This window comes from Gouania willdenowi, chromosome 6 (assembly GCF_900634775.1).
Source record: "Gouania willdenowi chromosome 6, fGouWil2.1, whole genome shotgun sequence".
In the NCBI taxonomy this organism is placed as follows: Eukaryota; Metazoa; Chordata; class Actinopteri; order Blenniiformes; family Gobiesocidae; genus Gouania; species Gouania willdenowi.
In genome coordinates this window covers 71,828,169-71,900,257 of record NC_041049.1, presented here as the reverse complement: position 1 = coordinate 71,900,257, position 72,089 = coordinate 71,828,169, and the positions used below count along the sequence as shown (strand labels likewise).

At 36.6% G+C, this 72,089-nt stretch overlaps 3 protein-coding genes across 4 annotated transcripts in view; 1 reads left to right on the top strand and 2 right to left on the bottom strand.

Annotated features, from left to right (window-relative positions):
- The window catches only part of LOC114464204 (AMP deaminase 3-like), a 17,262-nt gene extending 2,804 nt beyond the window's left edge, over window positions 1–14,458 (top strand). Inside the window, exons 2-16 of one of the 2 annotated variants that reach the window (XM_028448261.1) lie at window positions 2,290–2,358; window positions 5,857–6,079; window positions 6,153–6,327; window positions 6,926–7,091; window positions 7,915–8,128; window positions 8,252–8,381; window positions 9,242–9,436; window positions 9,555–9,686; window positions 10,361–10,524; window positions 11,800–11,926; window positions 12,188–12,351; window positions 12,422–12,542; window positions 13,019–13,192; window positions 13,264–13,374; window positions 14,205–14,458. In XM_028448261.1, the coding sequence (XP_028304062.1) occupies window positions 2,301–2,358; window positions 5,857–6,079; window positions 6,153–6,327; window positions 6,926–7,091; window positions 7,915–8,128; window positions 8,252–8,381; window positions 9,242–9,436; window positions 9,555–9,686; window positions 10,361–10,524; window positions 11,800–11,926; window positions 12,188–12,351; window positions 12,422–12,542; window positions 13,019–13,192; window positions 13,264–13,374; window positions 14,205–14,381 (2,331 nt within the window). In that variant the 5' untranslated portion in view covers window positions 2,290–2,300 and the 3' untranslated portion in view covers window positions 14,382–14,458. Of the gene's footprint in view, window positions 1–2,289; window positions 2,359–4,011; window positions 4,332–5,856; window positions 6,080–6,152; window positions 6,328–6,925; window positions 7,092–7,914; window positions 8,129–8,251; window positions 8,382–9,241; window positions 9,437–9,554; window positions 9,687–10,360; window positions 10,525–11,799; window positions 11,927–12,187; window positions 12,352–12,421; window positions 12,543–13,018; window positions 13,193–13,263; window positions 13,375–14,204 lie in introns of those variants that run through there. The other variant, XM_028448263.1, reaches the window with a different exon arrangement.
- Window positions 14,459–17,964: 3,506 nt separating this feature from the next.
- rnf141 (ring finger protein 141) lies at window positions 17,965–29,161 on the bottom strand. The gene is made up of 6 exons (XM_028451558.1): window positions 29,032–29,161; window positions 26,437–26,625; window positions 25,560–25,668; window positions 24,659–24,840; window positions 23,429–23,536; window positions 17,965–19,358 (listed from the first exon to the last, which is right to left on the bottom strand). Exons 2-6 carry the CDS (start codon window positions 26,571–26,573, stop codon window positions 19,208–19,210), a joined length of 687 nt encoding a protein of 228 aa, XP_028307359.1. The 5' UTR covers window positions 26,574–26,625; window positions 29,032–29,161; the 3' UTR covers window positions 17,965–19,207.
- A 3,678-nt stretch (window positions 29,162–32,839) lies between these two features.
- Window positions 32,840–70,279, bottom strand: LOC114465317 (alpha-1,3-mannosyl-glycoprotein 4-beta-N-acetylglucosaminyltransferase C-like). The gene is made up of 5 exons (XM_028450245.1): window positions 70,025–70,279; window positions 65,801–65,875; window positions 35,492–35,634; window positions 35,052–35,199; window positions 32,840–34,141 (listed from the first exon to the last, which is right to left on the bottom strand). Exons 3-5 carry the CDS (start codon window positions 35,618–35,620, stop codon window positions 32,958–32,960), a joined length of 1,461 nt encoding a protein of 486 aa, XP_028306046.1. The 5' UTR covers window positions 35,621–35,634; window positions 65,801–65,875; window positions 70,025–70,279; the 3' UTR covers window positions 32,840–32,957.
- Window positions 70,280–72,089: the final 1,810 nt, after the last annotated feature.

Below are 72,089 nucleotides of genomic sequence, written 5' to 3'. Positions count from 1 at the left end.
CGTCCCATGAATCTGTAGATGTTCTGTGTTCTCAGGGGTTGTTAGCTGCTGATAGCGCTAAGCATAACAATAACAGAGTCTCTGAGAAGAGACCTTGGTAAATGTTATCACTGTACGATGGTATCTGGCCTGCTTAGGGCAGTGTGAACAGGACCAGGAGAGATTCTGTAATCATCAGTTAACAGGATTATCTAAATACATCCAAGGTGTGTTTGTCTCTGTTTTTCTACAAGTAATTAACAATCTTTCCAGAACAAACCTTAACTAGTCAGATAAGCTCTAGCTGACCTTGATTCAGAGCAGAAATCATGTAAATGATAAATATATGGGTGGATGGGGTGAAGACGTTTAGTTATTTATCCATCATGTTAATAATGTGCTTCTGCAGATAGAGATTTATCAAGTTTCACATCTAATCAAACATCTGTGTGTATAACAATCCCCATGTATCATTCAGAATATTTACATTTATTGAGCTGTTATCATTGGAATAAATGATTAAACTACATTTTCTAAAGTCATTAGTTCTGCAGTTTGCATCGATGGTGAACTTGTTTGTTCAACTTCAAAACAGGAAATTCCTTTTGTGAGATTACAGAGAGGAAGGTCTCGGAGGACTTGGTGTTGTAAGCAGGGTACATCCTGGATAGATGGTTCAGTCTTAACTTCTACTGTTAATGTGTTTTTACTGTTCTTATTTTTAACCTGTTTTAATGTTTTCTGTTTCACTGATTCATCATTTAAAACACATTGAATTGCTTATAAAATGTTCTATACAAATACATTTGCCTTGCATCATCTCTCTCTCTCTCTCTCTCTCTCTCTCTATATATATATATATATATATATATATATATATATATATATATATATATATATATATACTGTATATAACATTCAAACCAGTGTTAATTTTGTTGTTTACATTTTCATCCACTACATTTTTTTCAAGTAACAATAACAACACTATGACCTATTTAAAAAAAAAAAAAAAAAAAAAAAACATTTGGCCAAAAACTATATTAAAATGCATTGATATTTAGGAAATTCATAAAAACAAAACTATAATTTTGTCACATGGGAGCCTGAAAATATGTATATATCTGTATCCTATATTTTTTCTATTCGTATGTAGCTTCTGTTATTGTATTGCTTATTATTTATCTTCATTGCACTATTTTCCAGGTATCCTTTGGGGTTTTTCTGTGCGTTGTCTTCTGTTTCTTTTTTCTGCGCTTTATCTGATGTCATGGCAGTAAATTTCCCACTGCAGGATCAATAAATCTATCAGTGACGTGACCACTAGGGTTGGGTAGGCACGTTGCAAATGGAGACCACCAATGACAATTTCATATGTTTCTGCTGGCAAGTGTTAATTCAATTCAAATCAACTTTATTTGTATAAAGCAATTTACAACAAAATCATCTCAATGCACATATCAAAATATAAAATTCATAATAAGAAAGAAAAAACCCAACATGATCCACATGAACAAGTGTTGGTGGCGTAGAGAGCTGCCTTTGGACGTAAATAGTTTTCATCTTATTGAACTGACTGAGCATGTGCAAACACGTAAAAACACGCTATGGGAACAGAGGCAGAGCAGCAACGTGCTTTTGGGAGGGGGTGTGGCCTCCTCCTGGCTCCTCCTCCTGCCTTACAGCAGAATGAGACTGTGCAGCGTCTCTGCCGTACCAGGAAATAGTGATGTTTAGTCATTTGGGCTATGAAACGCACAAAATGCTGACTCAAACTTATAGGTTCTGTAGTGTATTGGAAATTGAAAAAATAATTAAAAAAATAATCAAAATATCAATTCACCGTTGGGTAGGCACTGCTATCTATCATCTACATATCTATCTATATAACTCGTGATTTTATGTATTGATCACATCAAACCTGTCTGTGTATCAGGTTGGTTATGGTAAATGAATCTTTTATAAAATTAATAAACTCTGATGCTTTCTAATATAGTCGACTTAAAACCTTGATGTCATTTAGTTAAAAGTCTAAAACTAGACTATAACTAAAATAGTCCTGATGACTAACATTTGACTGAAACTAAGCTGTATTTTAGTCAAATGACGATGACTAAAACTAAATCAAAATGTTGCTGTCAAAGCTAACACTGATTCAAACTCAGGGAGAACCTGTAATCTCTGCACATATGACAACCTTCAAGTGTCCTGCTGTGAGCTGAAGATGAATTAATATGTTCTCTACAAGAACGTGTTTTAAAAAGCTGTACGTTGGATTAACTGGAGATGTTTTGTGTTTGTTTCTTTTAGATTGCGTCACCATGCAGAAAAGGGGCGTGTCCCTGTGTAAACAGCAGTCTACACCATGCTACACCAAGGGTGAGTGGGTGCACATAACACACACATACATATTTTCCATTTTAAATAAACAAACACACATTCTAGATGTAGCTTTAACCACTGAGCATCTTCATTTATGTTGCTGGACAAAGTCATAATAAATTCTTTTATGACCCATTTCTTTTTATCCTCTTGGGCTGGTCATACCAGGGTTGGGATCAATTACATTTTTAAGTTACAATTACATTTTCAACTATCCATGTTCAATTACAATTGCCAGCATTTTTTCCAATTACAATAAAATTACATAATTTTTTATCCTCAGAAAGTCAATTACAATTGTGTTCTCAATTACTAAAGTTCAATTACTGAGCGAATTACCTTCCTCTTGTGTTAGCTTTCTGTTAGCATCCCTGATGTTCTCAGACAGATCATAGTCCCACTTTGATGTGTGGGCTCCATCACACGAGGAGCTGTCAGCCTTTACTGTCCACAGCGTTAAACTCTGGAACTTCTCATCTCCTGAGCTGAAACAGGACTTAGATCTGAACTAAAGTGTGTTTTAAAAAGAGTGTGTAATTATTTTTAGATTGCACTCATTGTGTAATGTCAGAATTAATGTTACTGTAAATGTATTTTCTGTGTATTTGAAAAGCTCTTCTAGGGACGGACATTGTAAATTAGCCTTGGCTATAAATGTTGTAGTGTGATACATGTTGTTTGTTCACATTTGTCCTTATCAAATAAATTAATGAATAAATAATGCTAACGATTAATAAATCAGCTGTAAAAATACACTAATATCATCATCTCATTTATGTCCTATCTATTGATTACCTTGTTAGGCTTCATAATCAATGTAAATATAGGTTTTAATATTGAGTGTGTGTGTAACAGTACTTTGATATATCAGTACTATTTACACCTCTGCTAATAACATACATTAATATGCATGAGTTAATTAGAGACATTAATCAATAATTGACTATATTAACATTTACAGATCCTCCAATGTTTTTACAAATGTGCCTAAAACCTTTGAAATGTCTTTATTAGAAGATTTATGTCTAACAAACACATTATTTTGCACCATATTTGTTTTATTAACTTTTTAAAATGAGATGAGTTTACTGTTATAGATGATCTATAGTTGTTTATTCATAGGGGTACTCAGAAATAACAGAGAGGGGGTACAGAGAACCACTGCTATATATTTATATATGAACCCCTGTTTTATCGTACCCTGTGTTGACTTTTCTCCCTTTATTCAGCAGTATCTCTAAATATAGCTGTAAATATAGCTGGTGAGGGTTTGATTGCAATATTTTTAGAATGATCACAGGTCAACAGGGTAATTAAAGTGTATTTATACTTTTATTTGTATTTTTATCTTGTGATTGTAAAAACCCAGAGATTTGTTTTTTTTTTTTTTTTAAACGTGTCAATGAGAACAAATCATTTTTGTTCTCTTTAGCCACCTGATAAATATTGGTTTGGTTATTAAAGATATCTCATTTTACTGTAATATTCTGCTGATCTGATGTTCAGACTGTAACATCTTGTCACTAAATATATTCAAGAATTTCCACATTTTATTAAGGGGTAACTGTGGGACAAATGTTTAAATAGTGAAGACTTTAGTTATGTCACTGTTTAAAACACAAAAAAAGAGGAAAAAGGGACATTATGTAATTTTTGGTTCAGTATTACACAGAAAGTCAACGTATATCATGTTTCACAGACTCATGTTAACAGTTCACTGTGACATACCAGCTTAGATTAGCAGCCACTGTTGCCATGACCGCTGTGCCCCCCAAAATAGAGAAAGAGGGACACCCAAGACAGCAACAACAAAATAATACAGAGAGAGAGAGAGAGAGAGAGGGACCAGGACGAGCTGCAGCTTCTATAACAACCTGATCTTTAGCATCATTTACTTTAGTCCAAGGATTTAGAGAAACAACTTGTCTTCAGTGAGAAAGAGTCAAACATGGCTCAAATCACCACAGAAGGTAAGACACACACACACACACACACACACACACACACACACACACACACACACAGCTAACACTGTGACAACTCTATCATAGACAGCATAAAGAATTACTACATTATAAAGTGCTAAACATGATACGTACAGTATTTATGAGAGACCCTTTAGACTGTCGTCAGATTGATCCGTGCTCATCATGTTTTCCTATCTGGGAATATCGGACAAGGTCAACTCTTCAGAAAGTACCGTACATGTGCTCAAAGGAATGGCAGCTATGAAAGCTTCTACAATGTTCTACCAATGTGTCCTCGCAGAAGTGAAGACATGCTTTCAGACCTTAGTCCATTTTCTGAGGTTTGTCACGTGATACAGTCACCCTAAGGTTATTATTCCCCATGGATGGATTGGAGAGTACGTCCCAATGTCATCAATACCAAAAGTTACAGTGACAACATGTGACAGAGGAGCTAAGCCATGGCGGCATGTTGAATGGAAACTTCATACCAGCTTCTTAGAAAAACAAATGTCGTTCACATGATGTTAATAATAGCACCGACGCTCATTAAATGGCTCTGAGATCCAGGTCACTACAAATATACATGTTGACTTTCACAATGTTGTGACATTGTCTTGGAATGTGTTTTCCAGCAACATAAGCATGTTTATATATGATTTATTAAGAGTCAGATGACCTTTGTCCTGTACATGTTTGTCCTGCACATGTTTACGCTCAAGCAATGCTAACTTCCTGTTTCCTACAATGACATTTGTTTTAAATTTCATTTTAAATTTTCACACAAACTTCTTGAAAATTCTATGGGTCTGTAGTTTGACGCCTCTTTATTGGACAGTACAGATCATTAAAACCATAACTTAACAAATCTCTTCCCCCAATAAAAAACATGAAGTTTAATCGTTGATGATTTGCACTAATTCATGGGCAAAATCAGGGCCCAATACATAACGATGCAAATCTGTTACTTGTAAAATGTCAACGTGTTACTAGTGACGTTCACTCACTAATAGAACTCATAAAGCCTAAAGATTCATTAGTAATAGACATAATGCAGATCCCTGATTGGTGGTCATCTTTTCAAAACCAAAGTTACTTATTAGCCTATAAAGCTAACCAGCAACACGGTTTGCTTTACTAGTCGTACACTAAAGTGTTTTCGTGCACTATTAAACCTAAATTGAGTGCATGCTGATTTGCACACTAGTAGAGCTAAACATCTCACCATAATCCTCGTAACCAGCACCTCCAACTTATTCTGTGGTTCTTTCATTCATCAACACGTCAGATGTTCAAATTCAACAAACCAAATATCACAGCTCATCAGGTGTTCCTTATGAGCCCTAGGTTACCAGTTTGAATATCATTTATTAGTAAAATTAACATTACTTCTAAGATGCCTAAAACTTGTTTAGCACTGTCTGAAACAAAAATCTAATAATTATTTCTTTGTCCCTCTTGCACCCTTTATAATGTGTTTTTGGAGAACATTGATTCACAATGACCTTGTTTTTCCTAAAATCTGCAGAAATGCCTCGTCTTTTTCAAAAAAAGTCCATGAGCGAAGTGGACGAGAAGGTGCGTTTGATGGCAGAGATGGTGTACGCCAGTGCCCTCAAACAGGAGGACACCAAGGATGCTTTGGCACTGTTTACCGTGCCGGAGGATTGTCCCATCGGCCTTCACGAGGACATGGAGCGAGCTCTGCAGAAGGAGATCGCTGAGCAACAGTCTGAGGAGTCTGTTAAAAGGTTGGAACTGCTTTTTTTATCATTTAATGATTTATTAAAAATGAAATCATCTTTACTTCTTGTTTCTCATCAGGAAGAAGAACTTGTTGTTGAAGCGTGCTCAGTCATTATCTGTCCAAGGGTCCCACGCTGTTGACTGGACCAAGCCCGTTTCTCCATTGTTCCCCCCTGAGACTCCTGACCCCTCCCTTCCAGAAGCCTTCCCAGACTTCCAGAGAGTTACTATTAGTGGGGATTACTGTGCTGGGGTAAATACCCTCACATTATTTATTCCCTGTTAGTCCCATTCTGCAGGCATATTTACCGTTACCATAGTGATTTACTCTTTAGTGAATGTGTCAAACTCAAGGTCTGGGGGCTAAATCCAGCCCTTTGGAGCATCTAGTTCGGCCTATTGGAGAAAGTAAAAATAAAAACAATTATTGTGTAAATTACCAAATAATTCAGTTGTAGATATCTCACACCCCCCAAATAAAACAAATTAAACTTCACATTATTTGCCAGGGCTCACACAAATTGTTGAAAGAAGTCAAATTATTTAACAAAATTTTCCCAAATTAAATAAAAATTGGTCAAAAAAGTCAAGGAAATTTAAAAAGAAGATTTTGAAGGGACTGATGTCTGTCACTCTTTGTGTGGTTATTGTCAGTGCCTTACATAATTACATATTATTTCAACGTGGAATTGCAAAATAATACACAATAATGGTAAAATTGCTAAAATCTGCAGCCCACTTAGATAAGACGGGTCTGTATTTGGCCCCTGAACTAAAACGACTTTGTCACCCCCTGCTTTAGTTTTTTAGATTTACAACTATGTGAATAAAGAGTATTTTTACATTTGCAGATCACTGTTGAGGATTACGAGCAGGCAGCAAAGAGTCTCCTGAAGGCTCTGTTAATACGAGAGAAGTACTCCAGGCTGGCCTACCATCGCTTTCCCAGAACTATCGCTCGCTTTCTCCGCAAAACTGAGAACCAGATATGGCAGGAAGAAGATGAGGTTCTGCCAGGTAAACCTCACCTGAACCTTCCATTCATCTAAAACCAGTATGCTAGGCTATAGAGGCTGTACAGTGCATGCATCTGTTCAGCCAAAACAGGAAGTAAACCATCAAACACAAGGTTTTGTGCTATGAAAGAAACTCTAACAAGAATATTAGCATTTCCTGAAGAAAATGCAAGTGAGGATGCACTGCATTAGCATTTATTAGGATTAGCATTAGCTAGTATTTGCATTTACAAGCATTAACATTAGCATTAACATTGGTTAGCATTTGTATTAGCTAACATTAGCATAGCCTAGCAATAACATCAACCTAGCACAAGCACTAACCTAGTGTTAGCATTAGCCCAGCATTAACATTAACCTAGCATTAGCATTAGTGAGGATGCCTCCTGCATCCACTAACTATTTAGCTAACCATGCACGCTAGCTAATGTGTTAGCTTCTCTGTTTTCTTCTTCTAACACTAACTATTAACTATTACAAGTCATTCGACACTGTTTTACAGATTATTTATCATTTCATTTATAAATAGAAACTTCATGTTTAGATACTAATGACCTTGATGATCTTTATTTAGTTGAAACATTGTTTATGAAATTATACATAATATTCTCATATAATGTTCATATAGATAAGACTGATCATTAGAAGCTGAAACAAATAGACGTCCTGATATCTGACAATTCAATTATAATCGTTAAATGAAATATATTAAAACGATCGATATTTTAGCTTATTTTATTTCTTTCATGTTTATAAAATGCTGTGAATTAAAAGTAAAATCATTGATGGTTATACAGTACTGTATCTGTGATCATTCTGTGTAGACGTCTGGCCCGTCCCTCAAGAAGGAGACGACCCTTACACTATGGAAGGCGTTCCTGAGGACCTGAACTACCAGCTACAGATGAAGGATGGCATAATGCATGTTTATGACACCACAGATGATATGTTACAGCCTCACAGCCTGCCCTACCCAGACCTAGAGACCTTCGCCATCGACCTCAGCCACGTACTGGCAATGATAGCCGACGGCCCAACGTGAGTACAGCACGCTTCCTAACTTTAAGCTATTGACGGATGATTTCCGTAAGCACCGGTCAACAATAAGTCATTCTGAAAAAAACTTACATTATGTTTTGCTGGTGTTGTGGTGACTTGCAGAAAAACCTACTGTCACAGACGACTGAACTTCTTGGCCTCCAAATTCTACATCCATGAAATGTTGAATGAAATGGCTGAACTCAAAGAACTGAAGAGAGTTCCTCACAGAGACTTCTACAACGTTAGAAAGGTCAGAACAACGTAAATGTATATTATATAAGTTATCATAATAATAATTACTAGATCTTCTCTTTCTGAACACACAAATGTAAGTAAACAGAACAATAGACAAATATTAATACACAAAATGTTTTAATGCCATTCTGTTATCAGTGAAATGTAAAATAATTAGTTTTATATTCTGAACAGTTACAGGCTGTTTTATAAACCTTTGCTAGACACTTTTTTATGATCTGTTTGTAATGAAAAGTTTTAGTAAAATATATAAAATATGGAAAATAAATTAACTCTAACATGGAAACAATCAAATAAACAGTATAAATAATGACTGCCATCGCACTGTGCGCCCCCTGGTGGTTGTGATCAACTTCACACAGTTTTATATTTTCCAAACTCAAGTGAACACATTAAAATGATTTCTTTAAGAGTTGATGAAGTTGTTGATAAAGTAAAACAATTCTGATTTTTAACCACAGAATTAGTTTTAATTGGTGACAGCTATATTATTATTCAGGTATCTGGATATTGTTTTACTGTGAAGGGTCCAGACTCTTTAAAATGTACATTAAAGATTAAAAATGTATCCATAAACTGAAGGTCGTCTGAAACTGATATAAAGCACTATATTTAAAGCAGAAATCTGAAAAAACATAAAAACATGTTTTTCACTCTTGAATGAATCAAGTAAATCTTAAAATGCATTAAAGTTATTTTGAGTTTTGCTTTTGGAGTTACAGTTGAAGCGACATGTTTAGCTCAGTGAAATTAATTTCTTTGGTTTGATTCCAGAAAAACATGAAGAAAGAGCAATGCTATTTTTATGATCTAATGGTCCATTTTAAATGGTTTTCTTGCTGTGTTTGAAAACAGGTGGACACACACATACACGCTGCTGCGTGCATGAACCAGAAACATCTGTTGAAGTTCATAAAGACCACGTACCAGACAGAGGCCGACCGTGCAGTCCTGGATAAAGGAGGGAAAAAGATCACTTTAAAGGAGGTTTTTAGGAACCTGAAAATGGACCCCTATGACCTCACCGTGGATTCTCTGGACGTGCACGCAGTAAGTTCTTATTGTAACTAACATGAGGAGTGTTCATGGAACCTGCAGTACTACAGTAGTCCCTGGTATTACTGGCATGTTGTAAACAGTAAATCTCATCCTTTCTTTTACTTTCCAGGGACGACAAACGTTTCATCGCTTTGACAAGTTTAACTCCAAATACAACCCAGTGGGAGCCAGCGAACTGCGAGAGATTTACCTGAAAACAGACAATTACATCGAAGGAGAATACTTTGCACGTCTCATCAAGGTGGGGGGGGGGGGGGGGGGGGGGGTTGAGTGACCAACAGAATCTGTTTTAAAAAGAGACAAATCGGAATCAATACATGAAATAACAAAGGCTTTGTCTAATTGTAAAACTGCGCATGGTAAAAAAAAAAAAACGGCAATTCTTTGCAACATTTAGCAACGAACAATGTTTTCTCCTAAAAATATAATGTAAATGTTAAATATTAAATCTAAATGTTAAATATTAAATCTAAATGTCACCGGTGAAGCTAAATAGCCAATATGCAAATTCATCAGAATTAGCTAAATATTTGGTTTCACCTGTGACATTTATATTTAACATTTAGATTGAACATATTTTTACGTGAAAAGAAATATCTAGTCAAAAATAACTTGAAAAAATTCACACGTTTTTTAAACATGGTTTGTTGCTAATGTTGCATAAAGTTGTTGTTTATTTTAGGATCCGCAGCTTTACAATTGGCGCTCTATGCGTTTTGTATAATTTTGTTTATGAATAAATAAATGTACATTTGGGGCTGTACAATATGTTTATATTTGACTCAGTGCATTTGTTCAGCTGTTTACATTAAGAAACACAGACGTCTCTATTTTCAAACAGTCCATTGATTATATGTCAATAATCATTAGAGTTTTATTGCTCGCTCACTTCCTTCCTGTGGATTTCTTTCACAGGAAGTTGCAAAGGATCTGGAGGAGAGCAAGTACCAACACGCTGAGCCCCGTCTGTCCATTTATGGTCGATCTACCAGCGAGTGGGAGAACCTTGCAACATGGTTCATCCAACACAAAGTCTACTCGCCCAACATGAGATGGATGATCCAGGTTCCCAGGATCTAGTGAGTAATTCATCATTGATATAAAATCTAAAATAAGCTTTTCACTTCAGTTATTGTGGATGACGTTTTCATCACCTCATTACAGGGAGGACAGAAAACGATTACATTAGTTTATAGTGATGAACGATATTATCGGCCTGATATTGACCTTAAAATAAAGTATCGGATATTGGACATTCTCCCAGTTATCCGTATGATATATCGGCTCCCCATCTTGATCAACTCATTAACATATTTATAGACACCTCATTGACCGTGGAGAGGCGTGACTAAGTGCTGCCATCTAGTGTGTGGTGAACAGACAGCAGGAGGTACAAGGCTAGCAACTATTATTCACATTATTCACTGAATTTATTGATTCCCAAATGGTTTGATGTCTCCCCCCAAAATACATATCTGTGACACAGAATGCTTAGATCTTAAAAAATACAATATTTAGGTAGGTAAATAAATGTGTTAAGTAGCATAGGCTGTAAGTATCTCCATTGTTCGTTTAGATCAAGTAAAGTTCCACTTTTCTCTCATTTCTAAATCCGTGTACCCCCCCTTTTGTCCGACTACAACATTTTGCTCAGAATACAATGAAAAAGCAACTATAGAGAATAATGATGGAATGAATGAGTGATAACACACGGTTATTATATGACAACCAACTTTTTTTTAGAATTCAACAAACCAAATTTAGTTTTTCAAAAAAAAAGCTGTTAAAAACACACACATAATATTTTCATAAAACATAAATCTATATATTTCTGTGCAATATACATTTCACATCATGCCTATCAAAAGAAAAGTTTGTTTCAAAATAAAAGACAAGTCCAACATGAGACATTAAATATTTATTTATTTATCACCAGCTGTCCACGACTCACTTTTGGGTCCCAACCCACCAGTTGAGAATTGCTGCTTTAAAAAATCTCATTTTGTAAATAAGTGGAAAGAAACAATATTTAGTTCCTCATGAATAGATTTATTTCTATAGTTTTTATCATTTCTAGTCATCTCACATCTGGTGTAGGACCAACACTGACCTTGTATTTTCAGTTCATGTTCTAATCATGATTATCACTGTAACTAAAGTATATATATATATATATATATATATATATATATATATATATACTGTATAATGTGTGTGAAAAACTGGATTTTATCAACCTTACAAACACACACCTTCACCAAAAAACAGAGACAGTTTTCTGTATTTTCTAATGCTTGTATTGTAAAACATTATTTACAGTGATCATATCTAAAAAGATCTTCTTTCCTCCATAGCGATATTTTCAGGTTGAAGAAAATAGTTCCAAACTTTGCCAAGATGTTGGAGAACATATTTCTGCCCCTTTATGAAGCTACAATCAACCCACAGAAACACAAGGCCATACACGTGTTTCTAAAATATGTAAGTAGTGCAAACATAGGGAATGAGTGTTACAGTTTAGTACAGTTGTGTGTGTGTGTGTGTGTGTGTGTGTGTGTGTGTGTGTGTGTGTGTGTGTGTGTGTGTGTGTGTGTGTGTGTGTGTGTGTGTGTGTGTGTGTGTGTGTGTGTGTGTGTGTGTGTGTGTGTGTGTGTGTGTGTGTGTGTGTGTGTGTGTGTGTGTGTGTGTGTGTGTGTGTGTGTGTGTGTGTGTGTGTGTGTGTGTGTGTGTGTGATTCTCCAGGTGACAGGATTCGACAGCGTGGACGATGAGTCCAAACACAGTGACCACATCTTCTCCTATAAAAGCCCCAAACCGGAGGAGTGGACCACAGATGATAATCCTCCTTACACCTATTATCTCTTCTACATGTACGCTAACATCATGGTGCTCAACAACCTGAGACAGTAAGTCAATCCTGCTGCTGTGGCCGTGTTTTAAACCTGGATCATCTTTAGTTTAAACGTTTTCCTCCAGGGAGCGAGGTTTAAACACCTTCCAGTTCCGTCCTCACTGTGGTGAGGCTGGATCCATCACACATCTGGTGTCGGCCTTCCTCACAGCCGACAACATCTCCCATGGACTCAACCTTAAGCAGGTGCTGCCATTTTAATTCATTGATTGATTGGACATTTTCTCTTGTTTATATCACATAACAGCAGAAAGCTTTTTTCTTTTTAAATCACAAATTGTTGAAATAAATGTAAATGTTTCCAAATCTTCCAGCAGAGACTGATATCTGTCACTTTTGATATTGTCTTTACATATTATTTATAATGTATGTGGGAGTGCAAACATAGGGATCAATAAGGTTCAAATTATTTGGTTTTTTTTTTTGCCTAAATTATGCGACACACCTGAAATCAAACTGTATTTGGTCCTTGACCTAAAATCATATTCTGAGTTCATCTCTAGGTTAGCAGCAGAAACTTATTCAAATGAACGCCCACATTTAAGGTGACCCCTAAATCACTCTCTTTAGTTGACATTGCTCGTATACTGGACAGGGAAGTTCTCGTTATAAACCTTTTAAAGCACAAAGCGTTGAACGGGATCACATTTCTTCTGTGCTAGAGTCCAGTGCTGCAGTATCTGTACTACCTGGCCCAGGTCCCCATCGCTATGTCTCCACTCAGCAATAACAGCCTGTTCCTGCAGTACTCCAAAAACCCTCTGCGGGAGTTCCTCCAGAAAGGCCTGTGTGTGTCACTGTCCACTGACGACCCCATGCAGTTCCACTACACAAAGGTCAGAATGTTTTTCTACATATTAATAATAATACTTTGGAAAGATGACTTGTATAACCTCAAACATTATAGGAGGCGTTAATGGAGGAGTACGCCATTGCAGCCCAGCTGTGGAAGCTGAGCACCTGTGATCTGTGTGAGATTGCGAGAAACAGCGTTCTACAAAGTGGTCTCTCTCATCAGGTAAAGAACCTTCACCATAACATCCATATTACAACAATATTATTCTATATTCTGAAGGTGATGATGATGATGATAACATTTCCTGAAGGAAATGGTTGTAAGTGCTGGCCCTCGTTGCAATGCATTAGCTTAGCATTAGCATAAATTTACATTAATATTAGTTTTAGCTAGCATTAGCCAAACATTAATATTAGCTTAACATTAACCTAGTGTTAGCATTAGCCTAACAATGGCTTTAGCCTAGCATTAGCATTAGTGTAGCATTAACATTCACCAATAACATTAACCTAGCATTAGCACTATGCTAGCATTAGCATCACCCTACCATTAACATTAGCCTAACATTAGCACTAACCTAGCATTAACATCAATCTAGCTTTGGCATCAGCCTAGCATTAATACTAACCTAGAATTAGCATTAGCCAAGCATTAATATTAACTTAGCATTAACATTAGCCTAACATTAGCTAAGCATTAATAATAATACAAACTTGAAGTGAACATTCTATTTTAATTCTAAAAACCCAAAAGTGGACCAAGTAGGAATTTGTTAAATTGTAACTTTCAAAATAATTTTGATGAAATAAGAGTTAGAAAAAGGAAAAGTAAATGTCATAAAGCTTTAAACTGTTCTTCAAACTATATTATGCAGTTTCATTTTATTTCATTTTATTGCAAACTGGCAAAAATACGAATGCAAAGTCTGATCATAGATGTCACATATTGGTTGATTGATCAATAAACACACATGCCATGTGTTCTATTGTCCAAACTATCCAGTGAGGTGTTTTAAAATGTCATCATGAGATCACATCTCTCTCTATCTGCAGGAGAAGAAACACTTCATTGGTTCCAACTACCTACAGGACGGACCAGAGGGGAACGCCATAGAACGGACAAACGTGGCACAGATCCGCATGGCGTACCGTCACGAGACGCTGTGCAACGAACTCAGTTTTCTGGTGGATGTTGTGAAAGCGGAGGTTGATCAGATAACCTCCCAGTGACCGACTGCACACGCTCCAACTGTGATGAAAAGCCTTTTGAGGAACAAAATAATGCAATTATATTGTTTTCAAAAGTTTTCTTGTTTCTAAAAATTTCATTTATTTTTTCCAACAATAGTGAAGGCATTATTTTCTTCTACAGTAGCAACAAACATGAGTCTGAAGTGATTGATAATAATATGATAAAAAAAATTAACGCTGAGTTGGTGGGAAAGAAAACACTGGGTAAAGGATTTTTTTATGGTTTGGATTTCACACGTTTTCTTACCTGAAAATAAAAATGTTCACCTTCACATTTGTCTTTAAATGTCTTTCATTGACAGTAATACTGTACATTTTCAGGCCTTCCTTACAGTCAAACAATGCTACACAGGCTCATTTATTAACAGATGATCAATATGTGCCACTTTTGGATTTTTGTAAGGGACAGCATGTGTGAGTGAGTTCTGTAGTGTATCTTGTTATAGGGGAGGTCTGGGTTAGAACACAATCATCTAACTGAACTTACAGTTTAAATACAAGTCAACACGTTGCTTCTCTTTAAGTTAGACATTACAGTTTTTTTTGGATTGTTTAAGCACGGTTTTCAAAACACTACAGACCCTTTGCATGATTAAATACTCTTGTAAAAACTATAGACTTTTTAAAAACCACACTTTGTTACCATATGAAACACACACGTTTCACATTACTGTACTCTGTTAGCATGAGTAGGCTACTATCAACAAAGTACTAATATTATGTAAATTCACCAAACACTACACAACACCAATGTTGCAGACAGAAGAAACTCATTTATTGATCAACACGCCTAAAATGTTGACATGGAGATTCATATACTGAAAAACTAGACATGGTCACTTCTTCTACTGTAGCTGGATCTGGACAGAGAATTTCATCTACATCACAGACAATGTCGTCATTAACAAGACACCTTGAAACGTGATGAATGATGAATCCACCCTTGCATTGCTGCTACCTCCATCTGGTCCCAGGCCTCCTCCATGGATTGGATGAGGGGTACCTCAGCCTGGAAACAGAGGTCATATACCTTCACCTCCATGATGAGAAAAACTCTTCTCTAGGGTTGAGGAATGGAGAGTATGGTGAAGATATAAGACATGTAGATGTTGCTGAAACCAGTTCTGAACCAGAGCAAAGACATATTGTTCTAGACAACAATGTATAGAATATGATCCATTTGATGCTGTTATGTTGTGCTATAGAATGTAAGTATGAGTGCTGTGTTGTACGGCCCATATGGGCATGGTGGTGGAGGAGCCCATTCTGTGTAATGGCTGCACAGAGTGTTATATTACCCCCACGTTGCCCTGGGACATTGACTATAGCCCTGTGGCCAATGATGTTTCTGACCCTCCTTCGTGTTCTCGTCAGGTTGAACTCAGCCTCATCTACGTACATGAACTCATGCTGGATCTCCTCTCCATCCATTTGTAGAACTCTCTGAAGAACAGTATCAGGCACTGTGTAGATCTAGTATAGATATTACAGTATAAGATTATGAGACAGTATACATGATCACACTGCTACAGTGAATACATATCTCTACATAATCATGTTACAGTCGTTTCATCCTTTCAGAATTGTGCTCCAAAGGCACTGGATAAATGATCTTCATGTGAATATGGTTCTTTTTTATGATGCGTGTCAGTGTTGATGTCCAGACCTGATGGACATTGTTGAATATGGTTATTGATAATGTTAGCTTGGAGCTGATTGAGTGTTATTACATTGTTGGTTAAAACCATGTTTACTATCTCCCTCTCTTGCTGTTCTGTGAACATGGGAGGCCCCTCCCCCTTGTCGTTCCTGACCCTCAATCCTATGTAGAAAAAAGAACAGTTTACAATACAAGTCATTTCACAGGAAACAGTAACAGAAGTGCTGATAGTGCATATATTACAGTACTGTAAGCAGTTACTGAAACATGCAGATGTTTTTGATATTTTTATAAAAGCTATTTTCCAGTAGAAATGTTCTTATCACACTTGTTACTGTATATCAGCTTAGATGTGACTGTACTCACAGTCCAGCCTCCCTCAGCGTCAGGCAGTGGTTGATAACGTGGTCAACCAGTGTTGATCTCATTGGTCAGATTAGGTCCTCTTTGAGAACCTTCTTGTCTTCCTCTTCCTCTACCTCCAGCATGGCCTCCTTCTCTTCCTCTGTTGATTCCTCTTTCTCCTCCTGGTCCTCCTCTTTCTCCTCGTCCTCCTCCTCGTCTTACTCTTTCTCTGACTCTTTCCATTGTGCTTGAAGACGATGAACTCACCTGCTGCTTTTTATAGGGCTTACACACCTGATTAGTGTGTCTACAATTAAACAAACCAATTGGTTGGACGGTGTGGTCATGTGACAGTCAGTGCTTTGGTATTTAAGGAAGTGACTTCATGATAGATTTATGTGTGTAATGTATGTTAAGTGTGTTTAATGTTTTATAAATCACTGTGTAGAGTTTAGCAACAAGTGTGAGGTTAACAATGTGTTTATAGTTGTACAAATATGGGCTGATGTTTTACTTCTTCTGTGTAAGGTTTTACTAATAGTGTACGACTATTAATTTTAGTGTGGAAGATATCCATAAAAACTAACATTTTATTACATATTTTATTATAATTTCTCATACTCGCTCATGTGGTTCTCTGGTATTCACTAATGACTTATTAGACACATTTATTACAGACTTTACATTATTTAACACTTTATAAACAGTGTATATTTGTGGAGCTTGTGATTGGATGATTTTTCATGGTGACTTACGTGGTTCCTTCTGCTGTGGTAGACGTTATAATATCAGTTATTAATCTAACAGAACGTGTCACATCCTGATGGTCTTTATGAAGATAAACTCTATGTTATATTTTATAATGTATTTACACCAGTTTTATGTTTTTATCACCAGAACGTCTCACGAGAACCTCCACTCAGGTCATTTCAGGTGGAAGTTCTCATGAGGCTAGTGACAGCGTTCAGTTTAGTAAGTCATCTTTTAATTATAATTACATTAAAATACGGGATATTTACGGGAAAATTCTAATACGGGAAGATGGCAGGAAAAAGGGGTAAAATACAGGAGTTTCCCCTAAAACGGGATAATAATAATAAATACTTGACAGATATAGATGAAATCCAATCAGAACTCATTGATCGCATCAAATCTGTCCGTATTTTCAAACAATACCGTCCCATATGAGGTTGATAAATACTAATTGAATCTTTAATAAATTCATAAATATACATTTTAGTTGACTATATAACACAAGCCTGAGGAAAATAAAAATGATTCATGCTGCCTTGAAATTCTATTACAATCTAAAATTACCATCAAAATGTGGCATTAAAAATACTGGCATTAAAATAGTGATAAAGTTTATGGCTAAATAAATAATATAATAGTGTTGTGAAGGCTGGATACTGATGTTATAAGAGCTTAAAGTCTATATTCAAGATCATTTAATGAACTTCTTTAAAGCACGAGAATAGAGTAAAATAAAGATTAATGATTAAAATTCAGTTCATAAGAAACAAAAGTCAAACTATAATTCACTAGAAAACAAAGACATAAAGTGCAAAAAGTGACTTTATTGAAGATATTACAGTAATGCTTTAATACATTCAGCAAAAACAAACTAAATGCCCAAATTAATAGAACTCTGTGACTAAAAACCATCAAAAGAATAAATTATTATGAGAGAAGTATTGATCCTTAGAGATGAATCCAGATAATTTGATGTTTATACTAAAATAAATGATAAATGAACAGTGGTGTACATTTTTTATTTTAACCTTTCTTTAACCAGGACAGTCTCATTGAGATTAAAAATCTCTTTTCAAGAAAGTCCTGGAAGCAATTAAGTGTAGGGGACTTGCTCAAGGTCCCACAGTGGATTTGAACCTTCAACCCTCCAGTTACAAGCCCAGTTCTGTAACCACAAGGCAACCACTGCCCAAAGTTACATATAGTAACTACATTTTAAATATTACTTTGTAAATTATTTACAATACATCTGCATTGGAGAGAGCACAGTTGACCGAGTCAAATTCCTCGTGTGTACAACATACACTTGGCGAATAAAGATGATTCTGATTCTGATTCTGATTCATGGAACTAAAAAACATTAAGGACTGTCAAAGAAAATTCAATCATTTTGATAATGTCAAATTTTAAATTTACAATCTGAACTCTGATGTAAAACATCTGAATCATTTTGGGTAAAATCATACATAAAATATTTCCACAAAAACTAACTCCATCATACTGTATTTACTGTGCTGCTGGAAAATAGTTCAATCTAAAACATCCAAAGAAAAGTATTTCAAAATAAAAGAAATACAGCTTTAAATTCTAAAAGTTACAGTTGAGTTTTACAAGATATCAGATGCAACATTAAAGAATTAAAAACTTGTCTTTCTACAGCAATCAGATTAATATATTTTAAATAATCAACTTGAAAATTGATATATTGGAAAATAATGAGGACAGTACAATTGTTACACTGTGGTAAAAAAAAAAAGAAATAAATTCCAAGGAATGTGAAAATCTAATTAGATTTACTCATTCAAACAATAAACATTAGCAACAATAAGCAGCACGTACACATAAATATCATTGGTATAAGTGTAGCAAGCATGTGTGCTAATATAAAACCAGTTTAGTGTTTGAAATGTGCATTTTGAACTTGAAAGTAAAACACATGAGCTTAATGTGTGATTCACTGGTGTTACAGTGTAATTTACACACAGAGATACAGTATAACAGTAATTAATGGATGATGACAGGAGGACTTTGCTCAGAGTCGTCTGTGTTAAGGTCTGTGTGGATAACCAGCTTCATCAGCCAGGTTGAGGATGTAACCGGCTACGTCCTCCTCTGTGGGGATATCAGACATTACCCATGATTCATTGGCAGCGGTCACTTGCAGACGGCAGATGGGGCAGTTTTGGCTCCTCCCACTCCTGTGGAAAGTAGCACAAAGAGGACTTGGATGAAAACTAGTCAAACTCTGAGAAGGTGATATGGTACTGAACATTATTTATGTAATGACAACAAGTCCTTTGACTTATATAAAGTAACACTTCTGAGAAGATGAAGAAATACCTTAAAGTTTCTAATTCTTCCAACCACATTTTGACCTGCCACTAATCATTCAAATGTCACAATGTCCCACTGCTTAGTGGTAATGCTGCTATCTAATTAGTAAAATATTAACACTTTCACTTTTAATGTAATATTAGGCAGAGCTGCCAAGTCTCACACTTTGAGCGTGACAGTCACGCTTATATTTCATGATAATGAACTTTGGTCCTCACAGCTTGCTGTAGCTTGAGTAACTCTGATTAACTGAGATAACCAATCCCACACCAACCCATGTCACTTTGTGCCTAAATCTAACCAACCACAACAGGCATCACACAATAATAAACCAATCAGACGTAAGGCGGGTCTTGACGAGCTGGTCTCTAACGACACCGCACACAACAACTGACTCATCAACATGCTTTCAGAAAGAAAGTGTTTCTAGAGAACAGACGCCGTCTGAGATGGTGTGTGTGTGTGTGTTATAGTGTTAGTTTACTCGTCTAAAAAACTAACATTGTGCGTCTCTCTCTCTCTCACTCACATCTGTATAAGGGTGTGTGATCTGACGATATTAGAACGTTAAGGATTAAAACATGAGATCATAGAACCGTCTGTAGTTTTAACTCTCGCGGTGCCATGTCTGTCATATACACAGAACATCCACAGGTTTTTTTCTCGACCAAATCACATCATTTACAAGTCAGCACGTCAGCGTTACAGACACCGAAGAATCATTAAGCACTTAAACAGGGTAGTGATTTTGTTTTTACACATTATGACGTTTTGGTGATGTAGTCAGCTCTGGTGACGTGACGCAGCGGAGCCGCATCCAGTAGAAACTGGGGTCAGCGACTGTCTGTCAGAGGCTCAGTGCAGATGTCTGTCTGTCCTGAAAGTGATTTACTTTAAAACTACTTTCAACAACTCAGAGCTGCCCTGAAAAAATCATCACTACATCATTTAATCACATTTCAGCCTTAATGAAGGAAACAGTCAAAATGTAGTTATTGTGCTGCTAGTGATTAATAAAAGGGTCTTTGTGGCTCCACTGACTTTGACCTATTGTTGTTTTTATTGTAAATCTATTGATAAAAATAAATAGTTTATATCACCGATTGCCATTTAGAGTAAAAATATATAGAAATGAATATTGGTCCATATCACCCAGGTCTAATGTAACCAAAGCAGTAACGTTTTATCTTGTAAAGGATATGATTGTCTAAACTGTGTGAAATGAGGCGTTCAAACACTATTTAAAATATGATTTTATTAATATGAGTGTGTTACCTCAATAACTAATAGAAATCACTCGACTGATATGATGCCTTGTTATGTAGCATGTGATGCTAATGCTAATGCTACACTACTTTAGTTAAACAAAGTAAAAAGACTGTGTGACTATAAGAACATGTCAGACCTTTTGTTTGATGTTAATTATACTTAGAACCAGTTTGATAAATTACTTACATACAATTTATAAAAATATTTGAAAATGATCTCGTCTTAAATGATCTTTTATTCCTTTTTTCCATGTAGGACGATGATTTTAAGTAAGTGGTTTGTTTTATTGGTAAATAACTTTAAAATAGTCTAAATGATTTGAATGAAATAAATTGTGATATGATTTTTCCCCATATCACCCACTCCTACATGTGTATGTCTGTGTTAGACATTAACTTAAATGAATTAAAACTCTTAATCAGCTACTAGCAGTGTTATGATCACTGTTAGTAGCTGAATTACACTTGTAGGTTATATCATCATAAATACATAGTAAATGAAACAAATGTCTTGTCCAATCTAATGTTAATTTGAACTGTTCTTATGATTATTATTGTATGTAATAGTGTATTTCTATAGACATTGATTCAATGAAAAATGACTTGATGTTTGAATGTTTTTTAATGACATCCTTTCTGTTGCAAACAAGGAGAGCTGAGGTAAAGGTAGCACTGCCTTAACCCTATTGACAAATAAATTTATTTTGTCAAAATTCTTGTTAGTTTTCATTTGTAATTTGTGTTTGATTAAAACTAGCATTAGGAGGACACAGTGCAGGGAGAGCTGCTGGTATGGAGGTGATGACATCATTCTGAAGGTAGAAATCAACGTTAAAAAAAGGACACTTCATTTTCTGAAACTTGGCAGCTCTGTATTAGGTTTTATACTTTTACTGTAAACTGCAATCAGGGATGTCCAGAACTGTAGGCGGCAGGCAGAATCTCCAACTACTTTGCCTTCTACTCTTAAACATGTTCATAAATTATTCCTTACACCTTTAGCACCAAAACAATATCTGTAATGTTACGTGAATATCTATAAAAGTCACGTTTTTCTATTAGCTCTGTCTGCTAGCAAGGCATTTCTTCTTCACTGCACAGAATAGCTGCATCCCAACCAAACTCTGGGTTACCAGCGCCTTCTGCTGGTCCAAACTAATATCTGGCGGCTGCAACTGAAGGAAAACAATATTATCTCTAAACATTTCCCCAATAATATAATAAATCTTAACATTCACAACATTACTGAATTAAATTAAACTAAATAAACATTATCTTTAAGAAAAATTCAACAAAGAAAAGATTTACTGGTAGAATAATTCACAGACCAAAATTGAAAAAAGTAGATTTTGAAGGGGTTTTTAACTCTTCTCTATGGAATTGAATATGTTTTTTTTTAAAAAACATTCATCATCAATATCATCATTAATCATGAATTATAAGTCCTACGTCCTGGGTTATGAAAATCACAAATGTAAGGGTATATGTAATATATATAATGAATATTAATGTGCATTGATACAACTAAATATTTTATTTTATATTATAAATATATTTTTTATTTATATATTTTTTACCAAAACCAACTATAATCAAACCACACATAAATGATGTAAATCATGCAGATATGTTCCAGTACCAGACAGTATTCTACAGAGGACTACTACCAAACCACGCCCCCATACTATTGCTATACTATAAGTTGGTACATTTTACACTGGAAAGAGGTAAACTGACGATGATGCTCAATTCTTTGTCATCATTACCATGGAAACCAGATTTTAACTTGTAAATGCATCATACAAACAAAAACTAGGTGAGAAAATAAATCATGCTAAAAAAAGTGCTACAAAATAGAAGAAAAGCCATAATTACACTAATATATATAATGCACCAAAAGACACCATATAGCATCATTTTAGATAGATGACAGATGTTGCTTGTCAGTGGCACACAGCGGTGGCAACTCGCCATGAGTTTTAGCCTCCTACTTTTTTCCCCTGGACATCTCTGTGCTATATATCTGTCAATATTTAACTCAGACATAATTTTAGCACCAAAATGTTGTCCATTTTCTAATCAATAAATCCATCTCCTTTGTAGTGGTTGCCCTCTGACAAAATACATTTATATTCATTTTTTAAAGTGACGTTGCATCCAAATCTTAACTGATTTACAACCATTCAATGAACAAAATGTTCAGCTGCTTAGTGATAATAACAATATCTAATTTGTAAAATGCTAACTCTCTTACTTTTAAAGTGATTTAAGGTTTTATGCTAATTAGGCATGAGACAGCTGCTGTTTGTGAACTTTGAGTAAAACTGCCACGATTTATAGCTTAAAATGTTGCTACAATCTTCTTCCTACTCTGACACTTCTAAGTGCAGCTGTAGCTCAGTGTGATCAGAGTCTGCTTCTACCTTCCTTTGAGCAATCATCAAGTGGAACCTGGTTCGAATCTCGCCCTGAGCAATATCTGTAACTTTGACTCTAAATAAATGTTTGTTAAATCCTCAATGCTCAACGCAATGCTGTTCACTCCGTGTGACTCTACTGCTCCAGTCATCATTACAGTTGAACTTCCTTAGATCTGGTAAACAACACCTTGTAGCAGTCCCACACCTATGACTGAAACACAGCAGTGATTCAAATCTAAATCTTACCATTTATCTATACATTTCTGACAGAAACTGTGTGCACAGGGTAAGATGAGGTCGGCCTTTCCGTCCATACAGATGCAGCACTCCTCTGTGTCAGTCAGCTGCTTCACTCTGCACAAAAACAGGACACGAGTAGTTGTTACCATAGTCTGCTGTACATATCATTACAAAACACATCTGTATGAATGATATAAGAGGGGAATAAAAAGCTTTATTTTGGCTGAAACTTTTACATTTAGCAAACCAGGAACGTTGCATTGTAAAAAACCATCCATAGAATGAAAAATGCATAAAGTGTCTTTGACCTTTCAGAGGAAAGAAACCAAATTGTTATTGAATAACATAATTTATGCAGCCAAGAGAAAAAGGTTTGTTTTGACACATGTTGAATCAGGGCTCTACACTAACTTTGTCACACCAGCACAGAATTTGGTCGCACTCTTTTTTTTTTCAAGCCATGCATGTTGATGAATAGTTGATTTAACTGGCGTACCTTAGTTTAATGATACGTGTAATGTTTTAGTGTCAATATTAAGTTTTCAAGCAGTGGCTGAAATAACAGGTCATTTATTTTATATCATTTGAAAAGAAGACGTAACAAAATGTTTTTAAATAACAGTAAATCATAACAACAGGTTACATATATTCTGTTTTATTATTTTACAGAAATACTGTACATGAATTAATTTAACAGTAACATAACCAACTTATCATCTGCATTGTTTCACCATGAATTAAATTCAGAGGGTCCAGCTCTGATAGTGGGGTCTCCTAACCCTCTTCCCCTGGTCAGGGGTCTGTAACCTTTACTCTACAAGGAACCATTTAACCTCATCTCACCTGGATTAAAGTCCTCCTGGAGCCATAAAGACCTTCTCTATGAAGACAATACAGTGTATATAAATTAAATGTTTGATTTAATTTATATTGATCATGTAAATGGAAACTTAAAAACAATTTAAAATAAAATAAAATGAATTGATATCAATAAATAAAACAGTATATTTTATCTTCAAATTCTTACACATTCTTAACCTGTACATTGGTGGTTAAATGAATCTGTTCCCACACAGATGATAAGCATCTAGAACGCTTAGTTTCCTACAGTCATGTATTGTCCTTATTTACCTAAAAGCACAATAAGGTGTGTTAAAAAGCATTTATTTGTGTTAAATTTACTCAGTAAATGACACTAAATACACAGACTAAGAGCTACAGGTAGTAGGCACTGACCTGCCCATCCACATGCTGGCCTGACAGGACTCAGTGGAGGGGAGCTGGGCCGACGGGCCCTCAGAGGCCCCCTCTGCTGTCAGCACCTCTGCAGCCTGGCTGGTGATGTCACGGTACAGTTGGATGAACTGATACAGGTTCATTATTCGTGATGCCTCCATTGTACCGTCCACTTTGTTGATCTGCAGGGGCACAAGTCACATGACTAAGCTAAAACACAATATGTATGTTGTTAAACAGACAGTATCATAGCTTGGGTTTAAGTAAAAATCCCAGCTACAAACATTATGAAGAATGTCTATTATATTAATATTTAAAACTGCAGGTTATGCTGCTGTAATCAACAGAAGCATTTCTGCTAAATTTGCCCAGAATAAATATATTACAAAATAAATAAAGCAAATATGAGTTCATATAAATGTAGTTTGACATAAAAATTAGCACGGCTGTGCCCGATATATCCAGACATAGTTTCCTTGGTGTATAGTGTAAGATTATATTCAGAATCAGCTTTATTTGTCATTGCACATGTTACAGAGCAACAAAATTTCATTTCAGTTACATCCCGTCCAAAGAAACATGATAAAGACAATCACATATAACATGGGAGGACAAGAACAGATGAACAGTGGGTCGCCACAAGGGCGGCGCCCAGTATTTAGATGAATAGTGGAAGAACAAAAGGAGGAGAGGTGAGGGGAAAAGGCAGGTTTCAAACTGACTTCCCTTTTGGGGAGGAAAGTATAAAACTAGGAAAAAACCTCCTTGGCAAAACACAGACACACAGAAACTGGAGAACATAACACGTGGGCAGGGGGTGGGTCGGTGTTAGTATATACAGACGCTGTAATAAATGTAAAGGTCTCCATCAATAAAAGGAGGAAACATTCTTTGCTCTTACTTTGGTACAAACGATCCTAACAGCCACCTTCCACAAGGCCGTAGAGTCTGTTCCTGGCATCACCTCAAACAGGAGGTGCTTCTGCTGACCAGCAGCGAGCTTGGCCGTTCTGAGAGAAAAATAAAAAGATTATTAAAGTGTAACGAATCACCACAAACATTTTTTAAAGCTGAAAATAAATGTATTTGGGTATTAAGTAGTATTGTTGATTGAGTCTGGTCCAACTCTTGACATGTTATTTAAATTTGGAATATTTTGTCTGTGGGTTGAAACCTGGATATTACAAGTGAATTTAGCGATTGGCTGAGAATGGTGGTTTGTGATGTTTTAGTGACTTCTCGCACCACTGTTGGCCCCGCCCTTCCAATAAAAACTAGCATCTGTCGACTCTGCAATCTGTGGCGAGTAGGTTCAAGAGCGAGAACTGTGAATAGAGAGGTATAGTTACTATTGAGTAGCTAGTTAGCATAGCATTGATTGTTCTTTGGAGACCTTATAGTATAGAGTGGGCGTGTCTTAACTACTGCAGGAGCTCCGCCCATTATCGAGGAAATTTCCACACCAGTGGCATGTCAGGAAAAAACAGCGATTTAGTTACTCTTTAATCTTTAAAATCAGGATAGAAACAGCTGTGGAGGTCGAATTTGAAAAGCAGATATTTCTTCTTTTGCTTCAGACACAGCAGCTGAATGGATGACCACAGGCTAGACTGGCTTGCTACGTAGATAGAGTATGTTAGCTAAGCCTTCTGTATGCTAACTACAGGTCTTTGGGTTCTGTATCAGAACCTCAAGGAAAGAAATAATAGTAGTTCCTGGAGATTTCAGTCATTTGAATCATTTCAAGGCAAATCTGTGCAGAATCATTGGAAACTTACACATCATTGAGTTCAGCCACTCGTGCCAGAAACTCCTCATAAGTGAGATAACCACTGTCTCGCACCAAGCCTGCATGTTTTACCAGCGTCTCAGGCAGATGGGTCCGTACGAGCTGACCAGAAATCTGCTGGCCCATCCTGGCAGCGATCACAAAACAGCTGAAGCAGAAAGTGGCACCTCATTCAAATCTGAGAAAGGGAGGAACACAACAATAATCCACAATGTTTCCAAAATGCTTTCAAATCTATTTTAACACACTGTAATCTACACACCCACATACTATATAGCTGACACATGACATGTCCCTGGCATATAATGTATGTTTCTATATATATATATATATATATTATAAGAGGCAATCTAATGCTAATATTGAAGTGGTTTAAGTCATAGATCTATTCTTAATTCCAACAGCAAGTGGAGGAATTATAAATTTAGCTTTTCTTAAAACAAATAATTAAGACATACTATGATATTATAAGAAATGTATTGTATCCAACTGCTTCATATTTTAGATAAATTATTACTTGATCTGGATTAAAGCTTATTATCAAGAAGCAAAGGTGAGACTTAAAGCCAAAATAGAGCTGTAGCTACCTAATGATTTGATAATCAAGTATTCTGTTGATTCATCGGATTCAAAAAATTAATAATAATAATAATACATTTGATATGATTATCATTATGATATATGTAATATTCAAAGTTAAAAATAATAGAAAGAGTGAAACAAATGCACATTTATTGCAAAAATATTCCAATATATATACGTGTTGTCAACTTTAGAGAACCAAAGCAGGTATTGTTTAGAAAAAAATGCAAAAAATGTGATTTATTTAAAACAAAAAATAAATAAACTAAAAAAGCACTCAGACCTCTGCCAAACAGCTCAAGCTTAGCTAACACTCTCCGGTCACTGAAACATGGTAAACTCAGGATTACAATGACCACCTGTCAACATTGAGCTGTTGACTCCAACAAAAAGTTCCACAATGTGGGTGGGAAAATGAATGGGACATATAAACACTACCGGTCAAATTTTTTTAGAACATCCTAATTTTTCTAGGTATTTATTGTAATCCCAGTCGTGTAAGTCCAAAGAATAGCTTAAAATGGTCCAAAGATTAGAACTGAACAGCCAGAGGATAAAAAAAAGGTTTGGTTCCCCAATTTCAGAATGATACTAACAGGCCTTTTTCAGGTAACATGAAGTGCGTTAACAATGTAAATCTGTTCTGCATCAATAAAGGTTGAATCAGTTTGAAAAAGCTGGTGCTACTCATTCCTACAGGTGTTCCTACTTTTCTTGGTTCCTTCCTTCCTCCTCTGTCTGTATAAAAACAGTGTTAGAACACACTGTAGTACCAGACCCTCATGAGCACCAGCTGAACAGTATTGTTCATGGATTCCATCATTTCTTAGTTTTTACACTATAATTACTTATATTTGTTCTATGCTTTCATTTCAGAGCGCAATGACACAATAAACTGAATATTTTTCAGTAAAAAACTGGATAAAATGTGGTGTTTTTTGACCAGTAGTGTATATATATATATATATATATTTTTTTTTTTTTTTTTTTTTGGTAGCCATAACATCACCAAAATATAATCACCTGTTCCTTGTCCCATTTATCAGTTTCCCTGAAAATTTCATCCAAATCTGTTCATAACTGTTCAAGTTACCTTTCCAACACCCTGACAGAGACAAACTGAGGGTAAAACATAACGTTAGGTTCTGCGCTTGGCGTTGGTAATAAAAGAGGTTTTAAGGCAGACAAAGCTCTAAAGCTCATTTATCATTTTTTTTTGTAACCAAGGTATTTGAGGATCTGAGGAAACATTGCAACTCAAGTTAAAAACCACAGTTTATCAAATAATTTCTTTGTTGTAAATCCACAGGTTCTGATCTACTAAAGCTTAGACTATTGTTTTAAATAACTCACTATATTTGCTTTGTTGACCTTTAAACCCGTATATACAATCACCAGTGACGTCATGACAATATATTCCTCCTCTTATAAAAGATAAGCAAAAATGTTGTCATTTGTGTCCTTTGGACTTCACTCTTGCCCTTATTGCAGTTTAATCAAATACAACTGAGTTTTATGACGTTAAAAGGGAACAAAAAAGCTTATTGTGCTGATGATAAAGTGTTGATTAACGAGTTAAAGGGAGGATGACGTGATAACTAAACAAGTATGAAAGCTGCACCCCATAAAAAAATAAAAAAAAATAAAGATTAGCATTTACAAACGCAATTTTCATGTTAAACTGTCGTATATATCAGGTAATATTTTTGCTTTAAGCGTCATTAGTGGGACAAACAACCGCGCAGTAAATAATCTGAATTCAGCTCAAATAGCATTATGTAATAACGTTTAGCTAGGCTAAGAGTTTACACCATGTCTACACATCATTTATTCTAATGTAATGTGTACGAGGCAACCTTTAAATGGCCTCGTACACATTATAAAACCAGGCTGAGTTTCAAAACGACGCTACGACAACAACGAGCAAAAGCATTTTCAGTCAAACTTCATCAAGCTTCGAACCAACTGTGTCTGTAAAACACAAACACAGACACATTGTTACCGAGCAGTGAATCATCCGCGTCCAAACTTCTCTGAGTTTAGCAGCAGTTAGCAGTTAGCATTTAGCTTCAAGCTTCCGTCCCAGCTGCGGTGGCGACACCAAGGCGCTCTCTGATGACGTCAAATGTTTTTGTTTGTTTAAAAAAAAGAAGAAGAAAAAGATGATGATACATGTTTTCCAGGTTTGTTGTATTATTCATTAAAAAAATAATAATAATTTATATTTCCAAATAGCTTTTAACCAAGATTATAGTTGTATTATTCTGTCCCTTCAGTGGAAATAAAAACAATATGTTAATCTTCGTTAGTTTCCCTCCTAACAATGATCATAACACCACAATGGATTTACCGTTAGGGTTAAAAGATCTTCTAAAATCTTGGAAAATCTTGCATCTAAACTCCCTCAAAACCTGAGTTTACTAAAGCAGCTTGTTTCTGTCTGAAGGGACCATAATTGTTACAATAAATGTTGATTTATTCATTTGGTGTGACATTTTGAAACAACTATTTTAATATCTACTGTCCTGATGAAGGCCTGCTAGGCTGAAACATGTTGGCATGTTAATGATTATATGATTATATAGACCTAATTGAATAAGGAATTTTTAACAACAGTCCCTCAGTGCCTCAGATCTTTAAAACTTTAAAAAGTTTGATCCCCAAACTGAAGAGTACTAGAAAGAGACAACAGTTTTTCAAGCAAATTATAACTACAAGAAAGCCATGCAGCACTCCATGTGATAACCCATTATGCCATTGTTTGACTGCCATGAAGTCATCTTTTACTGTCAAACTGTTAAAATGTGATATCTTTACTTGACGGTTCAATTTGTGTGTTTCAAACTCATTTTAGAGCAGGAGCCACATTCAGCCCATTTTGATCTCAAGTGGACTAGACCAGAAAAGGGATAAAAAGACCAATTTTAAAATGATGGAATCCTAGTTTACATTTCCACGTGTAAGAATTATTGAAAGGCACTTACAATATCCTGAATGTGGAACAAATAAGCCAGAACTTCATGGATTTGTCAACAATTTTCTCAAAATTTGCAATGTAATTTGCTGTAATTCTGTGGGATTATTTGCAAGAAATTGCAGAGAGTTGGAAAAGTATAATCAGAGTTACTTCAAATTGTGATTCAATATTACTCCAAATAGTGTACTGCACGGCTCATTTTGGTGACGTTATAAGGAATTTGTATATATGGAGGGAGGGAGATATCTACAACTGATATCTGCCTTATAATCTGCCTGTATAAACACCATGACATCTTAAAATGTCAGGATTCTAAATGTAAATACACAAATCCATGCTTTCTGGAAAATAATAGCTTAATAGTCAGTCATAGGGTTAATAATCGTGAGGGATTTATTCTGTATTTAGTGTAAGTTTTTCCATTGGGAGGTTTAAGGTGACTAGTAAGAACAAAAAGGCAGGAGAGCCAGATCTTTAATAGGATGTGATTCTAGAAGAACATGTGAATTTATAATGAATTAAGGTTCTAAAGAGATGCCATCCCAACAATGTGGGAAACATCAGATCAGTGTGTCTGGAGAGACACAGTTGGTTAGCTAGAAACTCATTAATGGTTTGGATTTCTGAGACATCACACCATCTGTTTTCTACTGGCAGAAACATCACCTGTTCAGGAGGCAAACAGAGAAGAGCCTGCATCACAGCAGGCATCAGACTCCACTCTCCACCGTTCTGAGAAGGTGCTGCACTTTCATTTTTTAATCATCAAACGGCTTTGTCACATACATCTCATTCATCATTATCATAAATGTTTAATGCTTCACATTAAAGTGCAAAGGTTCCACGTCTTACACTGGAATTGTGCTACGAATAAACAAATAAGAAATCATTTTTGATTTATTGTATTTTGAGATTATGTTTTAAAATTGTATGAATTGTTTACTCAGTTGAGCACATTGCTTTTTATGATTTTGGTGATATGATTTTGTGCTGACTAATATTCATATAATACATCATTACTGTAATGACATTGTTCATGAAAGCCTTCGTTTGGTTGTTGCTGCATTCATAAACTCCAACCACTTCATATTTTTGACTTTTGATTTACATTTATTTGAGCTGGATTTCTTTAGTTTTTTAGTTAATAAAAGTGTTTCAGACCATTATTGTATAAACTGCACCATGGGTTCATGTCTGTATATTTACACAGTTTGTAGAAGTTATAGCTTTAACCTAGCTGCATCAGTTTGACTATGAACCACTAGAGGGCAGCAAAGGAAACCTAAACAGTGACACTTACCTTATCATAGACTTTGAGGGACATATTTTGTTTGTCTGTATGTTAGTCCCTCATATTTTAATGGTATTGGATATGATGTGAACTAAGAAAGACAAATCTCCATTATTCTTTCAATTGTGCAATGGTTTATTTTTAATACTTTAGGTCAATTTATTTATTTTTTACACATTTAAAGTTGATTTCACATTTTAGGCTTTAGGTTCACTCTATTTTCAGCTGATCCAATGAGACTACGACTCATCACTTTTTAAAATATTATATAATATATACTTTTTGAATTCTCCCTTTAATAAAGTGTTTCTTCCTTAGGGAGCGCTGGTGATGGTCACAATTATGCAATAAAATAAATTAATTTATTTAATTGCAATAACAAAACATTGCTGTTTTTAAAAGATCTTGTTGTATTGACCTTCGACTGCATGTGCAGACAATGTAAAGAAAAAACAAAAACAACCTAACTCGCCAAACTTAGGCTATATATATATATATATATATAATGTATTTGATATACTGTAGATATAGCCATAGGCCAGTAGTCTTAAACCACTTCAACCAATCATGTTGGATTGCATTTTCATTAAAGGAACAAACAATTATTATATATTTAAAGTCCTTGTAAAGCAAATTCAGCCATTTTCTTCAAGACACATTAAATAGGTCATAAATGTTTTCCTTAAAACATGTAAAAATCCATTAAACCATTTATAATTTAATTATGGAGCTAGGTTTCATAAACTGTTTTTCTAATGTCTGTGTTCAGAATTTAATGGGCGGGTCAGAAATCATAGCCATGTTACGTAACCGACCCCTCATTAGCATAAACCCCACCCTGCTGCTGAAGCTTATAAATACATTCAACGCATTAGCTTTTCCCGCTAGCATCTCTTAGTTTGCAGCTAGCTAAGCAGTCATGGCTCCACCACGTCGCTCATGCTTCTTTCCGGGATGCCACAGTGTGCAGGGTTACGGCTCCGTTAGCTTATTTAAGTTTCCTTTGAACGACAACGTAAGGAAACGGTGGATCAGTTCTGTCAGGAGGAGCTACTGTGGTTCAAGATCGTCACCAACACCCGCTTCGTCTCCAGCTTGCATCCTACCCTAACCCTAACCCCCCGACAGCAGGTACCACCATCACGGCCACCGACCCTCACCGTCAGTGTCTGGCTCTGAGAGGACTGGGTCCGTTCATGATGCTTTTTTTAAATCTTTCAAATTTGGCTCAGTGGTCATTGACACGTTTCTGTGGTGTGACAAACTTATAACAAACGTTTATTTTATGGACTTTAAAAAAAGAAGAATTAGAGTCAGTGCAGAAGTACAGTGTGCAAACACAGTTACAGCGACGTGGCCCCACCCCCAACATCATCCAAACCAATCAACCCCCAGAACATCCCACTGACCCCACCCTCTGTTTCCCGTAGCACACAAAAGGTGTTGCTATGTTTTATAATTTAAAAAAAGACACCGACCAAGCATTAGGATTTTAAAATTCAGATTTTATGAGAATAAATGTTGTACACATCGGGTCTTTTACCACAACAAACTGAAACCAAACTGCAGTCTTTTTGAGCAATCCAAGAAAATATGGATTGATTTAAATTAAGAAAACAAAGCCCCAAGGTTAAACTCTAATGCTCCCACACAAACACACTCATTTAAAAATGTAGTCTGTTTTAAAGTGATTTGTTGGCTGTGCAGTCCATAAACTGATAGTTCTGATGATCAGCCATTCACTCTGACCTGCAGTAACAACTATTCTCACACACTCAATGTCAAAACCGATCTTGTGGTCCACTTTGCCAACCTCAATGCTTCCAGCTTTGAACTCCCCTAATGTGATGTATGACATACACTGCCATCCTTGCTTGGTTTCCATCGACCTCTGGCCGACCTCCAGAGCGCCATGGTGAAGAATGTCATTCTGTCGGTCGTCTGTGCCTGTCACTATTTTTATTCTGCTGATTTTTGTTGCTTTGTTGAAGATAATGAGAAAAAAGTCTCCTGTGCACAGTGATTTCCCCCAAAAGTATTCATCAACAACGCTACTGTAAGCCTTGGTGGGGTCATAGTTCTCAAAAACATTGATGTTAGTGTAGAGGCTGGCAGGAGGGTTGTCAGGAATGTCTATGGAGTCTTCTTCAAAGTCATCGTCCTTCAGCTTGTTCTCTGCTCCTTTATATGATGAGTAGTAACCCATGTGCTGGAACAGTGAAGGTTTGAAACGGATCACGTCCCTCTGGGCTAGCAGACCTCTGAAGTGGATGAGGAGCCAATCACAGGGCATTTCCTGGTAGAACATGAGAAGGAAATGAGCCAGACGAGGCAGATCTTTGGAGTGGTACAGCTTCCCGATGTAACCCAGCTTGGAGAACTCAAGCATCACCCAGTAGGAACCCTCTCTAGAGGTGATCACCTTCTTCAGCACTGTCAGGAAGTTTCTGGAGCAACGAACATCATCCTCCAACATCATGTAGAAGTGCGAGAGGTTTGTGCAGAAGTTGAGAAGGAAGGCGTAGTCCACGTTCTGCTTGGAGCGGAACCGCACTCGGTCGTCCGGGTCGTTGTAGTTCCGTTTCAGCCCATCCAGAGAAGGGTAGTACTCCTCTGGAGCTTGGATGACGAGGAGGCGTCCAGCAATGATGTGGTGAGCAAACTTCCTGGAGATTTCCTGAACCAGGTTCTCACACCAGGCCAGGTCAAAGTCTGCCAGATGGACCACAACCACAATCTCTTTCAGTTCCTCATAACTGGACTGGTCGAAGATAGATTTGATCGTCTCCAGAAGGTAGTTTCCTCTTTTCCTTTTCACTGAAGACAAGCCGATGGTGAGAAACTCTGCAAATAGAACAAAGTTCCGTCACAATGAGAAGCTTGTCCAGATATTCTCCTAAACAGAAAAGAAGAGGTTGGAGGCACTTCTCTGTGGAAGGCTAACAAACAAGATGGCACTTTATTGTACCAGCTCTTCTTTCCAAAGAGTCCACCAGTTTGAAGGACACCACCACACCAGTGTTATTTTACAGTAACAGTCTGAAGAAGAAGAGAGCTTGTATTCTATCCCAGTATATTACAGGATTGTCTCTTCTCCACTCGTGTGTTTGTTCCTGAATGGTTCCTATATTAATTTATGATCCTTGATTTTTGTACATGTTTATCTATTAAATCAAATTATTGAGGTCAGAGACTGTGGGCGTCATGAGACGTTTGAAGTTATGTCTATATTTACCAAAAAACTCAATTAGTAAGAAGTAGATGAACTGCATTTCATGAAGAAAATGCAAGTGAGGGTGCATAAGTTTAACCCCTCGGAGTCAGTGTATCCATGACTAACAGCAGGGGGTGCTATAGGGCTGATATAAACTGTATTGATAATGATGTCACTGTTCCAATAGTTATGAATTGGAAACATTTCATTTTGCCAATTAATCACTGTTAAACTTACAAAAACCCAGTTGGTAAAATCAGACAAATGACGAGTTATCGGCCAAAGATCTATTGTGTCTATAATAATAATAAACAGGTGGGGGTGCTATAGACACACACTAAGTAGATAGTTCAGTGTTGTTGGATAATGTGTTTTAGGGTCAGATCAACAAAATCAGACCCAGAAACAGACAAACTGACTCATGGGGTCAATTTAAAAACTTCAGTTGAAAGGAAAACTTAACAGCATGTTAGTTCTGTTTAATACGTATGACTTTGTTTTTACTGTTAAAATACTTTCTATGAAGTCAGTGATTCCTACTTTTTTTTGTTAACGGAATTCCAGCCAGGTAGCGATATGTCACGTTAATGTTTGCAGAGAAATTAGACAGATCTCTGAAGGAATGGACGTATCTGTCAGAGTTTGAAGTTTGCATCAGCGTCTCTCCCAGTTTTCTTTTTTCTGCATCCTGAAATGTTAAGAACAGAAGAATTATTGAGAATTGATCAGGAAAAGAACAATGCATTTGACCAAACCACATAGCAGCAACAAGTGTGTATTTAGTCTTTAGTTTTGATCTTTTAATGATAAACCCACTTAGTTTTACTTTTAGTTTAAACAAAGAGACTTTAAAAAAAAACATTTTTGAGTGTTTGGTGTCACAGCAAATTCACTGTAACCCTGTAATAGTTTACAGTGAGTGTAGAAACCGAGGTGAAATCAAATTTATGAGCCAAAAATGATTAGTTTTAGTCAATTACCAGCACATATTCATTGTCCATGTAAAGATTGAAAAAGAGCAGGAAGGTGATCAGGAAGCCGAGGAATGGCAGCATGGATCGTTTCCTGAAGCATCTCGTCTTTTCCACGGCCTTCCACACAAGCCTCATGGTTGCATTTGTGTCTATGAGAATCACAGGATCATCAAAAATACACAGAATAATCATTCATGGGAGCGTGTACTAACCCAAGAAAATAAGATTTTTTTCATTTCAGTCTTTGCTAATATTTATTGATGCACAAAAGACCAACAGATGCAGCGTTTTGTTTTTATTTTTCAGTTTCAATGAGAACAAAATACATCTCATTTCACATTAAGAATAATTCCAATCACTCTATCAGACCATGATCAATACATTGGGAGGTCTGTCAAATCTCATTAGAGAGAAAAGAAAAACCTTAACCTTAATAAAAGATTCTTCACAAATCACTGTTTAATTAAATAGAAATAAATAATTAAACCCGTGTAAAGTATTAGTGTAGCATTTTTAATAATTTCATAATTACAAAAAAAAAATGTAATAATAATTATAAAAGCTGCCTGCTTTAATGTTTTATTGTTATGCATTTCTATCTTTTCTAGCTACAAAGGAATTTACTTTGGGATGAACAAAGAGACTATTGGAGAATAAATGGTTTATTTTAAATTATAAAAAATAATAAAAACCTTGATCAGTGGCACAAAGTGTTTGAGAAAAACAGCAAAATGTTGTGTTACCTTTAACTATTTTTTATCTTTGAAGTCCATGGATGGATGGATGGATGGATGGATGGATGGATGGATGGATGGATGGATGGATGAATGGATGAATGGATGGATGAATGGATGGATGGATGAATGGATGAATGGATGAATGGATAGATGGATGGATGGATGGATGGATGGATGAATGGATGGATGGATGGATGAATGGATGGATGGATGGATGGGTGGATGGATGGATGGATGGATGGATGGATGGATGGATGGATAGATGGATGGATGGATGGATGGATGGATGGATGAATGGATGGATGGATACATTTTCCTTCCTTGATATGATGATAAAGTAATCTTTAAACATTAGTCATATCTATCTAATATCTATCCCTTAATGCTGACATTCTTGAAAGAACTCCTCACAATCTGTCATATTTTCCATCTCAAATAAAGATAAATAAATTCCTCGTCTATTTCCTAATTCCATATCATTTAAATAAAACATTGACCATTTAGCAGGAGAAAGTCTATAGACCTAAGTTTCCAAATGACATGTCTGCATGAACATGCTGCTGGTCCCCATGAATGATACAAAATGCTAATATTTCATGATGTTACTCATGATTTCTGATACATTTGAGGGAGAAAACCCATCTGCTGTACGTATCACTTTGTTTTCTGTCATAAAAAGCTCCTGTGGAACCTGTGAGATGCAGCAAAGGGCAAATAGAAAGACAATGACAGCTCTAAGTCAACATTGTGAAAGACTTTATTAAAAAAAAAAAAAAAACTCCTTCTTGGCAGATTCTATTATTTGAATCAGATATCAGAGGAAGTCAGGCAGCGCAGCTTCAGCAAAAACACTGCAAAAAAATTTGATATGTTTGTTTTCTCTCAGTGAATTGAAACAACAAACAAACCCTCTATGTTTATGTGCATTTCTATGGAAATGAAGGTGTGAATAAATAAGCACCATTTTCTTTGTTTTATAAAAGCTTCTTTGCCAAGTTGTTGTTATTTTGAACTGTTTCTTTTTTGTTTTGTAATTTAAAAATGATCAGTGCTGCCTGTGAACTTCATCATTTTAGATAAAATCCATGTGGAGAAGAACAAGTGAGTGAGTGTCTCTAAAGCAGAGAAAGAGCTGAGTCAGCATTTGTGGCTTTAACAACACTATAAAATAGAATTGACCTAAACTATGCAAACACTGTGTTTTTATTGGATTGAAATAGTCCAGTGAAAATACTTTAATATATTGCAAATGAAGGTTTTAGTTATCTGTAATCATTATGACCATTGGTCAGTAACAGCTATTATTTCATGTATTTTTTAAATAGAATAAAACAATATTCTTTGATATCTCATCATCAAAAAGCAAATTCCAGTTAATTCATCATTTCCTTTTCATCCTGCTCATGTTCTTTCTGGTAAATGTAGTCAGAGTGACAGGACGTCATCAGTTCACTAAAAATGTTCACGTGTTTTCAGTTCTTCAAGTCCCTGATTATTAACAGAATAAAGGATAATAGTTGTTACATGTGATCATGAATCCCTGCTAAGTCATCTGTGAAGCAGCGACACTGTTCCATTCACAGGTTTATTAAGGTTCATTATCCCCACAAGTCATACTACATGCATATGTAAGTAATAAATGATTAATCAACTTATGGATAATCAAGCATCAGATAAATATTACAACATAAGTAAAGGTCAGAGAAAAGGCCATGTTTTCTAATTAAAGACATTTTTTCTTAAAGCTCTAGTGCCTATAATTAAGCTAGTGCTTCAATATGTTACATTATTCAACCATTCACTCACAAACCAACTGTGGATCTAATCAAAATATCTATATGTATGTTTAATGTAGTTCTAATTCTGAAATAGCTCATATACGTGAATGGTTTATCTGTGGAACACAACGAACTGGCACCCCATCTAGGGTGTTCCCCCACAGTGACACCCATTGGGTGCTGAAGATAAGTAGCAACAGAGTGAGTCAGAAGAAGAATGAATGAATGATGATAAAGACAACCTATAAACACCAGCAGGACATCAATGTGCTTTTAATGCAAAGTAATAAAGGTGGGACGATATATCGTGCAACAGAATATTGTTGTCAGGTTCTGTTTAGTTTGTGTTTCTGCAAAATAAAAGTAATATTTTTAAAAGTCAACAAAGTACAATTGTTCTTTGAACGTGTTTCCATTGAACAATGTTTTGGGGGAGGAGCCTCGTAACTCATGCGAAGTCTCATCCCGTGAGACTTTGCTGCAGAAAGACGAACGCTGAGAACTTCCTTAGAACATATTCATCGTTTCACGTCTAATGTGTCATTATTAAGTCTAATGATAAGAAATGTCGTACCACGTCATGTTATCTGAGAGAGAAGTGGTCATGTGACCCGGTACGTCACGTCCCGTGGCGTGTATTTGTGGAACAAGTGTTTCCATGGCGCTTTTGCCTCCTCATGAAAGCATCAAAACCTTTGAGCGATATTTGAGTGTTTTTTTTTTTCATTTCAGTTTTTATTGCGATATTTAGATTTTGCACATTTCCAAGGGAAATAGAAACGCAGCTACTGATTAGCACTGAGTGCACTATTCACACAAAAAAAATCTGTTGTCTTCAAAACCAGTCTATATAACATTAATATTAGCTATTCCTATCAAAGGAATCTTTTTAACAAACATAATTAAACATTAATCCTGATGATTAGAGCTTTTAAAACTCTGTCTGAGCTGGATTGTCTTTATTCTTCCGTGTTCTCTACTGTATACATTCAAGGAGAAAAATGTTAGATTTTAGCTGTAATTTGTAAAATAAATGTCCACAGCCTGTGTCGGACTAGAAACAAACTAATGTCTGGAAGGCTTGAAACTTAATAACTGGACCTGGAATCTGAATGCATCCATCAAGACGCCCCTCAGCAAGGCACTAATCTAGATGTGCTGCCCTTGCAGTCTCACCAGTAGGTGCAGACTGTGGTCGTAGTGGGAGGATTGAAATGTGTGTGTGATAAAATACAGGATGTGATTGTTCAGCAGAAGCTCTTTGTGACACTGATGGATGGAGACGCAGAGACACAGAGAAGAACGTCATTATTTACTGAGCATTGACGAGATAAACACATTCCATCTAAAGGGTCTCATTGTTTGGAATATGATTGAGTTTTTAGCTCTAAACATGAGCCCACTAATATATATACTGTACGTATATCAATACAATCATGGGAGACACTCTGAGTATTTTTGGTTTTTAAATGCAAACTTTTGAAGAAGTGACTTATGCATATCAGAGCTTTTACTTCTTTAGAACTAATGTTCCTCATTTACACTATCACATTCCTTTCAAATTAGACTTTTTGAGTCTTATAATGTAGCGTTTCTCAAATGGGGGTACGTGTACTCCTAGGGGTACGCAATAGCACTACAGGGGGAACTACTCTTGATATAAAAATGGGGTCACGATCCATAAAGGTTTGGAACCACTGCACTAAATACTGTTTATTTTCATTTATTTATAAAATGAGATTATAGATGTTTTTAAGATAAATGTTATAGTTGGACGGGGGAGGGGCTGCTATAGTTCATGCAGCTTTTGTGTCTTTTTTTATCTCAGTGATCAATGACATTCTGCCCTCGTCATTATGAATTATGTCTCGTCAAATTTCAAAGTGATTTTGATCAGTGTTGGTAATGTGAGTGTTTCAGAGTTAGAGCAGATCATCATCATCATCTGCTTAGAGTTCCTCAAAGCATTTAACAGTTTTTTTTAACTTTTAATCCTCGTAGTTTATGACCTCCTTAACTCTGTGAATATCATTTAATGCACAGCGTCTGTCTGAGGCATCATATTGTGCTATAATTGTCATTCTCTACCCTGGCTCTGTACCTCGGTCAGAAAGCTAATGTGGGTCATCCTCATTATTCCACCACAGAAGGCTTTTAGTTCATCATGGACTGGAACGTAAATGCAACCAGGGAGAAATGTTCATGTCTGTGAGATGTTTCAGCTCTGGTAGTTTATCAATTTAAAAAAGTGACAATGTGAGACTGATTCATTTTGTTCCACCATAAATTAGAGGAAGTCAGTTTGTGAACAACTTCACTAAATAAAAAATGAAATTTATGTCACTTATTTACAAAATTATATTCTTTTAAATGTGTGTTATCACTCATTCATTCCAACATTATGTTCTATGGATGTTTTTAAATAGTTTTATAAGCTAAATGTTGTAGTTGGATAAAGGTGTGTGTGTGTGTGTGTGTGTATGTGTGTGTGTGTGGGGGGGGGGAACCACTGGTTTGAGTTTTTATAAAAAGTTGTTAAATGACATTTTCTCACCAGTGGCTTAATGCAAAAAAAGGTTAATATTGTATCTTATTCATGTGTCAAAATATAGGAAAGGATCCAGTTCCATTTAACTGAGACAAGATAAGAAAAACCCTGATAGGAGCTGCAACAAGGCTAAATATTATTATTATTAATAATATTAATAATAATAATAATAATAATAATAATAATAATAATAATAATAATCTCTAAACTAAATTACACGACAAAGCAGCAAAAAAAAAACCCAAAACAAAACAATCACAAGCAACTTTCATTTTCAACATTTTTAAAAGGTGAGACACAAATATTTGTTACAGGACTTCCTATTTCTTAAAAATAAATAAATATAAATAAAAATGAAATAAAACTACTGCAGAATCCATGTGAACCAGAACCTGCTGCATGATTATTCTCTGACAGTCTTGAAGTTTGAATATGTTTTATGCTCTTTATGGAGTTTCAGAAACATCACTAGTTTTTCACTTTTTCCAGAAATGTTCTGCTCATGTAAGACTCAGAAAAATCCTCTTTTTGAATATGAATGTTAAAGTGTTGAAATGCATAAATCTGAGAGTTCATAGAAAACATCTGCTCAGCTTTCATATTTATTAGCATTATTATAATGGATGGTCACATGGTCAGAGGAAGTAGTGATGAGTCATAGGCTAAATACAAACATTTAGCAGTAATGAACTATATCTACAAATGTTATGTGACTTTACACTAACAGTCAATCCTCTAAATGGGCGTAAATGGGCGTGTCCTCTAGTTATTTAATTACAGCTTCGGATCCAAAGCAGAAAAACATAAAATCATGTTCCTCTAAGTTTCCTGTCATATAAATGTGTAGCATATCACCACAATAAAATAGTGAAAATAAAGTGATTTTAGAAGCTTTTCAAATGGCTGTTTCACATCTTGATGATCATGTATTTTTAATAGACTTGAATATTAAAGCTTTACAGTAACTGTAAACAGTATTGCTAGTTTTTTCAAGAATATAAACCACATATAAGTTGCTGTTCATTGGTGTGTGTAGTACGGTGTAGGTGTGGCACATTTTTGTACTTTTTGATGATAAATATCTATATCCTTTATTGTAAAAGCTGTTCAATAACTGTGTTGATAAGTAATCACAACCATGTACGATCAGTTTATCATTTCATTCATTTTCCTATAAAAGAAATGTTGAAACCCATCAGATGTTGATTTGTTGAGTGTTTTGTGGGATATTTACATTTCGAACATAAACCTGTTATAACACTGCAAATCTTAAACATCATTTATAGATTAAAATGTGCATGACTTTATCAGATATTTCCTCATCTCCAATAAAAATAAACATAAAACAACTTAACTAAATGCTGCCATCCTTAAAGTAACTGAGATAAATATTTGTTACAATCATAAATTAAAGGTCTATCATTGTAGGGAAGAAGTTTTTCCTTAAGTTTGGCATTTGTACATAATGTACAGCCATTATGTTCATAAAGAGCATTTTAAATCACTTGTGAGTCTCAGATAAAGGTTAGTGTACTAGAATAATAACAAAATGTAACACAATATGATCATACTTTTTGTGTATCTTATTTCATTGCATAAAACTCTAAACTTCAAGTACACCAGACATAGAAATATATGATCACATTTATCAACAGAGGTTCTCAACTCATGAGTCGGGACCCAAAAAAGGGTCGCTGACCAATTTTCAAATATCAGGGATTTACCTGAGAAAAAGATCTAATGCTTTTATTTAGAAGGGGAAGTATTTATGCAAACATAATCAGTATTTTATCTTCTAATAATAAGCTGCTGTTAATTTGGAAGTTAATAAAGCAGTTTTTCAGTGTTTGCTGACTAATCAAGAAATCAGAAGAAAAGTTGATGTTTTTTTCTAAACTTTTGTTAAAAATCTTTATCTGTCAAAATGCCAAAGATTACAGAACTTTAACAAAGAGAATTTGGATAAATAGAGGAATAATCTCAGTCACACGTTTGTCAAAAAGCATCAAAAGCCTTTAAACTAACGTTTAAAACTTCTACTGTTACCAATAAAAGTGTCAGAGCTCCTCTTTAATAAAGTACAGGTGATGATATTTGTCATTATATTTTTACAGAAGCTCAGAATGAATAACACCTTATTAACAGGTTCAGCTCCAACACTTTATTTCATTCTAACACTTCTTACAATCTATAGACTTTCTTTCTTTATTGTGTTTATTCTATTATTCCCAGTTGTTCTATTTCATGTCCTTTTATTACATGTTATTAGTTCTTTTTTTCATCTCTTCAGATTACTGTGTGTGTGTGTGTGTGTGTGTGTGTGTGTGTGTGTGTGTGTGTGTGTGTGTGTGTGTGTGCGTGTGCGTGTGCGTGTGCGTGTGCGTGTGTGTGTGTGTGTGTGTGTGTACAATGGTAACATTATTGACTTTGAGCTCTTTTATTCTTTTTATTTTCAAACTGTTAAACTAGATTCTAGTGTCTGTTAATAAATGGACCAGAAAATAAATGACTGTGCAACACAATCAGAAAATGTATGACTTCATCTCAAATAAAAGAAGAGTTTTTTTACATTTACTCCATAGTCTGGGTCAGTTCTATACCATAAATGTAATTATGAAATAATGAGAATCAATGACTTCAAAAATTAAAGCTTTTCATTCAACTTTTTTTTAAACATTTAATGTTGCTTTAATTCTGCAGAGTAGGCTGCACAACTTGAACGACACTAACATTAATAATATTAAAACTGTATAAAATGTGTTTGTCAAACTCAAATTTAGAAATAATAGAAATGGACAAATTGTGATAATATAAACTGTTTTCAACAACTAAACAATGTTGATGCCTTCTTTAAAATGTTGAGAGCTACCATCCAATCAGTCTTAAGCATGCCTTAATAATAATAATAATAATAATAATAATAATAATAATAATAATAATAATAATAATAATAATAATTACTAAAATCTAATTTTTTATTCATGAATTTAGTCAAGTTCAGCTTGGAGTAACATTTTATAAATGTTACAACTTACCCCAGCAAGTTTGTTATAAACATTACCAAATGAAATCTGAATAACAGATACTTTAACAAACCCATAATCAGATTAAAGATAAATGTGTTCAAAGCAAACACGTGTCATTTACTTCCTTGTTGTTATGATGTCGTTCCAGGAAGATTACAACATCCCTGTGGGGGATCCTGGTGCTGAGACACCCACACTTTCATAAAATAATCATGCTGTTTACTGGGGGGCGGCGCTAGCTGTTCCGGTGGTGGAGGTTGCTGTCGGCCGCCTGGTGGGTCTATCCTGCCGTTTGCGGACTGGTGGGTGGGTCCGGGGCATCTTTGGCTGGGGGCTGCTGTCCCGCACTTGATGTGTGCCATTGGGGTGCCTCCGTCCCCGCGGTGGGGATCGCCGGTTGCTCGCGGGCCGGCGGGGGGCGCTGCTCCGTGGCTGGCGCTGTCCGGGGGGCGGCGGGCCCTGGGCTGCTGGCCGTGGGCTGTCCGGGGCTGTGCGGTCCTGCTGGGCCGTGGCCGGGTCCCGGGCGGGGGTGGGGGATGCGTCCCGGGGGGCTTGGCCCGGGGGCTTGCCCTTGGGGGGTCCTGGTCCCGGGGGGTGCTCCTGGGGCCCGGGGTGCTTGGCCTGCTGGCCGGGCCGGTCCTGGCGGGGGTCTTTCGGGGCGGGTGGCGCGTGCCGCGCCCTTGCGTACCTACTGGTACGGCCCCTGCTTGGGCAGTGCCCCGTGAGGTAGGGTGTCGGGGGCCGGAATAGGGGGCCACATCCCGGCGGGGCGGTCTGGCTTGGCCCTTGGAGGGGGCCCTGGCTTTAAAAAAAAAAAAAAACTGAAGCTCGTGGCGCGGGCGGCATCAGTGAAGGGTGATCTGGGGCGCCGTGGGGGGCTAGGTTGGGGTGCCTGGGGGCCGGCGGGGAGACTCCCAGCGGCCCCCTGGTGCCTTATGCGGCTTGGGGTGTGGTCGTCCTCCCTGGGCGGGCTGCTCCTGGTGCTGCATCCGTTCCGGGTCCTTCTGGCCTGGGGTCGGGCCCCTGCTGGCTCTGGGCTCGCCGGCGGGTGCCCACTGGCTGCCTGTTCGGCGCGGTTCTGCTCGTCTGCTGGGCGTGGGCTTCGGCTCCTCCGCTGGGGCCTCGGGCAGGGAGTTCTCTGGGCCCTCCCCTCGGGGGGTTGGGCGCGGGGGTGGGGTGGGGGGGTGGGGGGGTCGATGGGGTGGGGGGTCTGGGGGTTGGGGGTGGGATCGGTGGCGTGGTGCGCTGGGTCCTTGGCTCCTTGGGGCTTTCTCGGGTGTGTATGGGGGGGCGATGGCTGCCTCTCGGCTTGGGATCTTGGGGGCGTTCGGGGGACTGCTTGGCCGTGGGGTGGTCGCCGGGGGCCCTTAGGCTGCCTGCTCTTGCTGCTGGCCTGACTGCTTCTTCGGGCCCGGGGGCGGCTCTTGGGTTTTGCAGTGGCGGTTCTTGGAAATACATTTGTCATGGATGCACTGGCCTTGGGCTGTGGGATAACACTCATACTGGGCTCAACCACAGACACGTTGTTCCCAAATACCTGTTTTATGGAATTTCCACTCACCTCTTCCTCTGCTCACAGCCACCACCATTATTCCTAAACCACACACTGGTCACCAGACTGGCTTGACAACACAACAATAAACACAATATACACAACCACAATTTCACATCGCATCACTTAAAACTATTCCTCACCCATTCCATATCCTATCTTGTATCCCTCTTCCCTGTTAACTTCCCCACCCCCCTCCAACCCCTCACCTTGGTGTAACACTGCCCTCTCTTTTTTACATCCTCCCTTTAATAAAGTATTTCTTACCCTTCCCTAGGGAGGGCTGGTGACGGTCACAATTATGCAATGAAATAAATAAATTTATTTAATTGCAATAATAAAATATGCATTGCTGTCAAAAGATTGCACTTCTTGTAGTGTTAACCTTCGACAGCATGTGCAGACAAGGTAAAAAAAAAACAAAAAAAAAAAAAATAAATAAATAAATAAATAATCATCTCTGTCACTTTTTACAGAGGGATTTATTGTTGAAAACATATTGATCCAGTTAGATTAATTGAATGGTGATCAGCCAATCACAGCCAGCCATGTGACAAAGGTAAACAAAGAGTTAACAGTGAAACACCGTAAAGTGGATTTAAAGTAATGTTATCTTTTGTAACTTGATGCATTTTTACTGCAACAATCTAGAATGTTTGTATTATTTAGTCAGTTATTTAGATATTTACTGTATGAATCAACATATCATTGTGTGTTGTGTGATTCACATGTATCATTTTGATTAATGAAGCAATAACAGGTACTCCAATGTACATAATGAAACTTGACGTTAATGTATTTGCATACTATAGTAATTTAAATCAAAAATACATTGATTTTCAATTAGAGTATCATAAAAACTAAATAGGGAGTTTCCCTACCCTTAGAACACCCTCCCTTTTCAAATTGCTGCTCCGCCCCTAATTGCAGTGGATGGATTTTGATGTTACCAGGAAATAAGAAATCAGACTTTAGAAATGTGGGCGCAGCATTTGATCATCCATCTTTCTACATATCTGACTTTAACAAACAAAGCAGCTCGTGCTCAGAAATACAACGCGTGAATCCAGACCCAGGAAAATGTTTATGGAGTTCAGAAAGAAGGAGGAATAAAGTGATTGGATGAGTAAACAGCGTTCCTTCACATTCAGCAGGGAATTCTACCAACTACATGTCTGCCTGATTCAATGTGTTTATTTATTCATCAGGGTGGAGGGTGGACTGCAGGCGACACAACTTACTGTTGGTGAAAGGAAAGAGGTTTTATAAAGCTACACTTTACAATAAAATAAAACATTTGAAGTTCAGTTTTCTGACTTTAGTTCTTTCAAATAAATCCTAACTACTGGATATCTTCTGGCTGGTCACCAATAACCAAATCAAGCCATAAAGTAGATTTTATATATAATAGGAATTTGTAATGTCAGTACAGGTTGTCAGAGGACAAGACATAAATAGTAGCTCTTATCAACAAAGTAAGACATCAAACAGGAAATCAGTGAATTTTATAAAAAGCAGCACTGATGGCAGGCAGAAAACATAGAGATAGATACATAGAGCAGGTGCTAGTGTTGTCAGAGTCTGTTCTGATGCTCAACACAACTGGTAGATTCAACTATTTGTCCTTAACTTAAGGGTTGTTTTTTCTTTTGTACAAATGTTTCAGTTTAATAAACAAGGTCGTGAACTGAAGTTGCCTGATTTTTTGGTGATGAGGTTTAACAAGTGTCTATTAGTATTAAAGGAGGTTCCATCATTCCATGGGGCTGTTTGGTTACCACGGAAGGCTGAGAATGTATTCCAGCTCTCTTACAAGTCATTTATTGGTGAATTCATTGATTTTTTTAAGGAAATGACTGAAAACATTTCAGTGTTGGAGCAAATATTTAGAAGGAGGAGCTTGTGGCAACCCACCTAAACTATCAACACCTTTAGTTGAGGGATTTCAACATTTTCGTAGATATGGGCGATTGAATCGACCCACTTCTGGTGCAGTTCCATTGGCGGTATCGGCTCTACGCGGCTCCGCACTCTTCGCTTTCGAGACCTGTTTCTGTTTTTCCAGAGCGTTTCTACTGAGCACCATCCTGACACGTGAAACTGCCAGACTCCACAGATCGCACTTTTTTGCTGCCATCCTCACAAGATTAATGGCGGCCAAATGTTCCTCTGTGCGTGAGTTGATGACTCTATGCTGTGATGATTCTATGAACCAATCAGTGTCTGCCCTGAGCCTACGTCACATGTTCAGACCAGAGTTATGAAGGTAGATATGTTGCAAAATGTGAGAGCTTGTAGAATGTGATGTTAGCTTGTGTATAAAAAATCCACACGTGAAATAAATTTAATGTCACAAATGATGAGGAAAAATGTAGGCACTGATATTTACACATAAAGTTACAGCTACAAACTTGTAATCTAACATTTATTCATGTTTTTATTTACTTGTGTAAATGACTGGTTATAACGTCTCTAATCTATCGCTACACAAACACAAACTACTTTTCTCGTGTGAATCTGAGCTGCTTGAGTTTTGCAACACATTTTGTGAGACGTTTGTAGCAAAACTGATTCATGCTCGTAGAAATGGCCCCTCCCCTCCCCGCTCCCCCGTGTGTGTGATTGACCAATCAGAAGCGAGGATTTGGAGACAGTGGGCTGTGTCTTCTTAGCGCAGCAGCCAGTGATATGACTGAAACAAAGTCATTGTTCTTCACTGTAAAGGCAGGATGCTGAGATTCACCTCCACAGATTGTTAGAGTCATTTATAACATAAATAGTGATGGAGAGTGATTCTCTTTGTTTATATTTAGGTTAACGTTATGTAGAGATGAGGATCTAGATGCTGACAGCTGATCCAGTGGTCAAGCGGTTAATGCATTTTTTCCATCATTTGTGACGTTAAATTTATTTCACGTGTGGATTTTTTATACACAAGCTAACGTCACATTTTACAAGCTCTCACATTGACCTTCATACAAGGCTGCTTTTTATTGAACCTGAACAAAGGAGGTACTAAAAAAAGCAGCCCCAGGTATTAAAGGAGGAGGTACTTTTTTCAGTGGAAACATGCAAAAACAGAGTAGAGCTGATACTGATGTCAATCTCAAAATGTTGATTACGGTTGACATCAGTGTTGGTTTTTACATTGATTTTTATCCATGTCTGCATTTGTTGTTTTATGTTGACATTAAATGTAGTACAATAAGTTTACGACACATATTAATGTTTTTTTCTTGCAAAAACCACCGAACTAACCACCACCACCAGCCAATTGTTGTCACCAGTCCCCTTGTTAAAGACTTCTATGGTAGATATATTATAAGAAATATAAATATATATATATGAAAAAGCTCAGACTCAAAGGATTGAAATGTGACACAGATATCTGCAGGTGATTGAATGTTCTTGCACGGCGCTCCTGGGTGTTAGCGGTAGTTTTACAGGTTAATTGGATCTCATGCTGTGCGTGACAGATTTAATAAAGTCTTGGCTGCAGCTCGTGCCACACAACGTGATAGCTTCGTCTCATAGAACTGTGCTTTAAAAGTCAGGTGAATCAAATGCAGGTAAATGTATGCACTGTTAGCTGCTGTGCTTCTTTATTATCACAGGTCATAAAGTTTGATTCTTAGGGTTGTGATTGACTCAGTCAGAAAATTAAACAGAGCAGATATTTGGGGCTTGTTTTTAGAATTTAATAAAGTCAAGGTTGTAAATTGGAAATGCAATGCTTAGTCATGCTTCAGGCATATTTCAAAAGAGGCCTATAAATCTCATATCTTCAGTTTCATGTTTTTTCCTCAGGTTAGAGAGTGTAGAGCACGATGATGTATTATGATACACTAGTTTGAACCTGAATCTTTCTCTGGAGTGTTATTATGTTAATTGCACATAATTTTACGGACTCATTAAACACCACAACACTACAGACATTCATTCAAATGTATCTGATGCAGAAACATCTGTTGGTTATATCAGGCACAGAGGAAATACAAATTGTGTTCAGAATAAAAGGTACCACAGGATTTAATGAATTACATCTTAAAGTATAATGGCTTAAATAAACCTCTCTAACGTCCACAGGACGTCTACCTTCAGGTGCTCAAAGCAGCATTAAAACAGTCAGCTCATCTGATTTATAGAGTGCTTTGAATCACGGCTGAGACCCAATCCCTGAGTCCATTCACCTTTAAAAGAGTCTGTGAGACAGTGGGGGGCACTAGGTTACATTGAGGATTGTGACCACCTTTGAAATGTTACTTGTGTTTTGTAAAGTTTCAAACACTTTCCTCTTGATTTACAGACTAAATTTGGCACCAGACATACAATTAAATGGCATCTTGCATAAAGTTGCATCAGAGCTTTTTAAAGTTTCCATAAAGCAGAACTCATCTTTTGTCACAAATTGCATAAAAGTCCTGATGGCGTTTCTCTCACTGAACCTTTTTTAAATGGTTTCAGCAGCAGCGGCTAGAAAAGTTCAAAGGAAAAGAGGATATATATATATATATATATACTGTATATATATATATATATATATGTATATATAATCAGGTTTATGAGCACGCTGCTTATCTTCAGTTATTTTACACTGGTTCACACTACAATGAACAATAAGCCACACACTTTAATTCATATTTATCTATTGCAGCCTGATTTTGTATTAATTTGTCTGTAAATGTATTTCTATGCTGTAAAGCAGTGGCTCTCAAATGTTTTAGGCTCTAGTCCCCTTTTCTCTTATTTCTGAATCCTAGTCCGTCCTTTGTCGACTACAACATTTAGCTCAGAAAACTATTTAAAAACATCTATAGATCATAATGAAGGAATGAATGAGTGATAACACATATTTTAAATCTCATTTTGTAAATATAAGGTCCACCCCACGCCTGGGGTGGGACCAACACTGACTCTTTATTTGTTTATTTTCCATTCTCTCTCTCTCTCTCTCAAGTACCCCCTGTAGTGCCATCACGTACCTCTAGGGGTACACGTACCCCCATTTGAGAAACACTGCTGTAAAGGGAACAAAAAATACACTGCAATAAAACTAAGTCTATTCATTTATCTATTATCTATACTAGGTCAGTGCCCGTAGGAAGTATATATTACTATAATAAAGTGGGAGGGGCCAGTAGCTTTTTCATGGATGTTAAATGAGGTTGTGTTTAAAGGTGAGACGTCAGAAACATTTAAGTTAGTTATGAAATGTGTACAGTGATAAATATTGTGTTTACATATAGTTTGGCTTTTAACAAGAACACTGTAGGGAGTTGAACCTCATCTATTCTGATTCCAGTTTGTTGTCCTCACAAATCAGGATCTCCTCAGACCAGAACAGACTCAGTCTGGACTCGTTTAGTGTCGTTAATCCACAACCGTCAGTTTAGATGCACACGGAGTTTGTAAAGCGTTTATTAAATCTTTGCTTTTATAGAGATTATATAGATTTATTAACGGTATCATTGCAGCAGCCATGTTGAAAGTCTCAGGTCAGTCTGAGCCTGATTCACAGAGATATTTGAGGAACACACACACACACACACACACACACGTGTCATATGATATATATACTGTTGAGCCACATGTTGAAGCATCAGTTTGAAATGGAGCCTCTTTTGCTTCCTGAAATAATTTCCACCAAATGAAGGATTAATAAATAAATAAATAAGAGGAATTGCATGTAAAGAATGTAAAGAATGTATAATTGTGTGTTAAAGTATGAGACACACTAAACAGGATAAAGCCAGTTTGGTAAAGCCATTCCAGTGAACGTAGCCCCATAAATCAAACGCTGCTGTTCTCCCCCCACCTTTTATTTTAGCAAAGATTTATATGCCTTCACTGACCCTGTTTGTACAGTTGATATACACAGTTTATCATTAGAGAGAGTGAACTGATATCTGCAGAGGAAAGGGAGACAACTACAATTTATTTGATTATCTTTTCCATCAAGGACTTTACCTACGAAAGAGGATTAGTGGCACAAATCAGCCATAAGCTGGTGGAAGAAAGAACTAAAACTTCAGAAAGCTATGAAAGCTCCTCCCACACTGGCTACGAGTGGCGTCAGGCAGAGCTGGACCCACGTTTATCACCTCTGTAATATAGAATATTAGTATTCCAGACGCCCTGCCAGCCTCCAGCCAGTGTGGGAGGAGCTTGAAGACATCACAAAATAGTAACAGATGAAAACTTATATATATATACAGTATATATACATATAATTATAAAGGCCCACTGGTGGACAACCCCATTAAAAAAAAAAAGGCAGTAAAATACACAATCCAGCTCTGATGTGTATGAAATTTTTATATAGATCACATATTCACGAACTGAGGTATTAATTATTGAAATCTCACCATCTATGAGAGATAGGGATTTTTAAACTGATCCACAATCAGTATATTGATCTGGATCCCCTCTAAAATTTAAAGGAATCTTCCATGGCGTAAGGTCTATCTTAGGTTAAATAATGTACTTTTGACGTAATCCTGCAAACAAACAAACAAATAAAGGTTTTGTTGGTGAATCCTTGTGCTTACATAATGGTGGGATACACCCTGAATAGCATCAATGTAAAACACATGCTTCTTCTCCTTTGAGACGTTACTGAATCTCCATGTGTAAAATAAAACTGCCTGAGAGGGAAAATGAAGCGTTCTCAAAGCTCTGCAGAAAGGAAATTACAACTGCTATGTTTGTTGTTTGAAAATGATAAAAGTTTTTTGTGATGCATGCAGGGGAATCGAAAAGATGGAGATATGCATTCTGGGTTCTGGGGGAGAGGATGTTGGTCTCCATGGCGACAAGTTCAATAGAAAGCATTGAGGCAGTGACACACCCGGAATCTTTGAGGCTGTATGAATATCTCGAAGCTCAATGGGGAGAGATTTGTTCCCTGGAGGACATTTTTCATTTTGTTTTACATTATTTATCTTAATAAAGTTTATGATCCACAAATATGATCAGTACAAAGATTTAGAACCTGATGATCCTCAAGATGGATGTTCTTCATGTAAAAAGCTGTAATCTAAACTGAAAGATTCACTTCATTCATAAAAATTAAAAATAATAATAATTTGAATCTATTTTAAGAAAGGACAGGTGTAGACCCAAATGTAGGACTGAAGGAGATCCACAGGCTTCAAAGAAATCCAGGTATCAATAACAGTTACGTCTGCAAAGGAGGTAATATTTTCACCTGCATTCATTTATTTGTTTGTTAGTAGGATTACATCATAAGAACTAAATGGAATTTGCCAAATTTTAACCAAAGATAGGAGGATTCTATTAAATGTTGAAGGGTATCTGGATCAATATACTGATTCTGGATCAGTTTGAAAGATCAAGGAATCCGTGATGAGATTCTTTATGAAATTTTACTCAATTACTGTATATGAAGTTGGTTCATCAAATACACCACTGAGTTTCATCAGATCCAGATAAAGCATTTCATCACAATTTTATGAAAAATGGATCTTTAAAGTGTGAGTGATCATGGAACCATAATCAGGATCACCGACCCAGATAACTGACAATATCTGACAAAGAGGAGATTTGACACTTGGTGGATGTTTGCACTCTTTGGATGCTCTTGTTTACTTATTTATTAGGCAGAAATAGGGAATGTTAATTCAGAATCTCTGCAAATGTACCAAAAGGATGGTTTCCTCTTCATTAGCTAAAAGCAGACAGTCTTACACAAGACAACCTGCAATAACAGAGCAGTTTGTCATATGAGCTCCAAACCCAGTAAACTACGAGTGTTTGAACCTCATCAGGAGCTCAATCGTCCTAAACCAGTAAATGGTGCAAAGACAAATGAGACCTCAGCTCTTCATGAGTCCAGTCCAAAGATGCAGGAACTTCATTAAACAAGTGGTTAACATAGACTGAGTAATGAGGAGGTGTTTGTGCTAAATTAAAAACTAAAGTTGTCCTTAAACAACAGAATCAACAAACAAAAGTGGAGGGTTCTTAGTTCAGACAGAGCTGCCAAATTTCAGAAAATGACAAGAGTGAGACTTTAGTGACCTGATGCGTTACGTCAAAAAAAAAAAAAAAAAAAAAGTGGCCTTTTTTAACATGACTTTGTTTTAACATTGATTTCTACCTTCAGAATGATGTCATCACCTCCATACCAGCAGCTCTCCCTGCACTGTGTCCTCCTAATGATAGTTTTAATCAACCACAAATTACAAATGAAAACTAACAAGAATTTTGACAAAATCCATTTATTAATCAATATTTCATATCAACAACTGTCCATCATTTATCTGGGGACATGTCTCATGTTGTAGGTGTTTATCACAGATGTTGATGATGACAGAGGCTCCCACTTAAAACACTGTGGCCCAAGGCAGTGCTACCTTTACCTCAGCTCTCCTTGTCTGCAACAGAAAGGACGTCATTAAAAAGATCATCATGTAAAAAACATTCAAATCATTTAGACAAGACATTTTATCAATAAAACAAACCAATTCACTAAGAAAAAAGGAATAAAAATAATTTAAGACAAGGTAACACACACACACACACACACGCACACACACGCACGCACAGCAATATAAACAGTGAGGGTAGTTACATACCATCTCAGACGGCGTCTGTCCACTAGACACACTTTCTTTCTGAAAGCATGGCAACGAGTCGGTGCATGTTGTGTGAGGTGTCGTTGGACCCGCCTTATGTTGCTTCTGATTGGTTTATTATTGCGTGATGCCTGCCATGGTTGGTTAGATTTAGGCACAAGGAGACATGGATTGGTCTGGGATTGGTTATCTTAGTCAGTCAATCAGAGTTACTCGAGCTACGGCAAGCTGTGAGGACCAAAGTTCATTATCATGAAAAAAATATAAGTATTGAATGGGAAAATATATGCGTGAGAAATGTCATGTGTGGCGTGTGGTGTGCGAACGCGTCAAATTGCGTGACTGTCACACTCAAAGCGTGAGGCTTGGCAGCTCTGGTTCAGGCCTGACGGTATTTCCAAGATCTACACATTTCTATGTGTTTGACAGCTAAAAGCTGATATATTTGTTTTATTAATCTGCTTTAGACCTGTTTATCACTTTAAGAGTTTAAACGGGAGCTCAAAGATATAACTTAATTTCCTTAAACAAATGAGACAACTGCACAAAGTTGTAATCATTCCAACAGAGAGGGTCATTATTGCAGCACTTATCTGGTTTCTACATGGCATGTGGCTATGATTTGGGATTATCAATGTGCTGGGTGTAAATTAGGGAAAGAAAGGCAACTTTTGTTACCCTATGAAAGTGATTGGATATTAATTTAATTTAAACAGTAGCGTAATCAGTGATCCAATGTAAATGTGGTTAAAGAGGGCAGAGCTACAGACAATTTCTCAGTTTACTGCCAGGAATGTAGAAAGGAAAGAGGAAGTATAGCATGGGGATCAACCAGGAGATTTTCTTTGGTGTTCATTTAACAAACAATTGATCCTTTTGGGATCTCGGACTCTTTCATCACTAGTTTGGTTGTCCTCATGTTTTTCAGTATTTAGATGATTATTGTTACAATTTCCTACCTTAAGAATGTAAATGTACATGGGGGTGGTGCATCGTCAATGAGACGTAGTATTTATCAGTAATTGTACCTTGGGCATATATCATATATCATCATTGACAAAATTTCAAAAATTCAATTCTTGGTTTGTAATTAAGCAATCCAGATTGGATCCAGATTGCACGTTTTATCAAGATATTGTGAAAAAAAATGGGGGCGCCCATACATTTGTATCTACTGTATTAGTAGTTTGAATGATGATGGTGCCATGTGATGATGATCCAGATAACTGTCTGTTTATAGGCTCTCGACAGAGGTTTGCATTTTGTGCCTTTGTTTTAAAGATGTGAATAAAACATCAAATTCATGTTTAATAGTTTAAATAAATGTTCTTTACCACAGCCTTGCTTTAAAAAACATTTTTTAGGATTTTTATCATTTTTTATTTTTTTCATTTTCTGTTGCAATACAATTGCATAAGCCTAATAGAAAAAGTAATTCTCAAACAGCATGTACACTAGTCTGAGCTGTGATGTCCAAATTTCAATGTTTTCTTTATTGTATCTCATTAAATCTGACATTTTCCCATCTCACTTTTGAGAACACGTCTGCCTGCAGCGCGGTCTAACTGTCACCATGAGGCCCTCTAATCATGATGATGTTAAAAGCACCAGGAAGCACAGCTTCACAGTAACAAAACTCGCCTTTACATGTGTGAAAGCTTCACACACAGACTTGTCATCCGCTGTGACAAATTGCCTGAATTAAATCTAATTGGATTGTTTGGGATTCAATGCCAGTGGAGTGCGTTGGACTGGAGTGGAAGAAATCACATAAAATGTGTAGGATCCAAAAAAAAAAAAAGGTTTATATATAGGTTAAAATATAAGTCTTGAGAAACAAAAGAATTGGACAATAAAATCTAAACTAAAAGATCAGAATAGTTGCAAAACGTTTGCGTAGTGATGCCTGCATAGCGCTTTCACACAGGTTTGTTGTAGAAAATGAGCTGCTGGTTAATGTAAATAATGAAAATAGAAGTCGTTCAGTTAACCATCCACATGGTATCAGCATTACCACATAATGCTAATGTTCTACTGAGGACTCAGTTCAGAGTGAACCATTAGCATGTTTGCTTTGTGACTTTTCTTCTTCTCTAAGACATTATTTTATAATCTGTGAATAAGACTGATTGAAATTGAAAAGCCAACGGGAATTAAACTGATTTCTGACTCACGGACCACAGAGACTACAGTTCTCCGTATTGATGATTGTTCTTAAATTGTTTCTAAAATCAATCCTTCTCATATCCCAACCTTGGTTTTTAATAGAAACATTTATGGATCTTTGCACTTCTGATGTTTAATTAGATTCAAAATATCTACTTCTCTTTTCCTTTACAAATAAATGATGAGATCAAATCAGTTTCAAAGTCCACAGAAACATAACAAATCATTTTTTAATTATACATGCAAATGATGATAAATATGAAACTCATCCAAAGCTTAAATGAGACAGAGCGTTTTGATCTACTCTGCTCATATTTAGCATCTGTTGATCTTAGTCAACCTCTGAGTGTCAGTGGTATCTGGGCCAGTTCAGAACAGTCATGGAGATCAAGATATTGGTAATGATATTGATCTGGATCAAATAACCTTTTCCTATTGCTGAGATGTAGAAGGTCAGAAAGCAAAGGATAAATTAGCCCCACTTGACTGCTTTTACCAATTTATATGGCTCTGCTCCTATGAAACATTATACAAAGTTTCATGTGAAACACTTCTGTTTAAATATAAAAAAAATTATACAAGTTATGTTTCTATTTGTTTATTTTAATGGTTCAAGAGTGACAATGCAGCCTCTTAGTAGCGATGGTATTGATATTCCAAAAAATAAAAAAAATCAACTCTATCCAAGTAACTTTTTCTTAAGATTTGTGTGTGTGAATATTTATTAAAAAAGTATATTGCTGTTTTATTTTCAGTCAGCTTTGATTGTCTTTGTATATTTTCCATAGCCGTCTGCACCACAAGTAACTGTTTGATTTTTGGCAGCCAAGAATGTTGAATCTGACCAAAGGATGTCAGGTGATTGGTTGAATGAAGTGAGTGCAGTCAGAATGGAAGCAATAGATAGACTAATGTCTCCACCAACATCAAGATGTTTATCAATGCTCAAATGTATGATGTACCACTAAACAGGGAAACAGTACCCTGTGGACATATAACAGAGATATACCTGCATTGTTTCATTCTTTCATTGTTGATGTAATGTGTGTGTTGATTTTAAATGTTCTTATTGATTTTAAACTGTTGAATGTTTTATCATGTAAAGCACATTAAGTTGCCTTGTGTATGTAATGCGCTATACAAATAAATTTGCCTTGCCTTAATCAGTAAGATTCAAGAGTAACTAAACCCCAAAACCACTTTTTTCTGCTGAATACAAATATATGTGGGTATGAAGTAGTGCTGTTTATTGATCCTGTATTTAGTCATAAAAGGTCAGTGACTGCCCTCTATGGGTTGAAACCAGGATATTACAATTGATTTTTGCTGTGATGTTTTGGGACCATCTTGCATCACAGACCAGCACTGTTAGCCCCGCCCCTTTTATAAAACTATCACCTGTGGGCTCTACAATGTGTGGTGAGAGAAGAGTGAATAGAGAGCTATAGTGAGTAATGAGTAGCTAGTTAGCATAGCATAGATTGTTCATTGGAGATTTTATAGGATAGAGTGGGCGTGTCTTAACTGCTCCAGAAGCCCCGCCCACAATCAAGACATTTTTTTGAATTTCCCTCCTAGTGGCAGGTCAGGAGAAAGCAGGGGTTTAGTTATTCTTTAAGTTTTAAGTACATACAACTTATGAAAGACAACTAATTCAATGATCGAACACAATAACCACCCACAGAGCCTCGATCGTGACCTGAACGATTTCCAATCTGCAATAGCTCGTTTTGGTTGTTTTTCTTAATTCATAATTTAACCTTTAAAACACAATTGCAAAATTGCGAACAATAGTAGATAAATGAGCTGAAAGTAAATGATAATGAACACATTCATGGTGAAGCCATAGTGATGAAATCCTCTCCAGAATTTGCTAAATGAGTTGTTGCAGTTTTTGTGACTGACGTGCATATCCTGCCTTATTAAGGAAACTGAAGGTCTGAGTCACTGACATTTATAGAGCTTGACATGTGCTGGAGATTTGACACGTCCACTTGATGTTTCCCTCCATCATCCCTGGAAATGCCAATTACATTCCTCATACATGGGTTAGTGAGTTCAGGTTAGTGTTTTAGAGGAGAGTGGAATACAGGTCACAACGTCTATTAGAACTCATTTTTAGATTCTTAAGTAGAATAGCAAAGTAGAATCTCTAAGCTCTAAACTAGAGCTTAGAGATTCAAACACAAATGTGCCGACAGCTTTGATGAGTGCACTATTTAATTTGGAATTTACCTCTGTTGCGTGTATTTGTTAAACCTCTGAGTTTGTAGGCGCTGCTTACTTTCATGAAAATGGGTTATGGTGTGCTTGGAGGCTCAGAGCACTGAGTGGCTTTAGTGGATCACTTTAATAAGGCTATTATTACGTCCGCTTCTTTTGTGCAGCACTGCACTTTCAGACTTTAAATGACTTCAAAGGTACAGCATTAAGAAAAAAAAGTAAAAGGTATTTTCAGACAAACTGCGCTGTTACCAGCTTACATAACGTCCAAGTCACATTATTATTATCTTGTCTTTACTAGTAAAAAGTCCTTCCCATCTGTCTGAAACCAATTCACTCCTCATTTCTTTTCAAAATATTCTTGTACAAATGAAATGAGGCTCAGTTTAGTAATGATGCACTTTATCGAATAGAAGCAGAAGAAAGTTCCAATTTATAGTTGTTGACATGGATTTTTAAAAGGATACTCAACCCAATCGACAAAGACAGCTCAACTGAAACACTATCATCTGTAACCTTTACAAGTAGGAATGAGAGGCTGTTTGGAAGCTACATTTGTAATAAAAAGCACATACAATGCACATTAATGGAGGGCAACATGGTTGATCAACTGTGGCGTAGTGATTACACAGAAGTTTAATGAGGTCAAAGGATTCTGATGGTTCCAATTGTAGCATAAAGTTCCCCGTTTTAAGGTGTTTTCCTTGTTCAGTTGGACATCATGTGTAGATCTGTTGTTAAATGGCTGAACCATCCAAATGCTGCACTGACGAGTATTTTCAAAGCGCAATATCTTTCTGATCTCCTTAGAAACAATATCATAACGTCCAAGGAAGTAGATTGACACGTGACATAGCTAAGCGCTAAAACTTTCTATTGAAATGCTTTTTCACCAGATACGAAAGGTATGTGAACGTTGATTGGCTGAAATCTCCAAAATGGCGATGCACACATACTGTATTTAGTGTGTTTGAGGCTAAAGTTGATATAAATGACCCCAAAGACAATTCTGACAAAAATTAGTTACAAAGATTCAAGTGTTTATTATCATGTGCACAATAAAGAAACATGATTCCCTGCACAATGACATTTCTATTTTGCTCACCACACTGGTTGCCACAAAAAACAAAAACAAAACAAAAAAAGACAAATAAAAAGAAAAGTATATTAACAATAAATATAAATATGTACAAGGTAGAGAAGTAAAATATAAAGTGTGCATAGTGAAATATATCCAGCTTCTATTGGCTGTTGAGGAGTCTGATAGCAGAAGGAAAAAAGAGGTTCCTCAGTCTGGTGGTCCTGCATTTCACACTTCTGTACCTCCGTCCTGAGGGTAGAAGTATGAACAGACTATCATCTCCTTGGTCTTGTCTATGTTGAGGGTGAGGTTGTTCTCCTCACACCGTGTCATCAGACTGGCCCCTCCCTCCTGTAGGCGGCTTCGTCTCCGCCAGTGATACATCCTATCACTACGGTGTTGTCTGCAAACTTCAGGATGGTGTTTTCCTTGTGGGAAGCGACACAGTCGTGGGTGAACAGGGTGTAGAGGACAGGGCAGAGAACACAGCCCTGTGGGGTGCCAACATTAGTGTGGATGCTGGCTGAGGTCCTCTTCCCAATCCTGACAGACTGAGGCCTGTCAGTCAAAAAGTCCAGCAGCCAATCACAGAGGGTGGAGTGAAGCTCAGTAGTAGCTCAGCTGCTTCTTCCGCCAGCTGAGCTGAGCAGCAGCTAAAGAGCAGAGCGGAGCTCACAGAGGAAATTATTTACTAAACAAGAACTTTTTCTTCTGAGAAAGGATACGATACTTCAACAATAAAAACTATCATTTACCATCTGACTTTTGCTGTGAGGTAATCATCTACTCCTTTTTTATTTATTGGCTCAACTGGAAAGCTAAATAGCTAGCTAGCTACAAGTAGCAAGCTAACTAGCAGAAGAATGGCTCTTTCCACAACAGAATACAGCAGTCTTCTCCAAAAGATTACTGAACTGGAGACTACAGTGCGAGGAATACAAGTAAATATTGAGGTTAACGGACACTGTGGATATGATAATGATACGACTGTGCCACTGTTTCAAAACAGCGGAGTGGATAAAGATAACTCGCTACCAGCTTGAGCTAACAAGGCTATCAGAGCTAAGGAGGATCCTGTTCCCGTTGATAAGCCAACAGGTGTGAGTCCTCCCTGGAATACTCTGGGAGCTAAGCCTAAGAAAAAGTCATATCCACTTCAAAGGCTAACGGGCCGAGCAAATGGTCCTGATATCAATAATGAGACGGACTGGCCTGCACTGACTTCTCAGACTGTAGCCTCAACATCAACTTCCTTGTCTGCCCAGGCACAAAAGTGGACATCTGCTAAAGGCAGGAGTATCACCAAGTCACAAACCCAGTTTCATGTAGAACTGGGTAATCGATTCGTCCCACTGCTGAATGACCAAGGATCTGCTCTAATGAGGTCAACACACAACCTTCTGGAAATGTGAAGACTGAAAGTGCTTCAGGAAAACAGAAGCGACATGGTAGGCCAAAGCAACAACCTAAGTGTCGTACTTGAAGGAAAGGTGGTGGAGTTGCTGCCATCTTTAAATCAATATTTCAGTGCAGAGAAAATACATTTGGTGATTTTATCTCCTTTGAATATATGTCATTCTTACTGAAGGGTGATTCAAGAGTTCTGTTTTTAGTCGTTTATAGACCCCCAAAATATTCTGGAGAATTCATGGATGAGTTTGCTGAACTGCTGTCAGTTGTATGCACTGAATACAACTTTTTAATAATAACAGGTGACTTAAATATTCATGTAGACAATAACATGGACAATACTGCCAAAGAACTGTATGATTTAATGGATACTTTTGGTCTTACACAACATGTGACTGGTCCGACACACACTCAAGGTCACACTTTGGATCTGGTTATCTCTAAAGGTGTTGATATCTCTGCTGTTGATGTAAGAGACTTAGCTCTATCTGATCATTTCTGTGTCTTTTTTGACCTAGAGACTGTAACATCTAGTTATGTGTGTTTAAAGAAAAGGTACATAATATGACAACACGTGCACAGTTTATGGAAACCATAGCAATGACACCAACATTGAGTGGTGAGACAGTTGATGATCTTCTGGATGAGTTTAATACAAAAGTCTGTGATGTCATAGATGTGGTGGCTCCAATCAAAACTAAGAGAAAACCAAACACACAGAAAACACCTTGGAGGAGGACTGAGATAATGCAGAAATTGAAATCTGACTGTAGAAGAGCTGAGCGTAAATGGAGATCAACAAAACTCCAAATTCATCTAGAACTATACAAAATAAGTCTGCGAAAATTCAATGATGGCTTGTTCAAAGCAAGGCAGCAATACTTTACTGAAATTATTGCTAAAAATGTCAACAACTCTCGCACGTTGTTTTCTGTAATTGAAAAGCTCACAACCCCCCCAGATCAGATAGCCCCTGAATTACTGTCAGCTGGAAAATGTAATGAATTTTCTGTATATTTCAATAAAAAAGATGAGATGTTAGTCAGGTATGAACCCAGCAGGTCTCTGAGATCTATGGACACAGGTCAGATAGTGGAGCCCAGAGCTCACAGTAACCATGGTGATGCTGTGTTTAGTTGTTATGCTGCAAAGAAGTGGAACAAACTGCAGCAGAGCTGAAGTCAGCATCACATGTGAACATTTTTAAATCAAAGTTAAAGGAACTTTTTTTCTCTACTGTGTATGAATGAGAGAGATTTATGGTCATGATGATGATGTCATGTGTTTGTTGATGATTTTACATGTTTTTACTGATGATTTTAATGTTTTGTTAATGACTAATGTTCGTATTTATTTTAAGCTGTTGTCTGTTGCACTTTTTGATCATGTAAAGCACATTGAGTTGCCTTGTGTATGAAATGCACTATACAAATTAATGTGCCTTGCCTTGAAGTCCGAGGGAAAACAGTTTATGGGTGAGCATGTGGGGAATGACCGTGTTGAAGACTGAGCTGTAGTCAAAATGTTATTATTCAGCTTTAGATTCATCATCTAAAGTGCATTCATGGGATGGATTGCATATCATTTTCATATAAAAGTAAGTAGGTTGATAGACTGTTTGGAGTTGCTTAAATTTATCCAAATCATTGGTGGCGTTCATTAAAAAAAGAAAAAGTATTAAAGCAATTTGAAAACACTTGAGGTCAGTCCATACCCCCACCTTCATTGTAAATAACAGCCTCAGGTTTTTATTATTCATCCAATGACTGATTTGCTCACATTGGAAACAAATTGTTCAGTGTTCTTCTGCTTTGCCCACTGAGCATTACAGTATCAGAGGATTTGGGCCCAAATTTAGAGAAACCAAGAGGATTTTGTGCTGCGCCTGCCAACACAGGCTTTTGATCTGAGACCAGGTGATATCACACAATCTACATTAATCCTCCCCCTCCCCTACTGTGGATCCCGTTCCCGTCCCAGCCGAGCTCTCCTCTTACCCAGCTGTAATCAGTCAGAAGGATAATTAAGCCTTGCGGGACTGCTGCAGGCCTTCCACTTCTGAGTTGTCAAAAATAGTAGAAGGATGTGAATCAAACGCCTTTGAAATACAGATGAATTTAAGAGCCCGACAACGACAACACACTTAGCTGAAGGTGTGTTTTCTCTTGACCCTGAACTCTCCACGAAGATAAAAGATCTCCTCGACTTTCAGAGGAGAGTTAAACAGATGAGGCTGGAAATGTTGTAATTTATAAGAAAAAGTCTCAACACTTTACCATTTTACTGGTTTATAGGGACGAGAAACAAATGGTTTCCAAGAGAAAATATTAGGATGTTTAATTTTTAATAGCTAGAGTTACAAATGATGATGCCTTTTACTCTGTTTTAAATAAGTATTCATTGGTTGCATATGCATGCCAACTGCTGTGCTCTGACCGACCTCATCCAACCTCATCCAACCCATCCAGCCCTTCCATGCTAACCAAATAATTGTCAGTGCATTTGCACCCTGAGGGTTCTAAACTGTTCTGAAACGTATTCTAGCCAATAGTCAACACTGATTGGTCCTGTTCTAACAGTAACTGTATTAAGTCTGTCACTATTTTTATCTTCAGGCCAAAGAACTCAACATTAAAAACACAGTGATTCACTCAAGTGTAGCCACTGTTATTTCACTGTTTAAAGCATGCTAAATCTAAAGATTTCAACATTGTAAAGTGACAGAAAATCTGCCTTTTGGATAGTATTTTATGGGTAAAACAAATCAAATTAATTCTACAATGTCAGTTACCTCATGTTTGAAATCCATTACTGCTGGCAGATGTGAAAGTAATGGATTACAAGTATTCACATTACTGTGTACCTTTTGGAGTATATTTATAAATCAGTCATTTTACTTGTACTTAAGTACATTTTAAAAGAAGTAAGGCAATTTATTACAATTCTACATCCAACAGTTACTGACTAAATTTTTATTTTTTTGTTTTAAAATGATCAACAGAAATTGTGAAACTACAAAAAATGAAATAACCAGACAACAATTAAATGCATCACATCATAGCCGACCAATCAGAATAAACGTAATGCACAACGCCAAAACATCATTGAATGGAGATTATTTTCCCACTTTTAGAGATCATAAATGTATTTATAATTAGAACCTGAGAATTAATTAATTAGGGTAACCCTAACCCTTAAAGAGAATTATACATTTTGACAAACCTTTTACTTTATACAGATGCCTTTGTGGAAAATAAATAAAATGAGTACTATTTAATTGAGATACTTTTACTTGTACTTGTACAATGTCATTCAAGTAACAGTACTTCTACTTGAGTAGGATATAGCAGTACTCTTTACACCTCTGACTGGTACATGTTAGTTAAACTTGACCTCACTAATGTTATTTGGGATTTCCTCTACTCAGAGGTAATATTAACATACAGAATAAATGGGATTTGTAAGAGGTCTATTTTTATTCATGATTGCTCAGTGCAGAAAAATATAGAAATGGAAACAGAAAAAGCAGGTTCCAGATTAACTGGTTTTGGTAGATTACATTTCACCTTACATTTAACAAGCTTCCAGGTTATAATCTGAGTCTGTGGCTCCACCCACGGACTTCCTGATGACCCTTATTTTTTTACCACACACAAACAGACCAATCATAGTTATTCTGCCACTGTTTCACTCCACTGACTATAACTTTACAAGCACACGGAAATCAATAAACATTAAGAAGAAACACATTATCTCTGCTGCTCAATGAAGTTGTTTTCCATTAAGAGGACTGAAAAAATAATAAAAAGCAACAAGGCAACAAGGTGAAAAACAACCCTTTTTGCTGCTTTATGTGTAAAATACTCGTTCAGAAAGGCATACAAAGCACACGGGCGTTTCTGGCTCTAGACATGCGGTGCCATTTGAAGAGAATAACACTTAGCTGGCTTTAATCCAACTATGCTGAAAATAAATGTAGGATAAATGATGAAATAAACTGCTAGCTGTGGCTGTAGGGATTCTAAGGTGTAATAAGGTTTAAATTGATGGATTATACAGTCACGCAGCGTGTAACATCAGAAGACATGTGTCATGAGAATGATTGACAGGTATCTGTCATCAGATATTGGTGGATCATTATTATTTTTTAATGGATTAGGAATGTCTCCATTGATCTATGCAAACAGCATACTGAATGTAAAGCTCCAATAAAAAAAAAAAATGGTTCTGAAACACAACATTAAAGCCACATTTTCACATACATGTGGCATAAAAGCAGTTTAAACACAAAACAACAACAACAGCACAAAGGTTTTCTCAAACTGTAAGTAGTAGTGCAGTTTGGTCAAAGCATATAAATAATTAGTAAATTTACTTTCAGACATTAAGTATTGTCTCGACTACTTTCGGCTGCACAATTGTATAAAAATGACTTGGTACTAAAGCATTGATATGAGTTAAAGACACAAGATGAGAAAATATATGTTCTATTCTTTAAAAAACTTAGCAAGTATTAGGCCTAGGAGAAGAAGATATCAAAGAAGTAAAAGCTCCCACATTATGGTAAGAAATATAGAAGAATTACATCTGAAGATACTGTGATGATGTTTGTAGAGAAGGGATTTCCTTTGAGGACTCAAGATAAGTCCTTATTATGGTTGATCTTTGTTGGAAAGACCCTGAAAGTCAGTGTGACAACGTGCCTCAATAAATCAGCAGAGAAACAGACTGAAAATAAAACTGTGTCTGCCAGTTAATGGTCAATACATTTGAACATCTCAGAGAAATGTCACTGTTTTTCTTTATGGGCGAGGCTCCAGCTCAGCTCTTGGCTGTAAATGTGGTTTAGTTTTATTCTTAAATGACTTTGTATCCACAGCAATAAAATCATGATATTATTTATTTGACTTTTCGTTTCATGTTTATCTTTTTTTAATCAATATTTTATAGATATATATATAATATTTTATTTCTTAATTGCACAAAATAAAAAATGGTGACAGCACAGATGATCATAATTTACATTCTCATCCAGATATCTCACACACAGTGCAACAGTGTTATGATATTTTTCAAGCAGTGGTGTTCTGAGTGCTAACAATTAAAAACCTGTGATTACAGCTCATGTGCAAACAGAGCCAGGAAATGTGCACATGAAAAGTAATGAGAATCTAAATGTCACAGTGTACACACTTACCTGCTGCTGATGCACTCCAGGTGGTGCTCTGTCTTCAGACCAGCATGGATCCTTAGAAAGACCCAACCAGACCGCCTGACGAGACAACGGAAATCAAGCTCTTATAAGATGGTTAAGTTTATTATTTAAATAAGAGAACTAATGTATTTCCACCCACACAATCAACTGTTTGTCCATTAGTGAGAGGACTGAACACCAGACATTCACAAACAAAGCTTTCAGTTATTCAAATGGTTCAGCACTCAGTCAGAAAACACTCATTAGTCACCACAGCAGCACCAGCACTTCTATTTTGACATTCATACAACTTTTTTCCTAATGGCTTATTCAATTGTAGTTGAGACAGGGTCAGTATTTCTGAACCCATTGATCCAGGGTTAGGTACTAATTGGAGAAGAGCTTCCAACCATCAACCCCAACCATGTGCAGAGGGTCTGTGGAAGCATTTATGAATTTATTTATGTCCAAATGACACAATTCTCTCCTAATTGCCTATATTTTAAAATATGATTTCCCCACAAATAGTTTCAATCATCTGACACTGAAGTATGGCAGACGTGTTAATACCTCCACCAAGAAGGCAATATTTCTACCAGCGTTTATTCAGGATTATGTCAAAAGAACAGATTTAAACACATTTTTAACCAAAGATAGATCTGATGTCATGGAAGATTCCATTACATGTTGAAGGGTATCCAGATAATATACAGATTCTGGATCAGTTTCAAAAATTCACATCTCGATTGGAAATTGACCAATCTTTATGAAATTTGACTCAGTTATGTTGGATTTGTTCCTCAATCACTCGCTGAGTTTCATTCAGATCGGATACCAAAAAACAGTCAGTGCTGACATATTTGTACCTACTGTATCATTATTAATGTGAATAGAAATGTCTTCCTAGCCTTTAAAGTGATGGTCATCATAGTACCATGATCACTGATAAATGCTAATATCTGGCGGAGGTTTACTATTGGTACTCACAGAAGTTACTGTTGGATGATTGGGTTGGTCTTTGACACGTCTGATATACACACTCACTAAACAAGCAGTTTACTCATATTTAGGGATTTCTTAAAAATACTTTCAGTTTCTGTATAAAGCATTTCATGGTTTTAATAAAACAACATTAAAATCCTGACAGAAGAATAAGTCACATTAAGCACTAGTGTTCCCAGTGTCTAACGTGTAATGCTGTGTTTTCTGTTCCTGCTCAGTGCAAGATGCTCAATGACAGAAGTGAGAGAGACGGGTTCTTGCGAGGCTGCAGCCTTGATTAAAAGAAAACTGGTGCAAGCAGATGGCCGTGTAGATGTTTCTCGCTTGCTTAAAAGTCAGCAGTCCACCCACCATCCATATTTTTCACACTTATTACATTAAAGAGAAAAGTGAAAAAGATACAGACCACTGAGAGAAACAAAGCACTATTGTTTCTGTGTCGAACAGGACTTTCCTTCCTGACTTGAAATCTGAAGAAGATTCTTTTTGTGTATTTTTCAGACACAAAGCTTTGTCAGCTGGTAAATGAAACTTTGGTGAGAGCTGAAAATATTGATTGGAGGAGGAGTGCCCACACGTTTTTAGCTGGCAAGGTTATTTTAGACCAATTTGACAAAAAGTTTGTGAAGTTTTATGAATATGAGACTTTGCAGCTTTAGGTTCATTTGTCCATGTTTTGACTCAGTGAAATGAAAGCATTTTGCTCAAATAACAAATGCCAGAAGCTGAAGGCTGAATATTTACAATTCAACACATTGTATAATCATTACATTATCTGCTGTCTACAAGACACATAAATGGGGGAATGTGGCTAACGTCACTGTACGATGATAAAAATCATTTAAAATCACCCCAACATTTTTTGGACCACAGAGACAGTCTTTCATAAAACATAATGATCAATATAATGACTCAGGGTAACCTCACATACTGTACATGTGGACATTAAACTCATGTTCAACCAGTGGGAACTGAAGCAGAACAACATTATTGTCCCTATATATGAGGAAGTTTACACTTCCACAAATTAATTCTATACAAGGCATTAACAACATCCAAGGATCAGGCGACAAAAATCAATCCCTTCAGGATTTTAACCCTAAATTTCCTTGATTTTGTAACAAATTATTTTGGGGGATTTTTAACACTGTGTGAAAACAAATGCTTGGTTTTATCTTAAAATCTGCTGCCAATACATTGAAGTTTGCTGAATATACTGTAAAAAAATAGCTTGAGCTACTGTGAAGGTTAAAGCTATAAAAGTAGTAATATACAGTAAGTACATGAAGTAAAGCTAATAGTGCTTTGAAGTGAGATCTTAATATGTTATCTTTGTTTCTCTGTATAGTCGTTGATCTCGTTGCTGTTTTCTTCAGATGAATAAACAAAGATTTGAAATGACATTTTCTGTCGCCCACTACCATCCGTCACATAATAAGCTATATTATAGTTTTCTATATATCGCCAAAATAGAAAACTTGATACATCTTGAATCTTGAAATATCGCCCAGCCCAAATTCCTAAATTATAAAACAGCCTAAATAAAAATATAAATGTGTATATGAATCATGTGTTTATTTAATATAATTACAGTTTATATACAAGTCAACATGTTGTATATTTACTGTTAATTTCACATTGTTTGTCTTTAAGTTAGACATTAACATTTTATTTTATTACATATTTTATTATAATTTCTCATACTCACTCATGTGGTTCTCTGGTATTTACTAATGACTTATTAAACACATTTATTACAGACTTTACATTATTTAACACTTTATAAACAGTGTATATTTGTGGAGCTTGTGATTGGATGATTTTTCATGGTGACTTACGTGGTTCCTTCTGCTGTGGTAGACGTTAAAATATCAGTTATTAATCTAACAGAACGTGTAACTGTGTCACATCCTGATGGTCTTTATGAAGATAAACTCTATGTTATATTTTACAGTATTTACACCAGTTCTTTGTTTTTAATCACCAGAACGTCTTCATTCATCATCTCTGTTCTGAGTTGTTTCTGGGTTTGTTCTCGAGAGAACTTCCACTCAGGACATTTCAGGTGACTGTTCTCACAAAGCTAGTGATGGCGTTCAGTTTAGTAAGGCATCTTTTAATTATTACTACATTAAAATACGGGATATTTACGGGAAAATTCTAATACAGGAAGATGGCAGGAAAGAGGGTAAAATACAGGAGTTTCACAGCTAAATACCTGACAGGTATGGACAGAGTTGGTGATTAAGATTTCTAAATCTCTCAGACAGGTCCCCAAAATGAATCATTAAAATGCACCAAGAGGACTTTGTAATTCCATAAAAAAGGTCAATAGAGGTAAAAGCCTTTTTCTTCTATTGATTGGCTGATTTACAGCAGGAATAGAAGAGGAGACAGAGATGTGAAATTTTAAAGACTTCAAATCAAAATGCATGTAAACAAAAGGTATGAAGGTGTATTACTGGTGCAATGGATTCAATAGTTTGTCTATTCACAAACTCCTAAATAATCCATCACAGAAAAAAGGAACATTGTTTTTTAAAGGAACTCATTAAGTCCATCTATGCCACTGATAGTTTTGATGAAAATAAAATAAATAACTGTTGTATTATAACTTGATGTATCTGACCAACTGCGTCCCCAGTGAAAATGCACAAAGCCATTAGATTGTATTATAGGTCAAACCACACACAAACACACTCTGAGAAGCTTCAGTAAATCACTTTAATCTAGCCACGAGATGAAGGAAGGTTATTCCCCCGGTGGTGGAGGGGGACGGCGGATTTGTGTCACATGCTATGCTGCAGTTTACAAGCTTGAGTCATGATGGAAGCTGTGATAAAACTCAGCTGTCACTCAGGACGGCTGAGCCACAAATCTCTCATCGCACATCCAAAAATCCACTTGAGACAGAAAATGTTCAAAGGTTTCCTACAGCAGAAATTCAAAGTTTGACGTGTGATTTCTAACCTCAGCTGTGATTCAAATGAAAAGTATGTGTGTGCACCATCTTTATTTTATACACTGATATTACTGATGCCCACCCCAGGTCCTTCAAGCACTCATCTCCCTCTCATCATCTGCTAACCTTCAGACCATCTCAGTCTGTGCATGCACCCAGAAGTCTCTAGAAGTTATTATCATTGGCTGAAAAACCAGAGAGGCAGATACGGAATCACAGTGTAAACAGAACATGACGAGAAGCTGCAGAGAGGACACACTAACCTGGAAACAGAGCAAGAAATGTGCTTCTCCAACGCTGCTGCTACCACTCCTGATGCTGATGCTGCTCCTGATGCTGATGCTGATGCTGATGCTGATGCTGCACTCACCTACAGTAAATCACTGCCATGACTCACGCAGAAGGGGAGATGGAGAACAGGCTCTCAGGAAAAGTGGAGCAAACACTGGTTGCAGAGCTGCTGTATCTCTCATCCTTCCTCTGGTACCCACCACTCTCATCTCTCACAACTCTGCAACCCCCTCACTCACCACCACAAAGTATCACCCACAGTGTGTGTGTGCAACTGCTCTCTCTCTCTCTCTCTCTCTCTCTCTCTCTCTCTCTGGATTTTCTGACTTAAAGACGCATCACACTCATAGCTGCATAAACACAGAGCATTAAAGCATCTAACCATGGTAAATAGGAGATTGCCTTGAAGGTCTACAACACGCACATTTTCAGGGTCAGCACAAACCTTGCTAATTTGGCTTTTTGAATACTACATTGTTTGGTCTGTCATCCTTCAGCTGTGCACGAGTTTATTAATGTACATTAATATTTTAAATAAACTTTACTTTTGATATGTAGGAAAGAATAGCTTGCATTCATGGAGCAAAACAGATGGTTTATGTGTTTATGATAGTGTTATCCACTAACCTTAAAACTTTAAACCCAGAGGTTTACAACCTTTTCTGTCTCGTGTACAATAAGCACCCCCTCATCATGCCATCAGCCCCGCCTTTGTTTTTAAAATATGATGTTTGTGTTATGCAGCAGGCCTGTATATATCTTTTCCTGTTTCTAGAGCAGCAATAACTCAGGATTAAAACCATGTATTCTGGTATTTCTGATGTTTTGGCTTATTCCAGATCTGGTCATTTATCCGCTTAATGTCTCCTCTGAGAAGAGTTTATTATTTATCTCTACTGATGTGTAAGAAATATGTCAGACGTGGACATATCTGTTCAAAAATGTTCAGAAACAACAACATTCTTTGTTGTGTACCTGTCACTTCAGAAGAACGCAGTGTTATTAGTTTGAAGCTGTCACTGAAGGTTTCTACAGTTTTTCAGATGTTGGCAGGTATTGAAATGCATGTGGATCAAAACCTGAAATATGATAACATAAATATGAATATGGTATGAATCTACCATACATGCAGCATCCTTAAATGTATGAACAGTTTTCTGTAACATTTGTAGTTAACAGGTCAAATACTGTAAATCTGTGTATTTATAAAATATTATTTAATCTAATAATGCATAGGCATTGCTGAGTGTGACTTTATAAAGCTGAAGTGATTTCAGATTTAAATGACAAGTTGAAACTGGATCTCTGCTGAAAAAGGGCCAGAAGTCAAGTTCTTAATTTGCAAGTATAATGAGCTTTGAAGTCCGTTAAAATGTAGATTACATATGTTCTCCACGCAGATATGTTTTAATTTAGTGTGAAAACCGCATTAATGCAGCTGGAGACATTAAAACCCAAAGAAACAGCACTTTTAAGTTTTAAGGACCTGTAAAGGAAATGTATATAACATAAAATGTGTTTAATGTATTACCAATGAACTAAATGTGTGCATTTACACTAACTTCTCTGTATCTTTAAATAATTAATGTTGCAGTTTTAATAAGGACAATTTTTAAAAGTTCTTTAATATATTATTTCTGGTATGTCGTGTGAATGGAATATTGTATCACAGGTATACAGAAGAACTCAAATGCAACGCAGGAAGGAGTAGACAGAAACTGAAATATCTAAATAAGATTGAATAAACGGGCCCCACACAAAACCAGGAAGATAACTGAAATATTCCCCACTCGGATTTGTTATTTAATAAAGAACTCAGATTCCACACTTAATAATCAAAAACAGGAACTCTCAATACTTTCTAGGAGTTTGAAGTCTCTCTTAACGGGTTGATCATCTAACCATAGACTGACTGAACAGAGGGAGGATTTACAGTATAACCTGAGGAGCAGCTGTGGAGAGCAGGAAAACATGGACAGGAACAGGTAAAATCAAGGAACAGAGAGTGAATAAGGAGGTAAACCATAACTAACTAAG

Bases quoted from the DNA above. Each gene is read 5' to 3' on its own strand.
- LOC114465317 (XM_028450245.1), bottom strand. From the start codon at position 35,620: ATGAGGCTTGTGTGGAAGGCCGTGGAAAAGACGAGATGCTTCAGGAAA. The intron at 35,200-35,491 runs GTAATTGACTAA...TTAACATTTCAG, and splicing joins TGGACAATGAATATGTGCTG to GATGCAGAAAAAAGAAAACT. The intron at 34,142-35,051 runs GTAGGAATCACT...TTCTATTTGCAG, and splicing joins AATTCCGTTAACAAAAAAAA to AGTTTCTCACCATCGGCTTG.
- rnf141 (XM_028451558.1), bottom strand. From the start codon at position 26,573: ATGGGCCAGCAGATTTCTGGTCAGCTCGTACGGACCCATCTGCCTGAG. The intron at 24,841-25,559 runs GTAAGAGCAAAG...GTGCCCCTGCAG, and splicing joins TTAGGATCGTTTGTACCAAA to ATCAACAAAGTGGACGGTAC. The intron at 23,537-24,658 runs GTCAGTGCCTAC...GTTTTTGTGCAG, and splicing joins GCCAGCATGTGGATGGGCAG to AGTGAAGCAGCTGACTGACA.